Source organism: Musa acuminata, chromosome BXJ3-9 (assembly GCF_036884655.1).
Source record: "Musa acuminata AAA Group cultivar baxijiao chromosome BXJ3-9, Cavendish_Baxijiao_AAA, whole genome shotgun sequence".
In the NCBI taxonomy this organism is placed as follows: domain Eukaryota; kingdom Viridiplantae; phylum Streptophyta; class Magnoliopsida; order Zingiberales; family Musaceae; genus Musa; species Musa acuminata.
Genome location: NC_088357.1, coordinates 25,221,071 through 25,293,159, shown reverse-complemented (window position 1 = coordinate 25,293,159; position 72,089 = coordinate 25,221,071). Strand labels below are relative to the sequence as shown.

The 72,089-nt window shown below is 37.5% G+C and overlaps 1 protein-coding gene across 10 annotated transcripts; it reads left to right on the top strand.

Annotated features, from left to right (window-relative positions):
* Positions 1–17,849: 17,849 nt before the first annotated feature.
* Positions 17,850–38,280, top strand: LOC103998408 (mediator of RNA polymerase II transcription subunit 19a). Of its 10 annotated transcripts, none has more exons than XM_018818394.2 (8): positions 17,850–17,909; positions 18,012–18,309; positions 18,563–18,689; positions 28,290–28,351; positions 30,249–30,538; positions 30,619–30,843; positions 30,941–31,000; positions 31,138–38,280. In XM_018818394.2, exons 4-8 carry the CDS (start codon positions 28,321–28,323, stop codon positions 31,186–31,188), a joined length of 657 nt encoding a protein of 218 aa, XP_018673939.2. In that variant the 5' UTR covers positions 17,850–17,909; positions 18,012–18,309; positions 18,563–18,689; positions 28,290–28,320; the 3' UTR covers positions 31,189–38,280. The 10 variants fall into 10 exon arrangements, 5 of the variants coding, with proteins under 5 accessions (XP_018673939.2, XP_018673940.2, XP_065022817.1 ...); XM_018818395.2 differs by having other exon boundaries at positions 17,852–17,909; positions 30,941–30,995; XR_001975632.2 differs by lacking the exon at positions 17,850–17,909 and having other exon boundaries at positions 17,996–18,309; positions 31,138–31,293; positions 37,293–38,280.
* The last annotated feature ends 33,809 nt before the right edge of the window (positions 38,281–72,089 follow it).

Here is a 72,089-nt window from a genome sequence, read left to right as displayed (position 1 = left end):
TTCCCGGAGTCTATACTCATAATAGCCTCCTCGTAGGTCTGAGGATCAATATCCTCTACATCCTCTGCTCTAATATGTCCCACATATCTCTCAGGAGGATGGGATACTCTATCAGACCTGCGTAAAGTTGAAACTTGTGTATTAGATACCTGAACAGACTCGGGCTGTAGAGTGGTGCTTGAGCTTGGTTCTCCAACCTCGCTCAATTCTATCATTCTCCCACTGTCTCCGTCAAGAATGTGTTCCTTCTCAAGGAACACTGCTCTCTTAGCTACAAAGACCTTTTGGTCCTCGAGATGATAGAAGTAATACCCACAAGTTTCCTTGGGGTATCCCACAAATTTACATCGCCCTGTCCTTGATTCTAACTTATCGGGGTTGTGTCTTTTAACATGGGCAGAGCAGCCCCAAATCTTAACTACTTTAAGATCAGGCTTCTTCCCTTTCCATATCTCATATGGTGTAGACACCACCGACTTAGTTGGAACTCTGTTCAGAAGGTAAGCTGCGGTTTCTAGGGCATATCCCCAGAATGAGATGGGTAGGTCAGCGAAACTCATCATGGACCGTACCATATCTAATAATGTACGATTTCTCCTTTCAGAGACACCATTGAGCTGAGGTGTATAAGGAGGTGTCCATTGGGATAATATCCCATGGTCCTTGAGGAAGTGAGTAAACTCTGTACTTAAGTACTCACCTCCTCGATCTGATCGAAGAGTTTTGATACTCTTTCCAGTCTGGTTCTCCACCTCATTCTTATACTCTCTGAATTTCTCAAAGGCCTCGGACTTGTACTTCATTAAGTACACATATCCATACCTTGAGAAATCATCAGTAAATGTAATGAAGTAGGAGTAACCTCCAATGGCATGAGTTGACATGGGTCCACATACATCACTATGTATGAGTTCCAACAACTCAGTGGCTCTCTCTCCAGTTCCACTAAATGGAGAGTTGGTCAGTTTTCCACGAATGCAAGGCTCACAAGTTGCATATGACACATAGTCGAATGGATCTAGATATCCATCATTTAGCAACTTTTGAATCCTTCTTTCATGGATGTGACCAAGCCTACAATGCCACAGGTATGCACTGTTCAACTCATCTCGTTTCCTTTTGGACACATTTATATTCATGATATGTGGAGTGGTGTCTAACATAAATAAACCATTATGCAATGTTCCTTTCGTGATGATCTTATCATCTAATAATATCGAACAACCATTGTTCTCAAAAACAAATTTATATCCACTAACTGTTAAACATGAAATGGAGATAATGTTTTTGATAATAGAAGGAACAAAATAACATGCATCTAATGCAATAAAAGCTCCACTAGGCAGATGTAGGGCGACCTCGCCAACAGCTAATACAGCAACTTTTGCTCCATTACCCATCTTGAGGTCCATCTCGCCTCTCTCTAGTCTCCTAGGCCTTGCCAGAACCTGCAACGAATTACATATATGATAAGCACTACCGGTATCTAATACCCATGTGTTATCATAAGAGTCTGACAAATGGAGACTGATCATGAATGTACCTGAAGCTTCATCAAGCTTTTGTTTCGCCCTTTCTGCAAGGTACTCTTTGCAGTTTCTCTTCCAGTGCCCATCTTTACCACAGTGGAAGCACTGGCCTTTGTCCTTTGTTGGGTCTTTCTTAGCAACCTTTGCTTTACCTTGTTTGCCCTTGCCCTTTCCCTTCTTAAGGGACCTTTCTGCTTTCCTTTTCTTTCTGGTCTCACCAGTGTAGAGAACTGGCTTCTCTTTCTTAATAGTACTCTCTGCCTCCCTCAACATATTGAGGAGCTCTGGGAGAGTCACCTCAAGCTTGTTCATATTAAAGTTCATTATGAACTGTGAAAAGGAATCTGGTAGGGACTGAAGCACAATGTCCACACACAAGTTATCCTCTAGGACCATTCCTAGACCTGTGAGTTTCTCTATCCACTCAATCATCTTTAGGACATGGTTCTGAACCCGTGTCCCCTCAGTCATCCTAGCGCGGAAAAGGCTCTTGGATATCTCATATCGTTGAGTCCTTCCCTGTTCCTCAAACAATTTACGGACATGTAGGAGAATGGATCTGGCATCCATCTTTTCATGTTGTCTCTGTAACTCTGGAGTCATAGAGCCCAACATATAACACTGAGCAAGAGTGGAGTCATCAATGTACTTCACGTAGCGAGCGATCTCATCCTCGCTTGCCCCTTCTTCGGGCGTAGGCATCACTGTATCAAGGACGTACACGATTTTCTCCGCTGTGAGAACAATTCTCAAGTTACGGAGCCAATCCGTATAATTTGGACCAGTGAGGCGGTTGACATCAAGTATGCCACGTAAGGGATTTGAAAGCGACATTTTCTGAAAATAAAGATGTAGCAAAAATGAATAACATGCAGATTTTGCAAGAAATAAACTATCAAGATATGGACTTCTATCTTAATATGCTCCCACTATTTTACTAACGAGTCACGCGACACCCTCAGCACGTGAAACGGAAGTCTCCGATAGACTTCTAGTGGGGATCAGGATCCAATCAGCGTCTTAGTGTAACCTCGAGGGACTCGACCAATCACACTAAGCCTAAAAGGTAGACAACTCTTGCCGATCACAACTCCTTGTGATTCCCGTCCTGTTCGGCCTCCGAATCATCATGGCCTCGAGGGACTCGACCAACCATGGTGCTCGGTTAAGTCAACACCTTCGTTACAAGATGAGTCTGATTTGATGATATACCCTCGAGGGACTCGACCAAGCATATCATGCCCTCAGGTCACCGGTGACATCTCTATGTCGTAAGCAAGATAGCGAATCGCGATATAGGTGAGTCTCGAGGGACTCGACCAACTCAACCTACACCGGGATTCGGTTCCTACTCATAACGATGGAAGGCCACGTGGGTCAATCTAATTGCCTCACGTTTACCGACTTAATATTATCGAGAGATGTTTCTATGATTTGGTCTCCTAATATGACATGTCACACATATACATATTTAATATATATCTACATCGCATGCAAATATATATACATATCTAGTATGTGTATAAGCAATCACACCAGATGATCATGGACCACAACCTAATATGATTAGGCCCGAGCCAGTAGGCCTAATCACTCACATCAAGATCTATGTGTGCAATGGTGCATCTCCATGCCTTGTGATCGTCCATCTCGTCCTCGTCGGTTCCGTCGATATCTTTGATGCATCTCCATGTATCACGATCGTCCGTCTCGTGGGTCCCGCTATGGCTTCCACGCTCCCGCTGCGCCTCCTCATGTGATTACAACTTAATCATAGGCACGCAGGCCCGACAATAAACGAGAAATATAATGGAGGTTCGCAGACCTCAATAATAATAATCACAAGTACACACATCACACGGTCCATGATCATCCGTCCACTCATCATACATCACATGTATAAATAATCATCATAATGTAGGACTACTAGATAATAATAAAAATAATAATCAACTAAACCTTTTAATTAATTAATATTTTCTGAAATCAGGGACATGTAGGGAATTTCTCAATTCCTAAGGGTATTTTCGTAATTTGGACAAAAGACAGAAACTGGAATTTATCAAATTCATAGGGGCAAAACTGTCTTTTTGCCCAAAACCCTAATTCCCCCTCTGCTGCTGCCGCCGCCGCCACCCTGCCGGCGGCGCCTGTGCGGCGGGGCGAGGGCACTGCCCTCGCCTGCAGGCGGCACGCCCGCTGGCGGCGACGCCGCTGCGGGTGGGCGCCCCCTTCGGGCGCCGCTGCCTCCGCAGGCGGTGCTGTCCCGCCAGGCGGCCGCCCCTGTGAGGGGGGTTTCGCCCGCGGGAGTAGCGGCGGCAGGCGTCGCGCGTCGCTGCCCTGCGGCGGCAGGCGTCGCGCGTCGCTGCCCTGCGGCGGCAGGCGCCGCTTCCTTTCGGCGGTAGGCGCCGCTGCCCTGCGGCGCCTCTGCCCGTGGGTTGCCAGCCCCGCCGGCAGCAAGCCTGCTGCAAGCAGGCCGCCGGCCGGCTGCTGCAGGCACAGCGCTTGCGCATGCGCCGGCGCTGTGCTGCCTGGCTGCGGCTGCGGCTGCCGCTGCAGGTGGCTGCAGGCATGCAGATCGAGGGCAGCAACTGTTGTTGCCCTTCCTTGCTTTTGCGTCAACGATTTTGACGTCAAAATTCTTCCTAAACACAATACACGCAGTTCAAAACCAATCATTCGCACGAACAACCTGGCTCTGATACCACTGTTGGGAAATCATAGGGGGGGCGACATCATATGCGCAGCGGAAGAACAAGAAAACAAAAATCCCCGATTCCCAAAAGGATGTTCATCGTCGTGCGAAGATTGGTGCGCAAAATCTGCAAAAACACAAAAACTGCGTATAGAGATTGTGTTACCTAGGGAGATCGTATATCCCTGTTTCCTTGCAGATCCTTAGGAGAGGGTGAAGGAGGTCAAGCGTCCTCCTCTCTAGCGGTGATCCACACAGCAGGGTTGCGACGACGCTCCTCAAAACTCCAGGCCTACTCTGAGGTGGAGAGGGAGAGGAGAATAGGAAGGGCAAGCAAAGTCTCTAGCCTATGAGGCTGTGAATCCCTCCTATTTATAGAGATCCCGTGTCAAAACCCTAATGGGTCCTTTCCCTAGTGGGTATTGGATCTGCATCCAATAAGACAAGGGCTCCGTCGGATATCTCATATCCGAACCTCTACTCATCGCAATGCCTACCATATGTGTGTGACCCTCTAGGCCCAATATCGAGCTGGCCGTGAGTCATACCTGTCAGAACCCTTTCTAACTAAGTGAATTATTATCTCTGTAATAATTCACTCGACTCATCGACTACGGAAGTACTAGGCCACTACGCCGTAGTCCCCAGACGATACAGGGGAATCCAATCCATTGGACCTGTCTGTCCTCAGTTACCATGTACCTATAGTCCCTCATCCATCTAATATCCTAGAGACCGTATATTGAGCATGGTGCTGTCAGACCCATACGGTTTCTACTCGAGTCTCGCTCTAATCGGATTCTCCCGGAGAACTCTTTCTCTCTCAACCCGAATGACCCTGGCCAGGGATTTGTCTGAGCAAGAACACATGGGATATTCCTCTCATGATACCGAGAGTGGATGATCCTCTATCGACACTCAATAGCCCTCGTAAGGTCGACTACCACTCCCAATGACCAGCTGTACTAGATCTGGGAACAACCAAACCTATAAGTCTGGTATCAAAGAGTGGAGCACTCATACAGGACATCCTTGGTGTCTCAAGTCTAAGAACCAGATACACCACTAGGACTACGGAATCGTTGTCTGACAATAAGGCATCATCAACCATCCAGCATTCCGTAAGCGGATCAATCAGTGAACTCATTCTCCAATGAGCACCTGTACTGTATCCCTAGTGTCCCTACACGAGCAGCTATGAGACCAGCTGCATCCATCATATGGACGGGTATACAGCACACAAGTCTATCCGGTTATCACGATGTCCCTCTCGAGTAACCTATGACCGGGATTATTTAGGATATATGTTTAAAGGTGAATCGATCTCATTATCGTGATCTCATCACGATCCGATTCCCATTGCACAAATCCAAGGACATCACAATATATATGCATTTATGCAATAGTTATAAAGTGATATACGCCAAAATATAATAAGCAAAAAGATTCTGTATCAAGTCACACGTGCCATCACTCACGTGATTGGCTTGCTGGGCACTTATGACTAGCAATACGGAGGTATGATCGGGAGCTACTGGGAGCTCCACTTCGGTGAAGAATACGATGACAAGAAGGGCTAGGGATTTAAGGAGTGAAAGCTATGGTACCGTAAAGGCGGGTCTTCCGTGCATGCATCAAATTTTGCATCGGATGAAAACCTTGGTCATCAGCATATGGGGGGTTATGTACCACCGAGAGAAAAGTTTGAATGCAAGGACCAATGAGTCCTATGGGAGGGACTTTATCATGTAGAGGTATGATCGAAGCAGCTGGAGAGTTGGACTACTCTAGAGCCCATATTCGCTTAAGGGAGCCCAACAAGTCAGAGGACAATGTCGAGTAAGCGAACGTTGCTACCAAGGAAGCTAAGGATAATAGAATCGGTGCAAACCCTACAACATGATGATAGAGGCCATGTATGAGAGTTGTAGTTTATCTTTCCATTGATCAAAGGGACCTGCTTGGAGAACACTAAGGTGTTGAAGCAGGGGGTTGAAAGGGGCGAGGAAGCGACGATGAGTCTAGAGGGACTTAGCTACCCAAAACCGATGATCAGTTAGAATGGAGAAAGACTCGAAGGAATGTCATAAAGATATATCTACTGATCATGAAGAAAAGAGATGCAAATGCGAGGCGACAGATAGTAGGGCCATGGGAATGGCAGCGCCATGGTACCGTAGAGACGAGACTTCCGTGAAGTCATCGATCCCTTGCTCTCATGAAGGGAGAGTGCTTGGTCATGAAAGGGGTCGAGGAGATGGAGCATGCAGAGGCAAACTCCAAGTACTGAGACAAGGCTGAAGGGCACAGGCCAAGGAACTTCGTAAGACCAGTATCAACGGGCTTCTCATCAAGATAGCTAAAAGTGAAGGACTTTAGGCCGTGCAAGAGTGCATGACTAAGAAACGAAGCAGGCAGTACATAGTGTTGTACCTTTGCTACTCAATGGAGTAGGCGGCAGGGTTGATGGAGAAGACGGTACAATCCCAAAGGCGATCAAAAATATTAGAGGCTTACTCCAAGTTGGGGTGAAAAATTCTTGCATTCCAGAAGTTCAATGAAATTAAGAATGTGAATCACAGTATCTAACTCAACGCAAGGAGTGCAAACACTTCAAGTGCTTCAGAAGTGTGAGTAAAGGGCAGGTGAAGGCCAATAACCAGCTCGATGCATAGAGTATAACCATCAAGGAGGCGGGCAAAGTAAAGTAACCATTGCTTTCTCAACTCTTAGGAGAATGGGCGAATCTGAGTACCCCAATTCTCTTATCTATCCAACAGAGGAGCTCTGCATAGGTTCAAAGACCCTTTGAAGATAATGAAATATAATAGTTGTTAAACCTCACCAATGGTGATTAGTGCTACTGAGAGTAGATTATCCATTTCATTTCCCAATAGAATGCCAATTGAAAGTGGAACTGATGCGAATCTACTTAGAAGTGATAACTAAGTGAAAGAAGAGTCGATGGATAAATTTTATGAAGGACCCAAAACTTCAAAAGTTCGTGAAGCAATGCTCGTTAAAGCTCCAACAAGCATCCACCCAGTTTAAGTAACATGAGGCATTTGAGAGACTGGCACATAGTAAGGATGGTCTTTTCCTTCATATAAAGGATCCGCTGGAACCAATAGAGATCAACACAACTCCAACCAACCCTACACTAGAGTGAGAGGTATTGGCGAGTTGAAGCAGCATGACAAATCAAAAGTTTGACTACTCAACAATAGTAGTGGAGAGCAACTGAGATCTAAGAGGCGTATTACAATTGGAGCAGAAGATTGAAGACTCAGCAAAGGCGAGGAGTTACAGTGTCGACAAATGCTTCAACGAGGACGTCGAAGGAATAAGTGGGAGAGAATGTCATAGATAAAATTTTAAATAGGATGTTTGATGTAATGCTTATGTATGTCTATGTCTTTTAGTTTGTTCATGCTTTGCACAGTATATAGAGGGACGATCGAAGGCTTAACAGCCCCATTTTAGTTAGGTTTGGTGGCCGTTTTAGGCTTGTAAATAAAGGTTATGTCATGTGGACACTTGTGAGAGATATTCTATTTGTAGTAGACTATTTTGACCCCTTTTTGTGCAACCATTCAGAGATTGTAAAGTCTATTTGTAATTTGCATTGTCTATGAAGTGTTTTCTGAAATATTTGCTTGTGGATCTTGAGTGAGGCACTTTCTCTAACCCATTTTCTCTTTTATAGGTCCTAAGGGACAATAGAAGGTTTCGGGGAGGCTGACCTTTGTGGATGGACATGCAAGGGTGCCGTACGACTTAGGCAAAACTAGTTAAGTTCGTGACAACACGACGAAGCAAAAGAGAGTTTTCAGTAGGAGATTGGGTTTATCTTCGCGTACAACCATACAAGCAACTCTCCATCAACACACGAGCCTCTATGAAGCTATCCCCACGTTTTTATGGGCCTTATCAAGTCACAGAGTATATTGGAGTCGTGGTATACAGACTTAAATTGCTTGAGGATGCCAAAATTTACCATATCTTCCATGTGTCATGCTTGAAGCCTAAGTTGGGAGAACACGAGTCACCCCAGATCCAACTGCCCAACACCACTGATGATGGAGATATTTAAGCCCAATTATAAGCCATCATCGACCGTAGAATCGTGATGCATCATCGATGTCCCTCTACTGAAGTACTAGTGTATTGGAATAATTTACCACTCAAAGATGCCATATGGGAATTATATAAGGAGCTGAAGACCCGGTTCCCTGAGTTCATGGAACCTCAGCCTTAAGGATAAGGCTGATTTGGAGAGGACGGGCTTGATATGACCCTAGCAGATTTGGGTCATACTCAACTAAGAAGTAGCTAATAAAAATCCTGTGAGATTGTAATAAACCCCACCTAGCCGTCTCTATTCTATAAAGAAGAGTGGCTAGGGTTTATATTTGTTGAATCTCGGATTTTGATGATAAAATCAATTGATGGGTTAATTGATCTAATCCATATTATTGAGTTAAGTGTGCAGGAGTAACTACGATAACCAGAAAACACAAAGCAAGAATACCGGAGTCAAGTTCGATGGACGTTTAAGAGTCCGAAGAATCATCGGAGATGCTGCCGGAACCAATCGAGAAGAAATCGGGAACCTGTCGAAATTTTTGGAAGTTTATCGAAGAGATCGTCGGAGGTTCACGGAGATCACCGAGAAGGCTCGGCTACTCGTTAAAGTCATCACAAGTTCGGGAGCTTGCTGGGAGTCCGTCGGAAGAAGTTCGACGGAAAGCTCGCCGGAACAAGACTCGACGTTCGCGATTGAAAACTTGCTTAGGTTGTGTTTTGTTATGTAGTTCACTTGTAATTAGGATTAGGATTAAGAGATAATCCTATATCCTAGATAGGGGCCAACTAGGCCCAAAATTAGACTTGGTTTGGGCTAAATTTGAAGCCCAACAAGTGAACCGAGAGCTGGGCGGTGGCACCGCCCAACACCCGAGAGCTGGGCGGTGGCACCGCCCAGCACTGTCAATGTCTGACAGTGATAGGCGATGGCACTGCCACTGACAGGCGGTGGCACCGCCAGCATCGGGAACCCAAAGAGAATTCAAATTTTGGAGCCCAAATTTGAATCCTCTTGAGGCCTATAAATACCCCTCAAATCTCAGCTGAGATTATAACTTTTTCAGCAGCAATTGTTTAAGAGAAAGGCCTTAGAAAAGTCTTAGCTAGTCTTGTTTTCAATTTGCTAGTATTCACCTCCTTCTTTCTTGCTGAAAATCTGTAAGAGAGTGAACCGCTTGTAAAATGTTGTAAGAGGGGTATTCACCCTTCCTTTCAAGAGATTTACTAGTGGAAGGTGGGAGCCTCATCGAAGAGGGGCCTCGCAAGTGGATGTAGGTTACTTGACCGAACCACTTTAAAATCAGCGCAATCTCTAGTTTGCATTTCATTACTGCTATTTATATTACTGCAAACTTTCTTACTTGCTTTATTTCCTCATTACCTTTGCTGCACAACTTTGCGAATACGCTTTAAAGTTAAGCACTTCCAATTCCGATTTTTATCGTACGAAAGATTTATCAAAATCGACGTTTTAATCCGCTGCACTAATTCACCCCCCCCTCTTAGTGTCGCTCCGATCCTAACAATTGGTATCAGAGCTAGGCTCACTCTCATATTTGGTTTGATACCCAAGAGAGATGGCTTACTCCGGCATACATGAGGGTCATTCTATCACATGTCCACCCTTGTTTAAAGGGTCGGATTATACTTATTGGAAGACTCGTATGAGGATCTTCCTCATTTCCATGGATTTCGAGCTTTGGACTATTGTTGAAAATGGATTTCAAAAATCTTCTCTTCCGATGAGCGAATGGAATGAATCGGAGAAGAAGGTTTTTGCCTTAAATGCAAAGGCTATGAATGCCTTGTTTTGTGCACTAGACAAAAATGAATTTAATCGTGTTTCAATTTGTGATTCGGCTTTTGATATTTGGAGAACTCTTGAGGTCACTCATGAAGGCACTAGCCGAGTGAAAGAGTCCAAAATCAACATCCTTGTGCACTCTTACGAACTTTTCCGAATGAAACCAAGTGAGTCCATCGGAGACATGTACACCCGGTTTACGGATGTCATCAATGGACTCAAAGCACTTGGTAAAGATTTTACTAACTTTGAACTAGTAACTAAAATCTTAAGATCCCTCCCTAAAAGTTGGGATCCAAAAGTTACGGCCATTCAAGAGGCCAAAGACCTTAAAACATTCCATCTTAAAGAACTCATTGGGTCTCTAATGACCTACGAAATGACATGTCAAGCTCATGACGAGCTCGAGAACCCCCTTCCAAAGAACAGGAAGGATATGGCACTCAAATCATAAGAAGACCACTTGAAAGGAACATCAAGTGATGAGGACAGTGACAATGACATTGCACTTTTGACTCAAAAATTTTAAAAATATTTAAGAAAGAACAAATTTAAAAATAATATAAAAAATAAATTCGAACAAAAGAAGGACCAAGTGATTTGCTATGAATGCAAAAAACCGGGACACTATAAGAACGATTGTCCTTAAGCCAAAAAGAGAACATCAAAGAAGAAGGCGCTAAAGGCAATATGGGATGATTCAAGCGCGTCCGAAGAAGAGGAGTCCAACACCGAGTAAGTTGCTCATTACGCCCTAATGGCCATCAGAGAAGAGGTAACGGATTTAATTGATGCAGATTTACCTTATCATGAATTGTTAAATGCTTTCCATGAGTTATTTGATGAATGTAAGACAATTAGTAGAAAATATAAATTGCTAAAAAAGGAGCATGATAGTCTCACTTGTGATATCGATAAATTAAAAACTGAATATCATGATAGTTTAGCTCCATGTATAAAATGCCATGATCTAGAATCTCTCCAAAAGGACGCCTTGAAGAAATTCGAGATTGGTAGCAAATCTTTAAACATGATCCTTACAAATAAAGGGTCACTTTCCTAAAAGAAGTGGAATCGGATTTGTGAGAAGTCATCACCAAAATCCAACCACCTTCATTAAAGGCCTCGTCTTACATGTTCGGCACCAAATCAATTGCAACTTTTGTTGCAAATTTGGACATAAAACTTATAAATGTCCATTCAAGAAAATTAGTCCGAACAAACTAATTTGGGTTCCTAAAGGAATCATGATCAATTCTATGCAATATGATGAATAAGTTTTTAAGGCACCCAAAAGAAAATGGGTACCTAAAAATAATCCCTTCTTGTAGAAACATACATCATCACAAGCTAGGAGCAAGAGATGGTATCTAGATAGTGGATGCTCAAGACATATGACTAGAGATCCATCTCATTTCTCTATGCTCACTAACAAAGAAGAAGGGTACGTCACCTTCGGAGACAACAACCAAGGCAAAATCATTGGCAAGGGAACCATAGGTAACAAATTAAAATTTTCTATTGATGATGTCTTACTAGTTGATGGATTGAAACATAATCTCTTGAGTGTTAGTCAATTATGCGATAAAGATTATATCGTTAGATTTGAATCAAATGTGTGTATTATTGAAAAATCAAACCATAACATAACTATGATTGCATTAAAACAAAATAATGTCTACACCATCAAACTTGATGAACTAAGTAATGAAATGTACTTCTCCGCTTTCAATTATAATGCTTGGCTTTGGCATAGGAGACTAGGCCATGCAAGCATGAAACTAATATCTAAGATCTCATCTAGAGATTTAGTGCGAGGAATTCAAAATATAAAGTTTATTAAGGACAAAGTATGCGATGCATGTCAACTAGGTAAACAAATAAAAATGAGTTTCAAACCAAAAACTCAAATTAGCACCACTATACCATTACAATTAATTCATTTGGACTTATTTGGACCAATTGACACGACAAGTCTAGGGGGAAGCAAATATGCGTTTGTAATTGTGGATGACTATACTAGATATACTTGGACCTATTTCTTAGCTCACAAAAGTGATTGCTTCAAGTGTTTCTCTAAATTTTGTAAACTCGCTCAAAACGAAAAAGGTTTCATGATTTCATCAATTCGGAGTGATCACGGTGGCGAATTTTAAAACCGTGACTTTCAAAATTTTTGTGAGGTTAATGGATACAATCACAACTTCTCCACTCCGAGGAATCCCCAACAAAATGGAGTAGTTGAAAGAAAAAATATAAACCTACAAGAAATGGCAAGAACTATGTTAAATGAACATAGTTTACCTAAGTATTTTTGGGCCGAAGCCGTAAATACGGCTTGCTACATCATGAATAGAGTCCTAATAAGATCATCCTTATCAAAAACTCCCTATGAATTATAGAATAACAAAAAACCAAATATTTCATATTTTAAAGTTTTCGGTTGTAAATGCTTTATTTTGAATGAAAGGGATGCCTTAGGAAAATTTGATGCTAAATTCGATGAAGGCATCTTTCTTGGTTACTCTTCCGTTTCTAAGGCTTTTCGGGTTTTTAACAAAAGAATCTTAGTAATAGAAGAGTCTATTCATGTAGTTTTTAATGAAATTTCTAATTTAAAGAAAAATGATTTTGATGATGATCTTGGTTTTGATAATTTGAATTTAAATGAACCCCCTCTTCAAAATAGCAACTTGGATGCACCTTCTTCGGAAATTTCCTTACCCAAGGAATGGAAGTATATAGATGCTTATCCAAAGGAGCTAATTATAGGAGATACATCAAAAGGGGTTCAAACTCGTTCCTCTTTCATAAATTTTTGTGCTAACGCCGCCTTCCTTTCTCAAATCGAACCTAAATGCATTGACGAGGCCATAAAAGATGGTTTTTGGGTTATCGCAATGCAAGAGGAATTGAATCAATTTGAGAGGAATAAGGTATGGAAGCTTGTTCCTAGACCTAGTGACAATTTAGTCATTGGTACTAAATGGGTCTTTAGAAACAAGCAAGACGAAAATGGTATCGTGGTTAGAAACAAGGCTAGATTAGTGGCCAAAGGTTTCAACCAAGAAAAAGGTATCAATTACGAAGAAACCTTCACTCCCGTGGCTCGATTAGAAGCCATAAGGATACTCTTTGCCTATGCTAGTAGTAATAATTTTAAACTATTTCAAATGGATGTCAAAAGTGCCTTCTTGAATGGTTTTATTTCCGAAGAAGTATATGTCGAACAACCTCCCGGATTTGAAAATTCTTTCTTCCTAATCATGTATTTAAATTGACTAAAGCTCTCTATGGCTTGAAACAAGCTCCTAGAGCTTGGTATGAAAGGCTTAGTTCCTTTCTTATTTTAAATAATTTTAACAAAGGCAAGGTTGATACTACATTGTTTATCAAACATTTTGAAAATAATTTTCTTATTGTGCAAATTTATGTTGACGATATTATTTTTGGCTCTTCGGATGAATCACTATGTGAATCATTTGCCAAATGTATGAGTCATGAATTTAAAATGAGTTTAATGGGTGAATTAACTTTCTTTTTGGGATTACAAATCAAACAACTTAGTGATGGTATATTTCTTAACCAATCTAAATATACATTAGAATTTTTAAAATGATTTAACATGGATAATTCAAAAGCAATAAACACCCCTATGAGTACTTCGACTAAATTAGATATGAATGAAAATAGTGAACATTTCGATCAAAAAACATATAGGGGTATGATAGGTAGTCTACTCTACCTCACCGCGACAAGACCGGATATTATATTTAGTGTAGGACTCTACGCTAGGTTTCAATCAAATCCTAAATTATCTCATCTTAAAAGTGTTAAAAGAATATTTCGGTATCTTAAAGGAACTCCAAATTTAGGATTATGGTATCCAAAATCTGAAAAATTTGATTTAATAGCTTATGTAGATGCCGATTTTGGCAAATGCAGAATAGATAGAAATAGTACATCCGGAACATGCCAATTTTTAGGACATGCACTTGTTTCTTAGACTTCCAAGAAATAAAATTCAGTTGCACTATCTACGGCGGAAGCCGAATACATTGCTGCAAGTGCATGCTGTGCATAAGTTGTTTGGATGAAAAATACATTAGAAGACTATGGAATTCACTTTAAAAACATTCCCATAAAATGTGATAATACTAGTGCCATATGTCTTACTAAAAATCTAATTCAACACTCTAGAACTAAGCACATCGACGTTAGGCATCATTTCATACGCGATCATGTCCTTAACAATGATGTTGTTCTAGAATTCATTGACACAAAACATCAATTAGCAGATATATTTACAAAAGCTTTGAATGAAGACCAATTTGAATTCATTAGAAGGGAATTAGGTATGTTAAATTGTCCCTAAGAATAAACTTGTTTGAATGGATTTTTCGTAAAGTTTTTCATTCTCTCTCCGTCCCTCGGTGAATCTGATCCTTCTCTTTCAATTCTAAATGACTTGTTAAATTATCTTATCCTATCTTGAGTCAAACACCGCTCTCATCTGATCAAGATTAATGATTTTATGATATTTTGAATCTCAAAATTGATTTTGATGGCTTGATTATGAGTTTCAAGTTGATGAATTGAATTTGAATGGATTTGTATTCGAATTATGATCTTGACTTATTGGAGTTACTACTTGAAACTTTTTTCTTATCCCAATCTCTTCTTTGTACATCTACAATTTTTGTTATTTATAGAAAGAAGAGATTTGATAATATGGATGAATGCTGAATTTTCCTTTAAGATGAACTCTGCGTAAATATTTTAGCATACTTAATTTTGAATGATAAAATCTTTGTATGATCAATGATAATATAGATGAATGATGTATGATCAATGATAAAATCTTTGTATGACAAATTATGTGCTTCAAGTCTCATTCCCTTTTTGTTGATGACAAAGGGGGAGAAAAGTGATAACTTGTATCATTTTAATAGCATGACTTATATGAATTGCAAAAGCTTGTGTGATATGAATGTCTTATATGTCTTGCAAAATCTTTGAGAATATCGCAAGATCGATTGATCATATTGAAAGCATGTCTAACATGTATATCATGAAATTCATGTTGAAAATCATGTCTATGCTTTTCATCGAAGTTTTGTATTTACTATTGCTTAAATAAGAATAACGATAAGTTCTACGGTTAGAACTTATCGGTTTATGCTTGAATTCAATGGATGAAATTCAAGTGTTTTCATCTTCTCATAATACGGCATATAGATAGGGGGAGTTATGTTTAACTCCGTCATCAATTAATTGTCATCATCAAAAAGGGGGAGATTGTTGAATCTCGGATTTTGATGATAAAATCAATTGATGGGTTAATTGATCTAATCCATATTATTGAGTTAAGTGTGCAGGAGTAACTACGATAACCAGAAAACACAAAGCAAGAATACCGGAGTTAAGTTCGATGGACGTTTAAGAGTCCGAAGAATCATCGGAGATGCTACCGGAACCAACCGAGAAGAAATCGGGAACCTGTCGGAATTTTTGGAAGTTCGTTGAAGAGATCGTCGGAGGTTCACGGAGATCACCGAGAAGGCTCGGCTACTCGTTAAAGTCATCACAAGTTCGGGAGCTTGCTGGGAGTCCGTCGGAAGAAGTTTGTCGGAAAGCTCGCCGGAACAAGACTCGACGTTCGCGGTTGAAAACTTGCTTAGGATGTGTTTTGTTATATAGTTCACTTGTAATTAGGATTAGGATTAAGAGATAATCCTATATCCTGGTTAGGGGCCAACTGGGCCCAAAATTAGACTTGGTTTGGGCTAAATTTGAAGCCCAACAAGTGAACCGAAGGGTCTGGCGGTGACACTGCCCAGCACTGTCAATGTCTGACAATGACAGGCGGTGGCACCGCCACTAACATGCGGTGGCACCGCCAGCATCGAGAACCCAAAGAGAATTCAAATTTTGGAGCCCAAATTTGAATCCTCTTGAGGCCTATAAATACCCCTCAAATCTCAACTGAGATTATAACTTTTTCAGCAGCAATTGTTTGAGAGAAAGGCCTTAGAAAAGTCTTAGCTAGTCTTGTTTTCAATTTGCTAGTGTTCACCTCCTTCTTTCTTGCTGAAAATCTGTAAGAGAGTGAACCGCTTGTAAAAAGTTGTAAGAGGGGTATTCACCCTTCCCTTTCAAGAGATTTGCTAGTGGAAGGTGGGAGTCTCATCGAAGAGGGGCCTCGCAAGTGGATGTAGGTCACTTGACCGAACCACTTTAAAATCGGCGCAATCTCTGGTTTGCATTTCATTACTGCTATTTACATTACTGTAAACTTTCTTACTTGCTTTATTTCCTCATTATCTTTGCTGCACAACTTTGCGAATACGCTTTAAAGTTAAGCACTTTCAATTCCGATTTTTATCGTACGAAAGATTTATCAAAACCGACGTTTTAATCTGCTGCACTAATTCACCCCCCCTCTTAGTGTCACTCCGATCCTAACAATATTTGGGTCTTTGGGCTTCCTAGCCCCCCCCCCCCTCCCCCTTTATTGGGCCGGTCGGCTAGGGTTGAGGATAAAATAGGTAACTCACTTAGGAAGCAGCCCATAGGACTAGGGTTTGGAGCCCTATATAAGCATATAGTCTCAATCTCTTTGGGAACAAGATCTATCTCCAATTGTAGTCGTATGACTAACTTCCAGGAGGGTGGAACCCCTATAACGTTCCAAGAATTGATCTCCCTCAAAGATCAATCTACATAGAATTCCTCTAGGGTTCTATCACTACGCCAACACTATCTTTCGTGACACATCGTTCTCATCTTTTTCCTCATCTTCCTTTGTCTCATCTTTCATTGTCACTTTCTCTGTTCTTTCTCGTTATATCCTCGAGATCCATCATAATTGTCATGAAACCACCACTACTACTACGGGCACCGCCCCGCCTCGATCGCTGATGAATCGACATCAACAAGACTGACCACCACTACAAGAGTCACTCATGGTCTCGGCGGTGTCATTGTCCGTCATTATTACAATAGTCAATTATAAAATTTTAATTAAAATATAACAAAAAAAATAATAAAACATTAAAATCACCTTTTTACACATTATTTTTGTATCATTTATGTAAATGCTGTCACGTGTTGTATTTTATATTAGTAAAATCGATGACGTTTAGGATAAATGAGACTAAATGTTTCACCTTTATAATTATAAGAATTTTAATATAAATATTTTAAGTCGAATGATCGAGATATTAAAGGGGTTTAACTATAGTACATATTATATAATTACTTCTATTATTTTTCATGAGTTAAACTTTTACGTATGTGTCCATCTTGAAATATGTTTGATTTTTTTTATCATCCAGATCTTACGATCATTCGATAGTACATTCAAATATATTTAAATTTTATTATCTTTCTAACGTCCTCGCCCGACACAATATGAGCGGTTGGTTAAGTGTTGAACAAAATGGGTGAAAGATCCCCCTCTGTCCTCAGTGCCTTGGATCCTTTCCGATCTTAACAACAAAAAGAATTCAATAAGATATGTAGCAAAATATAGAACTGTATCTTTTTTGAAACATAATTATTTTTTAACCTTAGCTTTCTCCTACTTTAAAATAGGATAAAAAACAAAATGAAAAAAATAATGTTCCGATCATGATGGATGAAGGCAGGAAGTGAATTGCGATAATTCTCCTTAACGTGGATTATGCAACATAAAAATGTATTTTTATTTGATTGTCCTCTAATTGGTAAACCGAAGGACGATCCTGTCGGAAGTGCCATGAACCTAATGAGGGCTTGGCAACAACAAAATCAGGTTGGGAGCAAATTTCTAAATCCTATCTTCTGTTCTTTGAATCTGACCGACTATACAAAGCCAAGGCTAATATATTATTCTTACCACTCTGCCCTTAAGAAGGTACTTGGAAGCTGGATCCATCTTGACCCTAGTTTTCTCGGAAGCTTCTTGCCCCTTCTTTCCCTTCACCATCCTCTCGCCTGCGTCACCGCCCCCTCCACCGCCGTCACTGCTGCTGGTGCCTTTGCCTCTGCCACCGCCACCCCTTTTACTTTTCCTTTCCTGTCCTACTCTCGGGTGGCCCGGGGTTGAGCGACGAAGTATCCGTCTCCTTCTCTCCCGTTTCTGCGGTATTTGTTCTTCGTAGTGATATAAAGAAGGGGTGGGTCGAGCCGGCAAATCTACAATCGTACACAAGGTTTGTTTCTTCGAGACCTGATTCGAACCAATTCGATCTTGGTCCGGATTGTTGCATGATTTATGACTTTTGTTCCTTTTGGTTTCTTGTCTCGATCTTGGACCGGATTGTTGCATGATTTCTGGTTCTTGTTCCTTTTGGTTTCTTTGTCTCCATTTCTTGGGTAAATTCCTTTTCCGTGTGCGCGTTGCTGCGACATAGATAAGCAAGGAATATAAATAATCATATCTTGAGTAAATTCCTCTTCCTTCAGGTTCAGCGCCGAAGTATCCGTCTCCTTTTCTCTCGTTTCGGTCAACTCCTCGTCAACCCGTATTTGCTCTTCGTAGTGATATAAAGAAGGGGTGGGTCGAGCCCATAAATCTAAAATCATACGTAAGGTTCGTTTTTCTTACACCCAATTCGAACCAATTTGATCTTGGATTGGATTGTTGCATGCTTACCGTCTCTTGTTTTTTAAAGTTTTTTTCTCTCCATTTCTTGAGTTTTTTCATTTTTTATGTGCACGTGTTCTGCGACATAGATAAGCAACAGAAAGAAATACTGTTCTCATGTCTATAAAGGTTTAATTCGGGTTGTGAGTCGAGAATATTGATCTTGAACGAAAAACACTTAGATGTAGTCTTTTTGTTAAATGACTGTATGCAAAAAGATAGTGTACTTCAGTTTTTTCTAATTTGAAGCATATCATGTGGTAAAATTGGTTGATTTTGCTTTTTTAGCATCTTGATTAATATGCCTTTGAGGGTTGTGTGTGTGAAATGTTTACTCATTTGGCATTGTTGGCCTACCACATCCATGCCAGGCTACTTAGGTAAGGGTACTCAAGACTCCACTTAGAAGGTGTGAATAACTTAGCTTGGCTGAACATATACACTGTAGAAGTCAACGTCAAGTGGGGAACCATCGTTGCTGTTTAGTACATATATCTTGAAAGAATGGAACTTAGAACTGAAACCAGATAGACAGAAACATATATTTCTAATTTTTACATCTATAGGCCTCCATTGTGCTATTCTATTGATGCAATCTTACACTAACAAAATCTGTGTCTTGAAACCCTGGTACTGAATGGTTATATTTTAGTGACTCAGATGGACCAATCTTGGACCACGTATTTGGTACAGTTCCATAATATAGACATATTGGCTTGAAACTCAAGATTGTATGATTAAGTGGATGGGCTTGTGTTTGGTAATTAGTTCCTGTAAAAGGGAAGGAAGGATTAAGCTAACTGATATGTGAAAAGGAGGGTTTAGAATTAGCTCTTAGATATAACTGCAAGTAAAAGGGAAGGAAGGACTAAGCTAACTGGTGAGGAATTAGAAATAGCTTATCTCAACAGTTCATGCAGGTTCACTGGGATCACATCTAATGGTGGCTTCATGGGTGCTGATTGCTGGATGTGCAGTTTTACATTATCTCATGTTATCTCAATTATCAGAATTTAAAAGCAACATAATTTGGAAACTAATTTATGAAGGAATATAGGTGGTTCTCTTCCATTTCATTGATGTGATCAGTAACTTTGTTACAAAAAGTGAGTAGTTCACAGTTATTCATAAAAAATATGTAGAAGAAAAGGACAATTATGGGTATGCTGACAATCAGTATGTTAGTGAAATCATGACATTCATTATTGGATGGTCTCTAAGAGTAAAAGACAGGAAGCCATGATTATGCTGCCTTATGTTCTTGTGTGGCCAAATGTGGATTATCTGATTGCATGTTGTTCATGTACATACATGTACCTAGTTTGTTGAATGCTTGTGTTAACTATTTAGGCATATCTTGCTTTTCTGTTCCTCATTATTATCATTGTTGGTACTTTTGTTGTGACTGTTATTGAAAGGATTATAATTCTATATTATGCTGGCCATAGTTATCTGAGTCTAGCCTTGGGTTACTCTGTTATTGTTTGAACTGAGGCATCAAGCTGTTGAACTGCAAGTTCAATGAAAAACATTAAATATATATAAAAATGAGAAGATTTATATATTATTTTAAAAAAATACATAGTAAAATTTATTTAATTCCTAACCAGTATGGAAATATTACTTAGTTAAAAGAATGATAAACAAGTAAAATGTGTGGAATTATTGGTTGCCTTTGTCATACAAATATAAAAAAAATAGATTACTTCCAAATTTTACATTTATGTTAATCACCATAAGGATGAAATCAGAAGTAGTTAACTAAAAAAGAAACTGCTGGCACCTTTTTAGTGTCTTATCTCCCTGAATACAGGATCTTAAGCTCAATGAGATAGTTGATGATAATAGCATTCAAAAAGTGATATCTTCAAATGCTTAGTTTTACATGTTGGCTCAACACGTAGCAAATCCTAGCAACCACTTTATACATATCAGACAACTTGAAGTTGAACAAAGGATAATGACTATGTATGAGGCTTAAAATTGCAGAAGCCATCATTATTGGTTTGAAGAATCTTGGGCAACAAAATTCCAGTTTAAAATTAGTGAAAGGAAAATAGTTCTAGCAACATGATGGAAAAATCGCTACAAACTGGTCATAGTCATAGAGAACTGTTAGTGATAAGAGTTGCAATCTTGAAAGTTGAAACAAGTTTAAGGGCCAATGTGACTAAATTAAAGCATGAGTTTTGATAAATTAGGTAAATCTAATGGTGTTAAGGTTAATATGTTGGCTTCTATTGATTGTCTTACTCAACCTTTTATTTCTACTTGGCTTTCTAGATTTCAGTAGCTTTTTCTTATGAAGCTTTAATGTAATGCTATTACTTTAGGACATAAATAAACGAGTGATTTGGCAAGTTTAATTAATTTCTTTCCAATTAATTATTCATTAAAATTGTTAGATCTAGACAGCTTAAGATGTAACCTAGACCAAATTAAACTCACCTGTCAAGTAGGACATTAAGCTATGAACATCTATTAGCAATTGATGACCAACCTTAAATTAGGATTGGTGACCAATCCAAATTCAAGATTGATTCAATACTCCAATGGACCAATATGTGGTAAATCTGATTGAGCTAATACATGGTTAAAATCATCACTTATGTTTTTTATGGTTTGGATGTGTATCGATCGACCATCGGTACGTTACGTACCAAGGCATATCGATGTACCGTGTGTCGGTATGACGGGGCATACCGACGACACAAAAAAAAAAGACCGAAAATAGCTCCAAAAATTTCTGAAAAATCGAAAAAAAGTTAGATTAGGGTTTTTAAGTTGGAAATAGATATAAATTTAGTATAATTTTAGTAAAAATAATTTAAATTAGGAAAGAATAGTGACACATATCTAAGTTGGAAATAAATATAAATTTGCTTGTGGATGCATGAACTGCTAGCATTAGGATGGCATGGTTTGTTATATAGCCTTTTAACGAACAAATATGCATGTCCTTGTTGCACGTGTTTATTTTGACTAACCGAAATAGAAACATGAAAGGCTGTATCCAATGCATGAGGCTTCCGCCATGTAGGGTCAAAGGAGGGTCAATGTACAAAGCCTTACCTTTAAATATTTGAAGAGGATGTTTTCGTGACTCGAACCTTGGTCTCCTAGGTCGCAAAAGAACAATTTTATCGTTTTACCAAGGCTAGCCTCTTGAAATAGAAACATGTAACCCTTTAATGTTCTTTAATACTAGGATTGATCATGGATTTTGTTGCATGTAGAATTTTTATGTTTGAAATATTAGTTCTATTTTGTAAAATAATGAATGTACATATCTCGTGTGTTGTAGTGTCACTTTGGTTGATTGTTAATTTCCTAGGAATAACGTAAGTTATGACTTAATGTCTGAAGACTTCATGTTGTCATGCTATTATTAATATTTTTTTTAAGCATACATTTAATGAGTTATTTGACTATGGTGAATCTTGTGTTTAAAGTTTAAATTTCATTTTATTTGGCATGTGCTATGATGAATGCTTGCATGTGCTATGATTCAGTGTAGTCCAATAATTAATTATTTAGTTTCATGTCATGTATCAATGATCATGAACCATGATTTGATTTTCCTTAAAGAGGTATAATAGTGTAGTGTTGACATGAGACACGCGATTGAGCAAAGGATGGTGGTAAACTTTTGGATCGAGTAAAGGATGGTGTTTAAGTTCACCAAGACGGAGGTTATGAGATAGTATGTTTTACCTTATAGTAGCTTTGGTAAGAGAATTAGAAAGAACATTTTTGCTAAAATGGATTGAGTTTGATGGATATTATGTGAACAACAAGGATGTGCTATCATCTTGTGAGAAATGTACCCTTGGGTGGTAAACCCGTGACCCAACACGTGAGATGGCATTTAAGTCCACCAATGATGATGTTCAAATAGTGGGGTTGGTTCCCTCGGGTTTAGTACGTACTTGAGTTCCATAATTATTTTTGTTTCCTATCTGAATAAGGTAGTATAGTATATACTCCCTTATTTATATACTATACCCCCTTATTCATATGACATGTGATATGAAAAGAATATGAAAGAAAAACAAAAGAGAGTGTGATATGTGAAATGTGATTTGATTCTTGTTATTGTTATGCGATTTGCATTAAATATGCTGTTCTCTTTATTTGAATATTATTGTTTCTTGACATGCAATTAGAGTAAATTTTTGAATAAGTATGCATTATGCATAATGGGTATGATAGCTTTTTGTGGTATCAACATATGATTAAAACATGTTAATTATGAATAATTTATTGTGAATATACATGTGTCAGACAAGACATCCTCTTATTAATCAGTTAATCTTTTTCACAGATACTTGTATTTATTAATATGGGATTAGCATATTGTTGTATGCTTCCTTTAAACTCTACCCTATTCTCTACCAGGCATTTGTGCTAAAAAAAAAGAGAAAAAGAAAATATATAGGTTTGTTTGAAGGTAGCATGGTATTAGGAGCGAGAGCAGGAGGATGATTTGATGTGAAGATAGATTTAATTATTATCATTTTTGTAAAACAATAAAAATTTGTTTCGAATAAGAATATTATTTTGCTCTCTAAAAAGGGATTTTTTTCACACATGGATCGATTTACTTGAGAATCGAGTTAGGTTAGTCTGGAGCGTGATATTAATTAAGATAAAATGTGAATTTTACATTGTCGATTTATAATAAAACACCTTATTTATTTTTTTATACCACCCTTATCTTTACATTTAGACAAAAGTATCCTCAAGCATTCTTTTTTCTTTTTTCTCATTTTCTTCCCTTTTTAAATCAATTTAATTGAGTCAACACTTTTAATTGAACCACTATAATCAACCCCAAAACATGGAGATCTAGAATAAATAATATCCAAAATATTAAATAATATTAATTTATATTAATAAAATTATAAAATAATTATATAATGTTTAAATAATTATATATTAATATATATCAATATTAATATAGACTCATTTGTTGTTTTATGCAAAAATATGAAAATTTTCATTAAAGGTATAATAGGGGTTTAAATAGGTGCTTGGGTGCTCGGGTGAGGCGAGGAAAGGCCCAAGCGCCTCAAGCCTCGACCAGGCGCTTGGGCACTGGCATGAACCCAGGCGTCGGGCACCTTGGTCCGATTGAAACGAATCATACGGTTGAATAGTAGCTTAGGTGGTTCGATTGAAGTTGAACTAAGCTATATAGTGTTACCAAACCTACATACGCAAACCCCGCCCCCCTACGCGACCCCAAGCCATAAACCCTACGTGCGCAGTCGCTGCCTTTGCCATCATCGCTTCCTCTGTCATTGCCTTCGTCACGTACGCACAGGATCGACGCTTCCTTTCTCGCCGACAGATGGGTCCGAAGGTCTAGATTTTGTGTGTAGTTCCCTCCACCGTTGCTACTTCCGTGTGCAACTCCTTCCACTATCGAGGGAGAGGACCACAACTTTCTTTGACACCGATGAATACTTTTGAAGCTTCCTCTGCCCACGATGTCATCGTCCACGGCCTTCGTCGTCATCGTTGTCACCATTTGAAGCTTTTATCGTCCCTGTTGCTGCCATCCGCAGCTTCCTTCGCTGCTGTTGTTGTTGTTCGAAGCTTCCTCCACTGCTGTTGTTGTCGTCCGTAGCTTCCTTCATCGCTGCCGTCGTCGTCTGAAAGTTCATCTGTCATCGTCGCCCTCTCCTTCCCCACTTTCCACTGTTAGTTATATTTTCTCCCCTATAACTACTGTTAACAGTAGATAGTTAACTACTGTTATCATATAATAGTTTCTATTTAGATTTAAGCTCTGCTAATCTCTGTTATTAATTATATTTTATATTAATTATATTTTAATATTTTTATATTTTAAGAATTCAACCATTTTGTTTGAAATCGATTGAGATTTACGAGCCATTGTATCTTGAACTAAAATTTGACTAGCCTCATCATAAGATTTTAGAAGGCACGTCAAGAAATTTTACTAAAGGTTATAGTACTTAGTATTAAGAATCGTCATTCGGGTAGTGGACCTGTTTCGGTGATTATATATCAATGTCTGTCTTGTGTATCAGTGTACGTGTGTGTCACTACATTGGTATATATTGATGTTTCATAAAGGAAGAAAAAGGAGAAAACGGGTAGTGGAGGAAGAGCGAGGAGGATGGAAGAAGAGGAGCTGGAGGAAGAGGAAGAGGAAGAGAAGAGGCATATTTGTGAGATGCAAATATGGCAAAGGTGCTACATGGTGGCCTACGAAGCACGGACACGCCGATTTTGTGGATGTGTATCCATGTCAGAAAACATCTCCCACACCCTTCTCACTGCCCCTTCTCCCTTCCTCTCTCATAGGGCAGTGTTGTTAAAGGCACTATGCTCCAAAAGTTGCCAAAGCTAATTAGGCCTCTCCTAAATTATTCATTCTGCATCATTAGTCATAGAGTATTCTTGTTCTTCATAGGCTAATTAATACTCTTTATGTCTTAAAGCTAATATTTACACTATTTTTGGGACTTATTAAAAAAATATAACTCAATTAAAAAGTAGTGGTCTATTTTTATACAAAAATATAAAAAGTTTCATAAAATCTTGAAAATATATATATATTGTACCCCTAAATGACCAATTTTGCTATTTTTGGATAATTAAAGGATTTATTTTCAGTTAATTCAATCGTAAAAGCTGAAATTTATATTTTTTTTATTTTTGGCCAATTTAGGCTAAAAATATAACATTATTTGGCCATAATTTTTTGGAAAACCTAGATGATATATTTTTTTAAATTTTTTGACTTTGGAATTTTATATTTAGTTATTTAGCCCTTAAAAGGTTAACTTTGTTTTTGCCAATTTAAGGTGAATTTGGAACCAATTTAGGTTAAAAATCATTTGAATTTTATCAAAGATGAATTTATAAAGTTTTGAAAAAAAATTATTTTTTGGACCTCATTTATGTTGTTTCTAAAATGGGATTACATATATAAAAATATTGTACGAATTTATGTTGAAATTATAACCTTTTTTGTCAAAATTTTCATGAAATTTTGAAAATGTTTTATTAAGCCCTAAATGACCACATTTTTTATTAGGATCTTTCAAAAAATTATTTTTAGTTAATTTAGCCCTTAAAAGTTGAAAATTTTGATTTTAATCTTTTTTCAGTTTAAGGTGAATGCAAAATCAATATTGGTCGAAAACTTTTCTTTTATTAAGTTTCGATTAAAAATAATTTTTTTTTGGATCTCAGTTATACTATTTTTTAAGACTAGTTTTGGGTCATTCAAAAATTAAGTCCATAAACAAAAAAGTATTGATCTCTCATGTTTCTAAATATTTTGGAATTTTTAGAAAATCTTGCAAAGCTTAAGTTCTTTTTATTTTTTAAGCACTTAAAAATGCATTTTTACTTATTTCAATTCTTAAATGACATAAATTTAACCTTTTAAAGGTTTTTAAAATAAAAATAATTATCATTTAGATCTCATTTTTAAGATTTTTAAAAAATAAAATGTTTAGTTTTCGTTATTTATTTAGAATATATAAATGTATTATTTTGTCTTATATTGTTTTAATTTATATTTAAGAATTTTATTTTTATATTTTGTTCATTTTATAATATTTTATTTATACTTTGAAGATAAATTTTATATAAATATTTATCATTTATCTTAATATAAATCAATATATATTAATATTTTATTTATTATTAATTTTTTTGAATTGGTATAAGTTTTGGGTTGGTCCAATCTGTTCGATTGAATAAATTTAATGAGGGAGGGAGACGTGGAAAAAAACTTAACTGTAGTTTGGGGTGCTTTTGTTATTTTGACAAAAAGGTGCTATGTAGGAAAAAAAACCAACATTGGGGCACTTGTTGGGGGAAAAGGCAACATTAGGTAGCCCAAACCTTGGTTCGGTCTCGGGTTCATGTTTTTGGGGACCTGATCCAGATGGTTTCGGTTTTGTTATTGGTTCTAGAAGGATAGTTTCGTGGAATCAAAACTGCCATGTTATAAAATTTTTAGTTTAAAACAATTTATAGCAATAAAATAATCATAATTTTACTTCATAATTTTCATCGAAGTGGATGTATTTCTATACACGTAATGACATATAAACGTATAAAATAATAGATAGCATCAATCGTTGCCTGTGTTGGATGTCTGGATTGTTCATTCAGCTAAATGCTCTCTTGGCTTCATTGCTCTGTGTTGGTCCAAACTCCAGTAATTAATATATGTTTGGGTCTCAATTGATTCGGAGCTCATAATAGAAGGGTCTCATCTAAGATGCATCTCCCAACGTTGAAAGCCTTCTTCACAATCACTATTGACATCAGAGTTACTAAAATTTGTTTTGTAATTTTTTGAGCCTAACGGTCCTTTTGTTTTTTCTCTTTTGTAACAATATTATTTCTCCTCAACTAATTACACTATATTGTTCGCCAACTATAAATTGAGAAAATTGGGAGATAGTTTGTCTATGCACTATAATTGGCATACAAGTTAATGATCATTATTTAAATATTTCTTAATATTTTAGTAATATCAATGTCTAAATGCAAACAATCATAAAACATACTCTAATAATCATGCAAACCATTTATTCAAGGATCAAAAACAAAAGAAATAAGGTAAATGGGTGGAATATCTAAAAATTAATTAACCTATTTAGTATTCACTCTCATGATAATCAGATTCAATTCATTATCAATTTCATATTTTTCAAATGTTTTGATAATATTAATACGTTCAATTAAAAAATATTAATACATTCAATTAAAAATAGATAAGCAGTAGAATAATAAACATAATATAAAGTGAAAGTAGGATAATTAAAAACTTTTAAGATATCTAAAATTTTTTTACCAACATTTTGACATTGTAAATATAAATTTACTTGTCTTATATTATTACAATAAAAGTACACAATAATTTTCTATATTCAAAACTCTAATTAAGTAATTCATAAGTTGAACTCCATTGGGTAGGGATATTTGTGGTTAAGTCCACAATGAAATTTCTTGCTTAATGGGATAAAGAAAAGTATTAAGAGATCAAAGTCGTTCTTATACACATAAATTTAAAATATGGTATGAACATATAACATGAAAAAAGATTCCACCAAAAGTTGGTTGCAAACAGGCTCTAACTCAAGATAGCTATAGTATTTGCAAATGCATTAAAGGGAGGGAAGCGAGTGGGTCGCTGCGGGGTGGCCATCACCTTGAGTTTGTTACCAGATCTACAAAAGTAAACTTCTTCAGGCAAGTAATAGCATGTTTCCAATTTTCATAATTTCTAAAGCATTTTAGATATGCTTGGAAATAATGATTCTTTGTTTGAGACCTGGATATTTATCTCTTTATTCTGTACATCCCTCTGCAAATTGTCGCAAAATTTTATGTAATATGCTTCACTAAATGATTCTTCAATTTTGACTTTTTAAATCTTTATTCTGTTAAGCACATAGTTATGAGAGATTTGTTTTGCATCAATGTAGTTGTTAATTGATGGAATCATATGGGAAGATTTGATTCAATTACACATCCCTTGTATTGCAGATGAACTGCAGAAATACAATGCTATGATAGGATGGATCCTGAAGGCAAGAAATTTGGAAGAGGTAAACTTATCAAACGAAACAATTTGAATGATTGATGCATCTTCCATTTTGTTACTATTCATCAATATTAGCTTGGCAAATTTCTATTTATATATTTTTAGTTTCTTTAGTATAACTCTGAATTTTTAAAAACTCACCAGTTTTTGATATGATTGTTGAAAAAAAAAAGAGAAATGATGATCCACTGGATCCAAAGTTGTGTTCACCCAAGATTATGTAGGAAACACTGGCATAGTTGTTCAAAGAGAAGATATGAATTTCAAATAGGAGTTTGATCAAAACTGAATCTGATCAACCTTAGGGACTGGTCAAGTTGATTTTAGTCTCCAGCCATAAAACTATAACCAAAATTGACAAATCTCCTGTTTGATCCAATCAATGTTAAGCATGCTTTCAAATCATGTGAAACACATGCCCATATTGATTTTATCAGTACTCCTAAATCAAGAGAATTTTACCAGATATGGATTATGATTCAGATTTATAAAGATTTGATTAGGATAACATCTGAACAGGAGTTTACAATATAAAAAAGGCCTGTTATCAGGAGAATTTTTATGGCTTCAGAATGAGAAAAAGGTTTACAACTTGTACCCAAAATTAATTCCTAATGCTATTTTTTCTTTCCAATTATCAACCGAATGACCTAGCTTTTGCCACATTATGGTTTTTAATGATTGTCATTTTCATTTAAAATTTTGATGATAGACCATGTAACATGTCTGGATCATGCATATGATCCTCATATCTTGCTTGTAAGCTGTACACTCACATATAATATAGAATGTATGATGTTGGGCATCCTGACTTGTGTAACTTATGTTACTGCTCTAGAAAGCTTATATGCAATCTATTAGGATCATAGTTCCAATTTCCAAATGCCAACATACACAAACTATATTGTACACGTCTAAGGCCATATTTCGTTGTACTAACTACTAATTATACCTATCACCACCAAGATTTATATATATATATATGTGTGTGTGTGTGTGTATGTGTGTGTGTGTGTGTGTGTGTGTGTGTTGTGTTGTACTGTTGCATATTATACAACACATGCAAGTACACATCAGCTCGCAAGATTCTGATGAGTTTTGGTACTGGTACTCTAAATCAAGGATTGAAATATCGTACCGTACCGAAGTTTCGGCGTTCGCTTGGTATGGTACGATACTATATACCGAGCGGTATACCATTCGGTATACCGCTTGGTATATATATATATATATATATATATATATATATATATATATATATATATATATATATTTTTTTTTTTTTTAATTTTTTTTTTCAGCGATGTCGCCTCTCTCTTCTCCCAGGCAGGGCTCGGCGACGTCGCCTCGTTTATATATATATATATAAATTAATAAATATATATTTATATATAAAAGATTATATATATATTTATATATATATTTTTTATAAAAGGCGACGTCGAGGCGACGCGATGTTGCCTCGTTTATTTATATATATATATATGTATAAATATTTATATATATAATATTTTTATAAAAGGCGACGTCGTCTCGCGTCTCGTTTATATATATATATATATATATATATATATATATATATATATATATATATATATATATATATATATATATTCCGTTCCGTCTGGTAACGGGCGGTCCGTGTATCAGTCAGTTGACGGACTGGTACGTACCATCCATACCGAGCGATATTATTTGAAATTGCATACCGTGCTCTAAACCTTGATTAGGAATTATGCATAATTAGTGGTTTTCGTTCCCTTAAAAGAGTTACAGAATATGGACTTTGCAATCAAATGTATGATTTCCATAATAATATGTTCTAAGGTTTGTTGATTTGATTATTTTATAATGCCTTCAATTTGAAAAGTTCAAAATGAACTATTTGTTTGAAAATACAGGACCTAGAGAACTTACAGGTGCTGTTGATTTGATAAACCACTACAAGCTATCAGGACATCATGATTTCTTTTGCAAAAGAAGTCTTCCTTTGTCAGTTGCGGACACACATTATCTTCACAATGTTGTCGGAGACACAGAAATTAGAAAGGGAGAAGGCATGGAGCTGGGTCAACTTTTTCAGGGTGCTCCATACTTGAGAGAGTCAACCGCTCAGATACAACCATTTGACTTGGAAATACTAGGGCAAGCATTTCAACTGCGAGATACAGCCCCTATTGACTTGCCAATGGTAAGAACTCTGTCATTCCAGTGGGAAGATGCATTCTTACTCTTATGTCCTACAAGGGTTCATTTTGTGATGTTCTGCAGTCAGACAAAGGAGTTCCTACAATTCCTGGGAAATCGAAAGGAGATTCTAAGGACAAGGAGAGGAAGCACAGAAAGCACAAGGACAAAGATAGGGAGAAGGACAAGGAGCATAAGAAGCGCAAACATCGCCATAAAGATCGGAGTAAAGATAAAGATCGAGAGAAAAAGGACAGAAGTGGACATCATGATTCTAGTGGTGATCATTCAAAGAAGCATCATGAGAAGGTTTTTTTTTTGTGCTTAGTATGTTTTTGCAAGCTATTATTTTTATTTTGCTTGTCTTGTTACTCATGGATTTGCTTTTTAAATATTTATGTTGTAGAAGAGGAAACATGATGGTACTGGAGACTCCGTTGATAATCACAAGCACAAGAAAAGTAAGGTAGCAGGCATAATTAGACTTTTCTCTTTTTGCCATTTTAGTGTCTTTTTGTTTTTTCAGATTCATACATTTTCCAATTGATGTGTTCTGGTTTTCTCCCCTCTTTAAAAGCCATATTAATTTCTGAACTACTTCAGCATAAGAGTCCAAAGGTTGAAGAAGTGGGAGGGATTAAAGTTGCAAGCTGATACAAGTTAAAACACTTCTTGTCTTTCTTCATTGTCTTACTATCAAACTTGCTGATGGAGAAGATTAATTCGAAGATTTCTTATCTTGCACCAGAATTCTTTAAGGTATATCTGCTTCTTGTTGTCATGATGATGCAACGAGACTATTCCTTTCTGATCAGTCAATTCTCATATTTAGTTACGATGAACTCGTTTGGTTGGTGCCATGATTGTACATTATGTCCATCATCAGAAACCATATATGGCTAGAGAATAAATTAGGGCTAGCAGTTTTGTTAGAATTTTCATCTTTCACTAGCATACCCAAAGAATTATGTGGTGTGATGCTGGAATCATTTATAAGTGGTTTTGCATTCCTGAATATGTCTGTATCTCTTGCCATTAAATCATATTATTCTTTTTCACTATATTTGAAGTTAAAAGTACAAACATAATTTTTTAACTGGCAATATGCATTCCTATTAGAGTGAATTAACTTTGTAAAAGTAATTTAATTTTGCTATTTCAGTTATCAGGTGGATAGACAAGTTCTTGTTTCAATCACCTCTCCTATGACTTTCTTCCCAATTTACTGCATCACTCAGCATGTATTTTGGAGTTGACAATTGTACTAGTGAACTCTGTGGTGGCTTGACTCTTTTATACCTTCATTTGAAACGAAGTCAAAAGTTACAATTAAGATCATTTTGCTGAGAAACACATACATTCTATCAGACCTTTTATCCAAATCCTGAACAAAATAGCACCCAAAGATCCCAACCCTTGCCTTCAGGTACCTAATCACTTGTGTACTGATTAGGTTCCACATACTGATTTGTCTGCTTCTGTATCCTGAATTATTGAGGCATGTGATGTGATTCTTGCCAGATGTATACATTCAATGTCATAAATTGCTATGATTTATAAGTATCAACCATATGAATACATCAAAATCTCCATTGGACATTCCTGATTCAGATTCTATACATACGAAGTCAAAACAACAAAATCACTGAAATAATAAGTTGAGCTATTATACTATCAGGACTGGGGCGTCAATCCTGTCATCTCAAAATTATTACAAAGGTTCCAAATCACAGAATTCTAGTAATTTACAACTTCTGAATGTCTAAAAATGTAAAATTAAAAAATAAGTATTATATGCATTAAATTAAGGAAAAATAAGTAGTTTGGGTAGCAGATAATGTATTTTTTATTTGATCAATAGCATAGAAGTATTAAACCAAATTTAATTTTTGTATGTCTTGATCTAGCAAAATTGGATGAGGCCACCTATTTTGATCATTTATTATCTAGTCTAGATCAAAATCTCATGCATTAACCTATTGTGTTAATTTGATGAATACAAAATATCCAAATCATATGCAATATTGTTTCTAAATGTTCTTAACATTGTAGATCTTATTAACATAACTGATCTGTGATTTAGAGACCCCATGATTTATTAAGTTGATAAAACTGGTGGAACCTGAATTCTCTGTCACATTCTAGCTCAACTTAAACAATAAAGCAATTGATGAGTTAAGATGTTTCTGGTTCTCTACCACAATTGGCTTTGATTCAACTGAACTTAAAGTTGACAACTTTGGAAGTATGAGCTAACTTTTTTAATATAGTAAGTGCCTTAAGCAAATGATGTATTGTACGTGCCACAATCAAATACAATGAACAAGTCAACAACCCATACCATGAAGAGACCAAAACCTGCACTTGTCTTGAAATGGGCCACGTTTGAATTACTTGTGGCTAGAACCAAACAGGATTTAAAATTTATAAATAACTTTGTGATTTTTTTGGTTCTTTTCCATCAAAGATCATGATGATTCTGTATCTATAAATATTACTAGATGTTTTACTAATTACATTAGAATTGATGGTTCCTAACTGGCATTACTTCAATTTGAGATTTAAGAGTGGTCTCCATGTGATTAATCTAGGGGAAACTAGATACTAACATAGCTGGAAGACGGCAGAAAAAAAAAAAACCAAAGAGCAGTTTGTACCATAGAATGACATTTCGCTCAGATCTGTATGAAATGGGCGGTATGTATTGGTCCGGTTATCAATCGGTATGCGGACCGACCTCGTTTGAAGCGGTCTGGTTCACCCATATAAAAAGGAAACTGTCCTAACCCTAATTGCTTCTCATGCACGACACAACCTTTGCTTCTCATGTTGGCCACAACCTTTTCTTCTCGATACAACCTCATCGAACACCATCTCCACACACTGCCTTTGCCCTAATTTCTTCCCACAAGTACGCCTCTTCCTCCTTCCTATTCTTTCTCTTACTCCACAATATCCTCTTCCTCAATTGACCCACGTCTGACAGGTATGCCTCTTCTCCTCTTCCTATTCCTTCTGCTTCTTCCTCCTCTTCCTCCACCATCTCGTTTTCTGCCTTCTTCCTTTCTCATTCCTCCTTCCCCTCTCCTTCCTCTCCTTCCTCTTCTCCTTTTTCTTCCCCTCTGAAATATCAGTATGTACAGGTACAGTGATACAAACCCATATGTACCGGTTCGACCAGATCACCAATCACCGAAATGGGTTTGGTACCCCAAATGGTGATCATTGGTTTGTACACAATGTTTGTGGTTCACATGCTCTTGATATATATAGTATTCTCATATATGAACCCTAACAAGGTGAAAAGGTACAAGAGACTAAATTGTCCTCTTGAATAATTTCTACTCCAACTATGATGCTGCTACTCAATGCCCCTTGTGCTGTGTTATTGTCACCAAAATTTTCTGGGAATCTTGGAAGAGGCATGCAAGTCCCTTGGAGGAGTCAAGAACCCATTAACTCTTTAATGAGGGTCAAACCTGGAAGCTCTGGCCATTTGAGCTTTTGAGCACTCTTTAAATAAGGTAAGGACAAGGCAGCCTTGTTACATCTCCAGGATGTGCAAGAGGGAAGTGTGCTGATAGTGTTGGGGACACAATTGCATGGGATGTGCCTTTGTGTTATATGAAGAAGTAGGGTCATGTTGTCTACTTAATAACAACTGCTTGCCACTCAAATCTACATTGTCCACAAGGTGATGCATTAATGTACACAATTGCATGGGATGTGCTTTCGTGCTATATGAAGTTGCAGGGTCATGTTGTCTACTTCATAACAACTTGTCCCTCAAATCTACCTTGTTCACAAGGTGATGCATTAATGTTATCTTTTGCAGCTGTGATAATTGTCAAGCAGGTGGAGGTAGTCTTCCACACCATTGCAGCAGCCAAGATATCTTCAGCTTTTAGCTTGACTTGTCTTCCAATTGTAATTAAACTTCATTATGATTTGGAAGTTAAAGATGCTTATGACATGCTTAGAATGATATCAGCATCCTTTCATGTGATCCTAAAGAGGTCCTCATGGAGTTACGGAGACCTCTCTTCATATAGGAGTATGGCTGTATAGATTGACCATTTGTGGACTCCCAACGTTGGCAAGAGACTTATGCACTAGGCTGCCCTTTTTTGTATTGATATCTCCACTGAACTATTCACTCTGAATTCGTAATAGATGTGCTTTCTTCATTTCTAACATTCAATTTGTCATCCATTTTCTACCAAGATGCTGAAGGGTACAAACCGCTTCACCTTGAGCTACAATTTTTGAAGTACTTCATGGCTTTTGAGGTTGTGGGTTAAACCGGTTTTGACAACTGATGTGGTAGGCCAAGATAGTTTAAATTTTTGGCCCAGGATGTGGAAACGGGAAGTGCATGGTAGGTGTGGGAGATGTGATTGCATGGGATATGCATCGAGTGACTAATGCATTCAGTATTGCTCAGCCAATTCCATACAAACTGCATGCCTACCATGTCTACAAGGTGGTGTTCATGTTGTCATTCATAGCTGCAATCATTGTCAAGCAAGTGGTGGTGTCTTTCTGATTGTTGGATTAGCCCTGGTGTCTTTAGCTTTGAACTAAACTTGCATCCTTGTGTATAAACTTCCATTTTTTTTGTCAGTACAAGATGGCATATCTAAACTGATCAACAAGCCTTGACAAGCTTCAAATGATATTAATGCCTTCTAGTGGGATGAAAAAGATATTGAACTGTTTAGGTCTTCAATGTGACCTGCTTTCTTCGTCTTTGACATTCAATTTATTTCCATCTTATATTAGGACACTGAAGTAGTCCCCCTTGAACTTCTATTTTTGAAGTAATTCAGGGCTGAAGTTGTGGGTTGAACCAGTGTCAACTATGGCACTGGTGAGACAACCACTTGAAGAAGTTGAGAACTTTATGGCATTGAAAGTTAGGGCTTCTCAAGTTTAGGCATGTAGGAAAGCTTCAATATATTTTCTTGATCAGTGTGTTGGTTCTAAGCTGATAATTCCTCCTCCATGTGGCTCTTTGTCATCTTTATCAGGCGAGATTATTGAATCATTGGGCTCGCACTTGTGCCCCATTATCCACTTCCATTGTGGGGAAAAAGATTAGGGTGTCTCATCTGTCTGCAACTTAGCTTGTCTATAATCAGTGCATTAGTAATCATCGACTTTTAGGCAAAAGACAACCAATTTTGCTTACCAAATATGGTAACTGCTTTTAATGCTGGCTCGAGACTTCCAACAAAAGAGATTGCGAGACTAAATTCATCTGGAGATATAAAATTGGCTTCATCTTAGACGTCTGAAAAAGGTCCTTAAAATGATAGATGTTTTTCTGCTACTCTAGCTTTGTTATAAGCATCAAGATGTATAGTTGGTTTGACTTAGTTCACAATCTATCTTTGAGATCAATGAATTGTTCAGTAAAATTTCTGATAGTACTCAACATTTTGCTAGTTCTTATCTTTTACTTCGGTTCTCATCTGAATCAAATGATGCAACTCAACATTCTAAAATTATCATATGAGATAGTCTGATTATGACAATCAAGGCTTTAGAAATTTATTCCAATGCTGGCATGGTGAAAGTATCCACTTAAGGTATTAAAAGCTACATCCTTCAAGTGAATGGTGACAAGTAGAATCTTTTAATCTTCAGGAGTATCCATGTAGCTAAAGATATGCTCAACTAAGAAATCAGCTCACGTTTAGTAAATTTGTAAAAATCAAATTTTGTTGTACGAGGGTTAGGCTCAATTTTTGTGCGTAGTAGTTGCTTGACAGTCTCTTTGGGTGACCAAGAATCATGTTGTTGATGAGGAAATGATGCAGGGTTTCACTGTTGTTGTTGCTGAGGTGCACCACTTACCGATCTTGCAACAAGAGGATTTTGCCACCGCTCCTACTCTCTGTAGGTCATAATATGTTATTTATCAATATGATATATGTTTGGCTGTGGTTGAGGTAAGAAACTACTTAATTAACAAAAGCAATTTTATCACTGTAGAATATGACCACAAGGTTTATAAGCACGACTGGCTTCCCCTTGAAACATACCTGTACATGTATGTTATGTATGCATACACATATAAAGTCGGACACAGTCATCTACAGCTGCTGCACTGTTGGTTTTATTATTAGGTCTGTAAAAGTAGTGTTGAAGTTATCCAATGGTTGCTATAACAATGTAAAGGTAAATCCACCTATGAGCGAGACCACCACAGGTGGATTTAATGAACTGGATTGAGAAACCACCTGATTGGTGAGGTTTGCTGGCCAAGGTGTTATTGTGGTCTCTTGTGGTGGTTTCTAGATCAGAGGTGTTTCAATTTCTTCACCTTACACCACATTGGTTCTATTGACAACTAGCATTATTGTGGTTGTGGAATGGTGTGCCTTGATGGAACTTGAGGTGCGGTCTTCTTCCCAATCACATAAAGCCTAGAGTGTGGCATGGCTGTTCCATAACTGTTGGGATACATATCCCAACAGGTGTTACTCCAACCTGGGAAATAGTGGCCTCCAAACAATTAATCTAAGGGAGCTAGATGATGATGTTATTTAAAAATTGCAGAAAATTGACAGTAAATCTTTTGAGAGTAGGGATGGTTATGGTGTTTGTTCTTTAGGCTCTCTTTATATATAATATTCTTGTATCTAAAACCTAATACTCCGAATTATCAGAGACTGTTTTGGACATTCAAACTAACTGCTACCATCGATTTTTAATGTTGGCCAATATCCCTTTTTCTGATATTGTTGTTGAAGTTTTACAAGCCTGGAATGGGCATGCGGTCCTGGAGAAGTTGGTAGTCCATGCAACTCCTTGCAGGGTTAAGACAACTCCTGATTTGGGAGGCTTGGCCAACTGGCCTTTCAAGCCCTCTTCAGATAAGGTAATGCTAATGCATCCTTGCTGTTGGCTCAGGATGCCGGAAACAGAGTTTGTGGGTAGCACAGTTAACACAAATATGTTGATGCCTGTTTTATGGGATGCAGATGCAGGTCTGACTGCCTACTCCTTAAGTGGTTAACTTTTCTGTCTGAGGCATAGAACTTTCTCTTCTTGGTTGATCTTGTGATTATTAAAAGACAAGTTTGAAGTTTTGAAGTTGGATGTAAAAGAAATTTTTGTATTAGTGCAATTATCTGTCATGATAAGTTATTTTGTTCCTCTGCAGTCATTTGTTTCTAAATGACAATTAATTTGTTAATTTGGACTACTGGATGGTTTTCTCTCAAGTAGATTGCTTGTTTCATCTGAAGGTGATAAGTACTTCATATGCTATATAGAGTAACATTATTTGTCTTAAACAGCAGCAAAAGGGAGCATAGAAGGATTGATAACTAGAATAAAATAAAAAATGACAACTGATAATATAGTCCACTAATTTTTTACATGTATTAGTGGATCATGTTCATCGACCTTAATATTTTTTGTTCTCACATATTTGTATTCTTACTTTCTTGGTTGTATATTTTTCTTTTAATTGTCTTCATATTTGTTTTTGCGATCTTGGCCAACATATTTTTCAGAGGTGCCTAGAAAATGAATCATGTTTCTTAATCCAGTCCTGTCTGAACTAGAGTGAAACCATTGGATATTATCAAACCAGTTGTGGGATTATCTTGTTGTAAGAAAGCTAATTTTCTTCTTGTATACTTCATAAGAAATTCTATCTTCAGTGTCAAACATTAGAAATTTGTAACATTTGTTGATATTTCTCTAACTATTTATATTTATTCACTTCGAATTCATAGTGTGTGTTCTTCTAGTTGTATATCCAGTATCCATAGTCGACTTTTTCTGCTCTTTGTAACTCATTGAGAACAATCTTGACTTTTGTTGCTCTTCATAGCAAGGACCATCATGCTGGACCGACTGGTGGTATCGGTCCTTGGGCAGACTGATATGTATTGGTTGGTACCGGCATATCATGTGTTGGTATGCTAGTATGTTCTGGTTTTTGATAAAAGACCTGAAAATGACTGAAAATAGAAAAAAATATTTTTTAGGATTTCTCTTAATCTATTGGTACATAAAGTTCATTTAGATAAGAATAATGTGTATCAATGCCATAAATGAATAGGTTATAAGAAGGAAATATTGAATTTATCTTTTTGGATCCGTCGAGGAACAACTTTGTAGCGTGGGAGGAAGTTGCTCATGTTTATCTTGAATCAGTCGATTAGGAACTTTAGTCACAAGAGTGTGAGGAAGAGTGAGAATGAGAGTGACTAAAAGAGGGGAGAGGGAAGAGAATTTGAAGCCCTAAAAGTGGTATCGATCAAATTCCGATTGGTACCGACCCGTATTGATTGATACAAGACGAGTTTCAGCTGTATTGGCCTGATACATACCTTGTATCGATTGATAGGAGGCCATATTTAAGGGTACTGCCTGAAACGATCTGGTCTGTGTACCGATCAATTGGCGGATCGGTAGGTACCATCCATTTCATACCATTTCGGTTGGTACATCAAACCTTGCTTCATGGTGCAAGTTCTTCTAGTTTTGACTTTTTTCAACTGTATTCATATAGGTGTTCAGATACTTTTTCTTAACATAGTGCCTAATATTCATATGTCATTATCTGCTTTAAACCAAGAAATTCAGTTTCGAGTATTGGACTCATACTGGTCCACTATCTATCGGATTGGTATTGGGCCTCACCATGTTAGTGTACCTACTCATGTTACATTGGCATATACTGTGGTACCATTGACTGGTGGGTTTTTTTTTTGAGAGAGAGGGAGGGAGGTGGGAGGATGGCAGAGAGGCTGTGGAAAAGTAACCAAGATGAGGTGCGCAACAGGTGGACAGACGATGGTGGTCAAATGATGCACTGAAGGGGAGAGAGAGAGGAGGCCGTAGAGAAGTAGCAGAGATGAGGTGTGCAAAATGAGACGGTAAATACAGGTTGGTATGGACTATTACCGGCAAAATTGAGTTCCTTGTTTTAAACAAATGGAGAAAAAAAATCATATCTATACAAATTTAGTGGCTTCTGCAGATCAATATTTTGTAAGGGTTCCAGTTATACAAATTCTTTGACTGACAAGCAATAGGAATTTAATAGCCCTGAAAATGCAGTGAAGATTGATTATCATCTCACCAATATGGTTTTGATATCTGTTGCACTCACAAATGTGAAAACCCATGCCTTCTGGAAAATAGAAATATGTGTAAAGACGAGACTCTGCTAGAGGGTTGTAATTAGAGTTTGTTTTTTTGAAGTCTCACTTTTGGTTCCTTCTCAACCTAAATTTGCTTGAAATTGGGACTATAGTGTCTATTATCTTAGGTTTTTAGAAAACCGATTTTTGAGAACAAATGTTTATTTTTTGTCACTTCTGCTTTATGCACCTGGCTTTCTTAAGTTCCCAATTGATAATTTTTGAATAAACTTGATGAGCGGTATGATATACATCAATGCTACCAGAGAGCTGTGTCATGCCTGTGTGTAACATGTTCGGTGTTATTTTAGTATTTTCTGTCCTTTCCTGTCCTATTGTGTATAGTAAATGACATATTTGGAACATGTATAAAATAGGTATATGGACAATTATGGAGATGATGTCTTCTTGTTATTACGCTTGGTGCCTGCCTTATTTGTTGTAATGAAAGTGTTATTTTATAGAGATGACATGTGTCATTGTTTTATTGTTTTAATGTATTGAGTGAGAGCATAGCTAGTTCTATCAGATTTTGCATTAAATTAATTTGTATATTACATTAATTAAATTCATGTTGATGAAGTTGTGTAATCAATGGGTAACATGAGGATGCTGCTAGTTTTATCTAAATGGCAGGCTTTTTAAAGTTTCAGTTGCAGAAAAAAAAAAAGAAAGTCTAACCAAGGTGTAGTTCCCATCTAATGTATATTCTACTTGAACAATTGAGGCCTCGCCGATCTGAAGCAAGTGGTAAAGAATTCATGACTAGGCTGTCTATTTTGGTGGAAAATATCAGGTAAAAGTGCTGTATTCATCTAGCAGTTCTGTTTATATTGAATGATTGAAATTACCATCAAAGACTCTTTTCCCATTTCAAACATTGGTGTTGGGCATGATCGAGTGTAGTCAGCTATATGGTGGAACCAATCTGTATCATATGTTTTTTTAAGAACTTTTTGTTTCAGAATGGCACTACGTTATAGCATATGTATCCTTTTATTGAATTTAACTGCAGACAAAGTGATCGACCTGAGGCAGTGGATCGCCGCTCTATCTAGTATGGAGGTTTGCCTAATGTCTGATCAATGAAAAGTGATCTTTAGACTGACCCAGATTGTTGTGATAAGCTTAGTAGCATTTGTTTATGAAAGAATCTAGGTTTTGAACAGGGTAAAAAGATTTCTTATATGGAATGACGGGATCATTCATCATCAGCCGTTGACTAGTAGAGCCGAGATTTAGAATCCATAACACAACTGTTACTTGAAATTGAGTTCACTGTGTGAATTAGCTGTTTTTGATTACCTGATTAAGTAAAAAACCTGCAACCATTACAACTTTGAAGCCAACCCCTATTCCAAATCCCTATGGTACACTTTAAGCGACCTGGAATCAAAAATTCATTTTATATTTCTGCTAGTAATTAGCCCGGCTTCTCTTATGCCGAACTTGTTTATGCGAGTTTTTAGAGTGCTGGGATTCTTATGGCAACTCTCTCTCTCTCTCACACGGAGGCATCACAAGAGCCAGGCTACTGAGATAACGGAGGACCCGAGTATCTCTCAATTTTGCTCAAATCCCCATTAGGAAACCAATTCTACAGCCGCCATTAATGTTTCCTTCATGCTGATGGCTCATGCCTTGACAACTAGCCTACCTGAGTTGTATGTTTCTCTGGACGTTGAGAATTAGCTTATTCATGAGTTGAATGGCAACCAGAATTGGGTTTTGAATGGTGTTTTCGTAAATGATCTACTTATCATGGTTTTCTTTTGCAGCAAATATTATAACCTTACACCGAAGACGTTGAGGGGTTGAACTGTGAAGCTCAGGTTCTCTCAATTTATCTTAATAAGTTATTAATTTGTTCTCTCAATTTATCTTAATAAATTATTAAGTCTACTTTCAATCATTGGATAGTTGTTAAATATTTTTTTTTACGATATTACACTTTTGATGACTTATTTTTCTGAAAGGATTCTCCTATATTGTTTTATGTATTTTTAGATATAAAGATAACAAGACATCTAATTGTGCTTATATCATATTTTTTTATCACAATCAAATCTCTTAAGAGTTTCAAGAAACAATGCTCTATTACAAGATCTTCTACAAAGAGCGATTATTTTTATGATCCTATATTTCACTTTCGAATGAAGCATATATCTATCGATTTTTTATTTTGTTTTTGATAAATTTTAAAATGATAAGCTATGTGTCTGTTATGTCTCATCTTTTGATTAGCTTATAGTTGTGCTTACCAAGCCTTTGTTTTGCCAACAATTCCTTCTAATTCGGTCTAAGATCGATTTCCGATGGGAGGACCATCTTGCATAAACATATTAAGAAAGATATTATTGAGAAAAATAAATTATGATAAGATTATTATGATCCTTTTAATATTTTAATACTATATTATTATAATTCTAAATCATAAAAATTAAGATAACAATTATCATGATTCTATTAGTATCGAGGATCATCTCAATGTGATCTCCTATGAAATAATTTAGATGAATATTTTATATTTATTATTAGTTATCATGTAATTATCATATTTATCATGTAATTATCATATATTATAATTTTCTTTGTGTATATAAATTCATATTTAGTATCAATAAAAATTCGGGCTCCTCATTTCTTTCACAAACAACACTTTAGCTTGACATTTTGATTTTTCGATCACTCTTTAATGAACTTATACATTAATACAATATAATTGGTTTTGTTAAATCTACTATAACAGTGATCTCCAATATTGCCGGTTACAAACGAGAGAGCGGTTTAGGTTACTGCTAGGATTCAACTGAATGGGTCCAATGCTCTAATAAATTTGATAGAATCTAGATTTAATCTTATATATGATATGAATCATTTGAATCAAAATAGTCAATTAAATATATAGTTATAAGAGCTGAACCGAAAAATGACTTGGTGAAGCCTTAGATTATTGGATCATTCGTTGAACCAATAGATCAATTGTTCGAACTGCATCTTTAATTAAAAGGAGTTTAAGATAAAAATATTTTAAAAAATATATATTAATTTATAATTATATATAATAAATATAAAATATTAAAACTAATTAAAAAATTTATATAGAAAAGGATAAAAAATAATAATATCCACCAACATTACAAACATAAATGTTTAACTATATAAAATAAATAACACATGGTAAAATCTTAGTAGTAATTACACTAATCTAATCCAAAATGAATTGTTCAATGATATAGAAGAAATAGTTTATCCAACATAATTAGCGTAACTTAAACAGCATATAGACATGAATTTTTCTTGATAAGATGAACACTTTTTAGTTATCAAAATGTTATCAGGTAATTCTATGGAAGGAGTCAATTCCATATTATAATATAAATTTTTAAGCTCATTTTTGCTTGTTTCACTATTTGTTTCATCCTCGTTTTCATTTTGGTCCTTGCCGTTCTTCTTATACAGCAAGCTAACTTGATTTCACTCATGTTCTTCTTCATCAACATTAAAATACAAGTCATTAAGATTGAGAGTATTATTTGTCACATTTAAGTAAGTCTAAACTTAATTTATTTCTCTTGTCAACCCTAATTTATGATTGGTGTAATATCCTATTAAATAAATAATAAAAAATTTAAGCTAAGAGTATTTAAGTAATATTTAGCTATATTATAAAATTGGATCGATTTTATGTAATCTGATCGGTTCATGTTGGTTTTATCTAAAAAGCCAATTAGATTAATCAATTTATTTTGATTTTTCAATAAGTAAATCAGACTAACTAATAGTCGAGCACGTGATTTGATCATCACTACGATTAAACATCATTTGATTTCGTTTATCAATTCAAACCCATGTTGATTCCAGCAGATGTTGTCACATTTACATGGTTGACAAGGACCAAGTGCTGTAAGCCTAAAATCTTTCGTTACAATTCTACAACTTTCCTTGTAACTTTCATTATAATCTAATCGATTTATAATATATCTTATCAATTAAATAGAGTCACATAATCTAACATTTTTTGACTTAACCCATTAATTAGTAAGATATAAAAGAAATTTAAAATAATTAAAATAAAAATTATTTAAAAATAATTTTACCTAAATTCTGAAAATAAAAAAAAAATTTTATAGATGGTCATGAATTTTAAAGACAAGCCAATAAGTCCAATAAGCATAATAATACCACATTAAGTCAAACTATCAATATGAGTCATAGCGGTTTTATATCATTAACGTTATACTCCCTTATATGTACCACAAATATTGTTAGCCTTTCATAATATAGTTCATAATGACCATTGTAATTTATCTTATTAAGACAATCATATTATTGCATTCAATTATAATATGCATAATCATAAATATAAATAGGATAACAGAAACAAATAATTTTAATTAAGTAAAAAAAGTAAATAATAGCATCCACCTAAACATGCATCATTATATCTTTTATGACTTGCTTAGAAGTCTCGTTCTAAAAACATGTTCCTTAAATATTTTAGATTATAAAACTTTAGTAAATGGATCAGCAATCATCATGGTGGTGCTCAAGTACTTTATCTCTAACTAACAAGTACTTGCCATTCTTAAAGAAGAAAATTACTATAGTATTATCACAAAATATCTTCGCCTAGCAATTGAGTCGACCACACCCTGAGATGAAATTTCACACCAATAAAGCTTGATTTATAGGATCAAAGTATGTCACAAATTTAGCTTTTATTATTGATGATGCAATAAGCGATTGCTTTATACTTTTTCAAGAAATTACCCCTCCAGCTAATATGAATATAAATCGTGAAGTGGACTTCCTACTATCGAGACAATTTACGAAATCAGCATATTAATATTCTATCGCTTCAAGTTGATATGATATCTTGTATGTGAGCATATAATCTTTTGTCCAATACAGATATCTCATTACTTTCTTTATAGCTTTCCAATATTTCATTCCTGGGTTACTCTGGTATCTACTCAACATTGTAAGTGCAAAACTAATATATAGTCTTGTATATGTTTGAGCATATAATAAAGTCTTGTATATGTTTGAGCATATAATAAACTTCTAACTACGTATGTAAAAGAAATATCCTTCATTTGTTTATTTTCTAAGTCGTTTTTCAGACATTGGTTTTGATTGAATTTTTCACCTCTAATAATAAGTGTATCATTGGTTGAACAAAGTTGCATATTAAATTTATCTAAGACTTGGTCAATATATCCTTTCTAAGATAGTCTTAACAATCCTTGAGATCTATAACAATCCTTTCAATGCCAATAACATAGGATACTGCTAGTCATAGGTGCCCTACAAGCTAATCATGTGAGTGATGGCACATGTGATATGATACACATTCTTTTTACTTATTATATTAATTGATATTTTATCACTTTATATTATATATATATATATATATATATATATATATATATATATATATATATATATATATATATATAGTTATGTCCATGGATATGTGCAATGGGAATCGAATCGTGATGAGATCACGATAATGAGACCGATTCACCTTTAAACACAAACCCTAAATAATCTTGGTTATAGGTTACTCGAAAGGGACATCGAGATAACCGAACAGATTGGTGTGTTGTATACCAGTCCATATGATGGACACAGCTAGTCTCATAGCTGCTCATATGGGGACACTAAGGCTACAGTACAAGTGCTTATTGGAGAATGAGTTCACTGATTGATCCGCTCATGGAATACTGGATGGTTGATGATGCCTTACTATCAGACAGCGATTTCGTCATCCTAGTGGTGTATCTAGTCCTTAGACTTGAGACATCAAGGATGTCTTGTATGAGTACTCTACTCTTTGATACCAGACTTATAGGCTTGGAAGTTCCAGATCTAGCACAATTGGGCATTAGGAGTGATAGCCAACATTACGAGGACCATTGAGTGTTGATAGAGGATCATCCACTCTCGGTGTCATAAGAGGAATATCCCATATATTCTTGCTCAGACAAATCCCTAGCTAAGGTCATTCAGATTGAGAGAGAAAGAGTTCTCCAAGTGAATCCGATTATAGCGAGACTTGCGTAGAAATTGTATGGGCCTGACAACACAATGCTCGGTATATGATCTATGAGATATTAGATAGACGAGGGACTGTAGATATACGGTAACCGAGAATAGATAGGTCCAAAGGATTGAATTCCCTTGTATCGTCTGGGGATTGCGGTGTAGTGGCCTAGTATATTCATAGTCGATGAGTCAAGTGCATTATTATGGAGATAATAATTTACTAAGCGAGAAGGAGTTCTGACAGGTATGACTCACGGCCATCTCGATATTGGGCCTAGAGGGTTACACACATATGGTAGAAATTGCGATGAGTAGAGGTTTAGATATGAGATATCCGCTAGAGCCCATATCTTATTAGATATCCAATAAGCCCCTGAAGTATTAGATCCTATATATGAGATCTAATAAGAGCCAAAGAGGGATTATTGGATAGAGATCTATAAATCTAAGAGGCCTGGGTAGTTGGATGAAGATCCAATACCCAATAGGATAGGATCCATTAGGGTTAGGTAGACAAGAGACCTCTATACATAGGAGGGAACCAAAGACCTATAGGCCAGAGGCTTCTTGGTTGCTATGTCCTATTCTCCTCTCCACTTCGCCTCCTCAGATAGTTGTTGAATCTCGGATTTTGATGATAAAATCAATTGATGGGTTAATTGATCTAATCCATATTATTGAGTTAAGTGTACAGGATTAACTTTGAGAACCAGAAAACATAAAGCAAGAATACCAGAGTCAAGTTCGATGGACGTTTAAGAGACCGAAGAATCGTCGGAGATGCTGCCGGAACCAACCGAGAAGAAATCGAGAACTTGTCAGAATTTTCGGAAGTTCGGCGAAGAGATCGTTGGAGGTTCGCGGAGATCACCAAGAAGGCTCGGCTACTCGTTAAAGTCATCACAAGATCGGGAGCTTGTTGGGAGTTCGTCGGAAAGCTCGTCGTAACAAGGCTCGACGTTCGTGGTCGAAAACTTGCTTAGGATGTTTTTAGTTATGTAGTTCACATGTAATTAGGATTAGGATTAAGAGATAATCCTATATCTTGGTTAGGGGCCAACTGGGCCTAAAATTAGACTTGGTTTGGGCAAAATTTAAAGCCCGACCAGTGAACCGAAGGGTCTGGCGGTAGCACCGCTAGACTAGGCGGTTGCACCGCCCAGCACCCGAGAGCCAAGCGGTGGCACTGCCTGGTTGGGAGGTGGCACCGCCCAGCACCCGAGAGCCAGGCGGTGGCACCGCTTGGCTGGGCGGTGGTACCGCCAGTCCACTGACAGTGTCAAACACTGACAGGCGGTGGCACCGCCAACATCGGGAATCGAAGAGAATTCAAATTTTGGAGCCCAAATTTGAATCCTCTTGAGGCCTATAAATACCCCTCAAATCTCAGCTGAGATTACAACTTTTTGAGAAGCAATTCACTGATAGAAAGGTCTTAGAAAAGTCGTAGCAAGTCTTATTTTCAATTTACTAGAGTGTTCACCTCCTTCTTTCTTACTGAAAATTTGTAAGAGTGTGAATCGCTTGTAAAGAGTTGTAAGAGGGGTATTTGCCCTTCCCCTTCAAGAGATTTGCTAGTGGAAGGTGGGAGCCTCATCGAAGAGGGCCTCGCAAGTGGATGTAGGTCATTTGATCGAACCACTTTAAAATCGGCGTGATCTCTGGTTTGCATTTCATTATTGTTATTTATATTATTGCAAACCTTCTTATATGCTTTATTTCCTCATTACCTTTGCTGCACAACTTTACGAATACGCTCTCAAGTTAAGCACTTCCGAGTTCGATTTTTATCGTATGAAAGATTTGTCAAAACCGACGTTTTAATCCGCTGCACTAATTCAGCCCCCCCTCTTAGTGCCGCTCCGATCCTAACAATTGGTATCAGAGCCAAGCTCACTCTCATATTTGGTTTGAAGAGAGATGGCTTACTCCGACATACATGAGGGTCATTCTATCACACATCCACCCATGTTTAATGGGTCGGATTATACTTATTGGAAGACTCGTATGAGGATCTTCCTCATTTCCATGGATTTCGAGCTTTGGACTATTGTCGAAAATAGATTTCAAAAATCTTCTCTTCCGATGAGCGAATAGAATGAATCGGAGTAGAAGGTTTTTGCTTTAAATGCAAAGGCTATGAATGCCTTGTTTTGTGCACTAGACAAAAATGAATTTAATCGTATTTCAATTTGTGATTTGGCTTTTGATATTTGGAGAACTCTTGAGGTTACTCATGAAGGCACTAGCCGAGTGAAAGAGTCCAAAATCAACATCCTTGTGCACTCTTACGAACTCTTCCGAATGAAACCAAGTGAGTCCATCGGAGACATGTACACCCGGTTCACAGATGTCATCAATGGACTCAAAGCTCTTGGTAAAGATTTTACAAACTTTGAACTAGTAACTAAAATCTTAAGATCCCTCTCTAAAAGTTGGGATCCAAAAGTTACGGTCATTCAAGAGGCCAAAGACCTTAAAACATTCGCTCTTGAAGAACTTATTGGGTCTCTAATGACCTACGAAATGACATGTCATGCTCATGACGAGCTCGAGAACTCCCTTCCAAAGAACAGGAAGGATATGACACTCACATCACAAGAAGATCACTTGAAAGGAACATCAAGTGATGAGGACAGTGACAATGACATTGCACTTTTGACTCAAAATTTTAAAAATATTTAAGAAAGAATAAATTTAAAAATAATACAAAAAATAAATTTGAACACAAGGACCAAGTGATTAGCTATGAGTGCAAAAAATCGGGACACTACAAGAACGATTGTCCTCAAGCCAAAAAGAGAACATTAAAGAAGAAGGTGCTCAAGGCAACGTGGGATGATTCAAGCACGTCCGAAGAAGAGGAGTCCAACACCGAGCAAGTTGCTCATTACGCCCTAATGGCCATCGGAGAAGAGGTAACAGATTTAATTGATGCAGTTTTACCTTATCATGAATTATTAAATGCCTTCCATGAGTTATTTGATGAATGTAAGACAATTAGTAGAAAATACAAATTGCTAAAAAAGGAGCATGATGGTCTCACTTGTGATGTCGATAAAATAAAGATTGAATATCATGACAGTTTAGCTCCTTATATAAAATGCCATGATCTAGAAACTCTCCAAAAGGAGAACTTGCTACTTAAGGACACCTTGAAGAAATTCGAGGTTGGTAGTAAGTCTTTGAACATGATCCTTACAAATAAGGATCACGTTCATAAAAAAGTGAAATCGGATTTGTGAGAAGTCCTCACCAAAATCCAACCACCTTCATTAAAGGCCCTGTCTTAAATGTTCGGCACCAAAGCAATTGCAACTTTTGTTGCAAATATGGACATAAAACTTATAAATGTCCATTCAAGAAAATTAGTCCGAACAAACTAATTTGGTTTCCTAAAGGAACTCTGATTAACTCTATGCAATATGATGAACAAGTTAAATCAATTTTTAAGGCACCCAAAAGGAAATGGGTACCTAAAAATAATCCCTTCTTGTAGAAACATACACCATCATAAGCTAGGAGCAAGAGATGGTATTTAGATAGTGGATGCTCAAGACATATGACTGGAGATCCATCTCATTTCTCTATGCTCACTGGCAAAGAAGAATGGTACGTCACCTTCGGAGACAACAACCAAGGCAAAATCATTGGCAAGGGAACCATAGGTAACAAATTAAAATTTTCTATTGATGATGTCTTACTAGTTGATGGATTAAAACATAATCTCTTGAGTGTTAGTCAATTATGCGATGAAGGTTATATCGTTAGATTTGAATCAAATGTGTGTATTATTGAAAAACCAAACCATAACATAACTATGATTGCATTAAAATAAAATAATGTCTACACCATCAATCTTGAAGAACTAATTAATGAAATGTGCTTCTCCGCTTTAAATGATGATGCTTGGCTTTGGCATAGGAGACTAGGCCATGCAAGCATTAAACTAATATCTAAGATCTCATCTAGAGAATTAGTGTGAGGAATTCCAAATATAAAGTTTATTAAGGACAAAGTATGCGATGCATGTCAACTAGGTAAACAAATAAAAACTAGTTTCAAACCAAAAACTCAAATTAGCACCACTAGACCATTACAATTGATTCATTTGGACTTATTTGGACCAATTGACATGACAAGTCTAGGAGGAAGCAAATATGCGTTTGTAATTGTGGATGACTATACTAGATACACTTGGACCTATTTCTTGGCTCACAAAAGTGATTATTTCAAGTATTTCTCTAAATTTTGTAAACTCACTCAAAACGAAAAAGGTTTCATGATTTCATCAATTCGGAGTGATCACGGTGGCGAATTTCAAAATCGTGACTTTCAAAATTTTTATGAAGTTAATGGATACAATCACAACTTCTCTACTCCGAGGAATCCCCAACAAAATGGAGTAGTTGAAAGAAAAAATAGAAACCTACAAGAAATGGCAAGAACGATGTTAAATGAACATAGTCTACCCAAGTATTTTTGGGCTGAAGTCGTAAATACGACTTGCTACATCATGAATAGGGTCCTAATAAGACTATCCCTATCAAAAACTCCCTATGAATTATGGAACAACAAAAAATCAAATATTTCCTATTTTAAAGTTTTCGGTAGTAAATGCTTTATTTTGAATGAAAGGGATGCCTTAGGAAAATTTGATCCTAAATCCGATGAAGGCATCTTTCTTGGCTACTCTTCTATTTCTAAGGCTTTTCGGGTTTTTAACAAAAGAACCTTAGTAATAGAAAAATCTATTCATGTAGTTTTTAATGAAGTTTCTGATTTAAAGAAAAATGATTTTGATGATGATCTTGGTTTTGATAATTTGAACTTAAATAAACCCCCTCATCAAAATAGCAACTTGGATGCACCTTCTTCTGAAATTTCCTTACCCAAGGAATGGAAGTATATAGATGCTCATCCAAAGGAACTAATTATAGGAGAAACATCAAAAGGGGTTCAAACTCGTTCCTCTTTCAAGAATTTTTGTGCTAACACCGCCTTCCTTTCTCAAATCGAACCTAAATGCATTGATGAGGCCTTAAAAGATGATTTTTGGGATATTGCAATGCAAGAGGAATTAAATCAATTTGAGAGGAATAAGGTATGGAAGCTTGTTCCTAGACCTAGTGACCATTTAGTCATTGGTACTAAATGGGTCTTTAGAAACAAGCAAGATGAAAATGGTATCGTGGTTAGAAACAAGGCTAGATTAGTGGCCAAAGGTTACAACCAAGAAGAAGGTATCGACTACGAAGAAACCTTCGCTCTTGTGGCAAGATTAGAATCCATTAGGATGCCCTTGCCTATGCTAGTAGTAATAATTTTAAACTGTTTCAAATGGATGTCAAAAGTGCCTTCTTGAATGGTTTTATTTCCGAAGAAGTATATATCGAATAACCTCCTGGATTTGAAAATTCTCTTCTTCCTAATCATGTATTCAAATTGACTAAGGTTCTCTATGGCTTGAAACAAGCTCCTAGAGCTTGGTATGAAAGGCTTAGTTCCTTTCTTATTTTGAATAATTTTACCAAAGGAAAGGTTGATACTACATTATTTATCAAACATTTTGAAAATAATTTTCTTATTGTATAAATTTATGTTGATGATATTATTTTTGGCTCTTCGGATGAATCACTATGTGAATCATTTGCCAAATGTATGAGTCATGAATTTGAAATGAGTTTAATGGGTGAATTAACTTTCTTTTTAGGATTACAAATCAAACAACTTAGTGATGATATATTTCTTAACCAATCTAAATATACATTAAAATTATTAAAACGATTTAACATGGATAATTCAAAAGCAATAAATACCCCTATGAGTATTGCAACTAAGTTAGATATGGATGAAAATAGTAAAAATTTCGATCAAAAAACATATAGGGGAATGATAGGTAGTCTACTCTACCTCACCGTGACTAGACCGGATATTATGTTTAGTGTAAAACTTTGCGTTAGGTTTCAATCTAATCGTAAATTATCTCATCTTAAGAGTGTTAAAAGAATATTTATGTATCTTAAAGGAACTCCAAATCTAGGATTGTGGTATCCAAAATCTGAAAAATTTGATTTAATAGCTTATGCAGATGCCGATTTTGGCGGATGCAAGATAGATAGAAAAAGTACATCCGGAACATGCCAAATTTTAGGACATGCACTTGTTTCTTGGACTTCCGAGAAACAAAATTCAGTTGCATTATCTACGGCGGAAGCCGAATACATTGCTGCAAGTGCATGTTGTGCACAAGTTGTTTGGATGAAAAATACAATAGAAGACTATGGAATTCACTTCAAAAACGTTCCCATAAAATGTGATAATACTACTGCCATATGTCATACGAATAAATCTAATTCAGCACTCTAGAACTAAGCACATCAACGTTAGGCATCATTTCATACGCGATTATGTCCTTAACAATAATGTTGTTCTAGAATCCATTGACACAAAACATCAATTACCAGATATATTTACAAAAGCTTTGAATGAAGACCAATTTGAATTCATTAGAAGGGAATTAGGTATGTTAAATTATCCCTAAGAATAAACTTGTTTGAATGGATTTTCCGTAAAGTTTTTCATCCTCTCTCCGTCCTCGGTGAATTTGATCCTTCTCTTTTGATTCTAAATGACACGTTAAATTACCTTATCTAATCTTGAGTCAAACACCGCTCTCATCTGATCAAGATTAATGATTTTATGATATTTTGTGAATCTCGAAATTGATTTTGATGGCTTGATTATAAGTTTCAAGTTGACGATTTGAATTTAAATGAGTTTGTATTCGAATTATGATCTTGACTTATTTGAGTTACTACTTGAAATTTTTTTTTAATCATAATCTCTTCTTTGTACACCTATAATTTTTGTTATTTATGGAAAGAAGAGATTTGATAAAATGGATGAATGCTGAATTTTCCTTTAAGATGAACTCTGCGTAAATATTTTAGCATACTTAATTTTGAATGATGAATTTTTGTATGATCAATGCTGAATTCCTAATGTTATAATCACAAATTATGTGCTTGAAGTCTCATTCCCTTTTTGTTAATGACAAAGGGGGAGAAATGATGACTAAGTGATGACTTATACCATTTCGATAGCATGACTCAATGAAAATGTCTCATGTGCATCGATAACATGACTTATATGAATTACAAGAGCTTGTAAAATACAAATATCTCATATGCCTTACAAAATCTTTGAGAATATCGCAAGATTGATTGATCATATTGTAAGCATGCCTTACATCTATATCATGAAATTCACGTTGAAAATCTTTATCTCTTGTCATAGTGAAAATCGTCCCTTATCATTTGACTTGAAAATGATTTTCATCGAAGTTTCGTATTTACTATTGCTTAATGAGAATAACGATAAGTTCTACGGTTAGAACTTATCGATTTATGCTTGAATTCAATGGGATGGAATTCAAGTGTTTTTATCTTCTCATAATATGGCATATAGATAGGGGGAGTTACGTTTAACTCTGTCATCAATTGATTGTCAGCATAAAAAAGGGGGAGATTGTTGAATCTCAGATTTTGATGATAATATCAATTGATGGGTTAATTGATCTAATCCATATTATTGAGTTAAGTGTACAGGATTAACTATGAGAACCAGAAAACAGAAAGCAAGAATACCAGAGTCAAGTTCGATGGACGTTTAAGAGACCGAAGAATCGTCGGAGATGCTGCCGGAACCAACCGAGAAGAAATCGAGAACTTGTCAGAATTTTCGGAAGTTCGCCGAAGAGATCGTTGGAGGTTTATGGAGATCACCGAGAAGGCTCGGCTACTCGTTAAAGTCATCACAAGATCGGGAGCTTGCTGGGAGTCCGTCGGAAGAAGTTCGTCGGAAAGCTCGTCGGAACAAGACTCGACGTTCGCGGTCGAAAACTTGCTTAGGATGTTTTTAGTTATATAGTTCACATGTAATTAGGATTAGGATTAAGAGATAATCCTATATCCTGGTTAGGGGCCAACTAGGCCCAAAATTAGACTTGGTTTGGGCTAAATTTAAAGCCCGACCAATAAATCGAAGGGTCTGGCGGTGGCACCGCCAGACTAGGCGGTTGTACCGCCTAGCACCCGAGAGCCAAGCGGTGGCACCGCCAGTCCACTGTCAGTGTTAGACACTAACAGGCGGTGGCACTGCCAACATCGGGAACCAAAGAGAATTCAAATTTTGGAGCCTAAATTTGAATCCTCTTGAGGCCTATAAATACCCCTAAAATCTCAGCTGAGATTACAACTTTTTGAGAAGCAATTGATTGAGAGAAAGGTCTTAGAAAAGTCGTAGCAAGTCTTATTTTCAATTTGCTAGAGTGTTCACCTCCTTCTTTCTTACTGAAAATTTGTAAGAGTGTGAACTGCTTGTAAAGAGTTGTAAGAGGGGTATTTGCCCTTCCCCTTCAAGAGATTTGCTATTGGAAGGTGGGAGCCTCATCGAAGAGGGCCTCGCTGTTGGGAAATCATGGGGGGCGACATCATATGCGCAGCGGAAGAACAAGAAAACAAAAATCCCCGATTCCCAAAAAGATGTTCGTCGTCGTGCGAAGATTGGTGCGCAAAATCCGCAAAACACAAAACTGCGTATAGAGATTGTGTTACCTAGGGAGATCGTATATCCCTGTTTCCTTGCAGATCCTCAGGAGAGGGTGAAGGAGGTCAAGCGTCCTCCTCTCTAGCGGTGATCCACACAGCAGGGTTGCGACGACGCTCCTCAAAACTCCAGGCCTACTCTGAGGTGGAGAGGGAGAGGAGAATAGGAAGGGCAAGCAAAGACTCTAGACTATGAGGCTGTGAATCCCTCCTATTTATAGAGATCCCGTGTCAAAACCCTAATGGGTCCTTTCCCTAGTGGGTATTGGATCTGCATCCAATAAGACAAGGGCTCCGTCGGATATCTCATATCCGAACCTCTACTCATCGCAATGCCTACCATATGTGTGTGACCCTCTAGGCCCAATATCGAGCTGGCCGTGAGTCATACCTGTCAGAACTCCTTCTAACTAAGTGAATTATTATCTCTGTAATAATTCACTCGACTCATCGACTACGGAAGTACTAGGCCACTACGCCGTAGTCCCCAGACGATACAGGGGAATCCAATCCATTGGACCTGTCTGTCCTCAGTTACCATGTACCTATAGTCCCTCATCCATCTAATATCCCAGAGACCGTATATCGAGCATGGTGCTGTCAGACCCATACGGTTTCTACTCGAGTCTCGCTCTAATCGGATTCTCCCGGAGAACTCTTTCTCTCTCAACCCGAATGACCCTGGCCAGGGATTTGTCTGAGCAAGAACACATGGGATATTCCTCTCATGATACCGAGAGTGGATGATCCTCTATCGACACTCAATAGCCCTCGTAAGGTCGACTACCACTCCCAATGACCAGCTGTACTAGATCTGGGAACAGCCAAACCTATAAGTCTGGTATCAAAGAGTGGAGCACTCATACAGGACATCCTTGGTGTCTCAAGTCTAAGAACCAGATACACCACTAGGACTACGGAATCGTTGTCTGACAATAAGGCATCATCAACCATCCAGCATTCCGTAAGCGGATCAATCAGTGAACTCATTCTCCAATGAGCACCTGTACTGTATCCCTAGTGTCCCTACACGAGCAGCTATGAGACCAGCTGCATCCATCATATGGACGGGTATACAGCACACCAGTCTATCCGGTTATCACGATGTCCCTCTCGAGTAACCTATGACCGGGATTATTTAGGATATGTGTTTAAAGGTGAATCGATCTCATTATCGTGATCTCATCACGATCCGATTCCCATTGCACAAATCCAAGGACATCACAATACATATGCATTTATGCAATAGTTATAAAGTGATATACGCCAAAAATATAATAAGCAAAAAGATTCTGTATCAAGTCACACGTGCCATCACTCACGTGATTGGCTTGCTGGGCACTTATGACTAGCAATCTCCCACTTGACCTAAAGCCAATCACCTATGTGTCTGATCCCCATCAGACCCCTGTGACGCTCAAAGACAATCTGAGACAATGGCTTTGTTAGTGGATCTGCAATGTTATCTTCGGATGGAACTCTTTCCACTGCTACATCTCCTCGGGTCACGATCTCTCTGATAAGGTGGAACCTCCTCAGAACATGCTTAGATTTCTGATGAGACCTAGGTTCCTTCGCTTGAGCAATTGCCCCGTTGTTGTCGCAATATAGGGAAATCGGCTCCTCACTATCCGGCACGACTCCCAAATCTGTGATGAACTTCTTCAACCAGACTCCCTCCTTTGCTGCATCTGATGCAGCAATGTACTCCGCCTCTGTGGTCGAGTCAGCAGTGGTATCTTGCTTGGAACTCTTCCAGCACACTGCTCCTCCATTCAAGGTGTACACATACCCTGAATTCGACTTGCTATCATCGACATCAGACTGAAAACTTGAGTCAATGTAGCCTTCAACCTTAAGGCTATTACCTCCATATACTAGTAAAAGATCCTTAGTCCTTCTCAAGTACTTAAGGATACACTTTACTGCTTTCCAGTGCTCCAAGCCTGGATCCGCCTGATACCTGCTCGTGACACTCAGAGCATGCGCTATATCAGGCCTAGTACATAGCATGGCATACATGATAGACCCTATTGCTGAGGCATAAGGTATCATATCCATGTTCGCCCTTTCTTCTGGAGTCTTTGGGGACATACTCGTAGAAAGCGATATCCTATGTCTCATCGGTATGAGACCTCTTTTGGAATTTTCCATGCCAAACCTTTTGACAATAGTTTCTATGTACCTGGACTGGGACAAGCCAAGCATCCTTTTGGATCTATCTCTATAGATTCTAATCCCCAAGATATAAGATGCTTCTCCTAAGTCCTTCATGGAGAAGTGTCTAGATAACCAAGCCTTTATTGTGGATAGCATTCCTATGTCATTCCCAATGATGAGGATGTCATCCACATATAACACCAAAAAGCTAATAGCACTCCCACTTACCTTTCTGTATACACAAGGCTCATCTTCGTTCTTAACGAAGTCATAAGATCTGATTGCCACATCAAATCTTATGTTCCAACTTCGGGAAGCTTGCTTTAGTCCATAAATGGATCTAAGCAACCTATACACCTTATCTGGGCAGTTCTTGGACACGAATCCCTCAGGTTGCATCATATACACCTCCTCCTCCAGGTTCCCGTTGAGGAATGCGGTTTTCACATCCATCTGCCAGATCTCATAATCATAGTGTGCTGCAATAGCCAATAGAATTCTGATGGATTTTAGCATTGCTACGGGTGAGAAAGTTTCGTCGTAGTCAACACCTTGCCTTTGACGATACCCCTTAGCCACTAGCCTTGCTTTATAGGTCTCTACCTTTCCATTTACTCCGATCTTTTTCTTAAAGATCCACTTGCAACCGATGGGTACAATACCTTCGGGTGCATCAACTAGGTTCCAAACCTTATTGGAGTACATAGAATCCATCTCAGAATTCATGGCTTCTTTCCACTTCCCGGAGTCTATACTCATAATAGCCTCCTCGTAGGTCTGAGGATCAATATCCTCTATATCCTCTGCTCTAATATGTCCCACATATCTCTCAGGAGGATGGGATACTCTATCAGACCTGCGTAAAGTTGAAACTTGTGTATTAGATACCTGAACAGACTCGGGTTGTAGAGTGGTGCTTGAGCTTGGTTCTCCAACCTCGCTCAATTCTATCATTCTCCCACTGTCTCCGTCAAGAATGTGTTCCTTCTCAAGGAACACTGCTCTCTTAGCTACAAAGACCTTTTGGTCCTCGAGATGATAGAAGTAATACCCACAAGTTTCCTTGGGGTATCCCACAAATTTACATCGCCCTGTCCTTGATTCTAACTTATCGGGGTTGTGTCTTTTAACATGGGCAGAGCAGCCCCAAATCTTAACTACTTTAAGATCAGGCTTCTTCCCTTTCCATATCTCATATGGTGTAGACACCACCGACTTAGTTGGAACTCTGTTCAGAAGGTAAGCTGCGGTTTCTAGGGCATATCCCCAGAATGAGATGGGTAGGTCAGCGAAACTCATCATGGACCGTACCATATCTAATAATGTACGATTTCTCCTTTCAGAGACACCATTGAGCTGAGGTGTATAATGAGGTGTCCATTGGGATAATATCCCATGGTCCTTGAGGAAGTGAGTAAACTCTGTACTTAAGTACTCACCTCCTCGATCTGATCGAAGAGTTTTGATACTCTTTCCAGTCTGGTTCTCCACCTCATTCTTATACTCTCTGAATTTCTCAAAGGCCTCGGACTTGTACTTCATTAAGTACACATATCCATACCTTGAGAAATCATCAGTAAATGTAATGAAGTAGGAGTAACCTCCAATGGCATGAGTTGACATGGGTCCACATACATCACTATGTATGAGTTCCAACAACTCAGTGGCTCTCTCTCCAGTTCCACTAAATGGAGAGTTGGTCAGTTTTCCACGAATGCAAGGCTCACAAGTTGCATATGACACATAGTCGAATGGATCTAGATATCCATCATTTAGCAACTTTTGAATCCTTCTTTCATGGATGTGACCTAGCCTACAATGCCACAGGTATGCACTGTTCAACTCATCTCGTTTCCTTTTGGACATATTTATATTCATGATATGTGGAGTGGTGTCTAACATAAATAAACCATTATGCAATGTTCCTTTCATGATGATCTTATCATCTAATAATATCGAACAACCATTGTTCTCAAAAACAAATTTATATCCACTAACTGTTAAACATGAAATGGAGATAATATTTTTGATAATAGAAGGAACAAAATAACATGCATCTAATGCAATAAAAGCTCCACTAGGCAGATGTAGGGCGACCTCGCCAACAGCTAAAACAGTAACTTTTGCTCCATTACCCATCTTGAGGTCCATCTCGCCTCTCTCTAGTCTCCTAGGCTTTGCCAGAACCTGCAACGAATTACATATATGATAAGCACTACCGGTATCTAATACCCATGTGTTATCATAAGAGTCTGACAAATGGAGACCGATCATGAATGTACCTGAAGCTTCATCAAGCTTTTGTTTCGCCCTTTCTGCAAGGTACTCTTTGCAGTTTCTCTTCCAGTGCCCATCTTTACCACAGTGGAAGCACTGGCCTTTGTCCTTTGTTGGGTCTTTCTTAGCAACCTTTGCTTTACCTTGTTTGCCCTTGCCCTTTCCCTTCTTAAGGGACCTTTCTGCTTTCCTTTTCTTTCTGGTCTCACCAGTGTAGAGAACTGGCTTCTCTTTCTTAATAGTACTCTCTGCCTCCCTCAACATATTGAGGAGCTCTGGGAGAGTCACCTCAAGCTTGTTCATATTAAAGTTCATTATGAACTGTGAAAAGGAATCTGGTAGGGACTGAAGCACAATGTCCACACACAAGTTATCCTCTAGGACCATTCCTAGACCTGTGAGTTTCTCTATCCACTCAATCATCTTTAGGACATGGTTCTGAACCGGTGTCCCCTCAGTCATCCTAGCGCGGAAAAAGGCTCTTGGATATCTCATATCGTTGAGTCCTTCCCTGTTCCTCAAACAATTTACGGACATGTAGGAGAATGGATCTGGCATCCATCTTTTCATGTTGTCTCTGTAACTCTGGAGTCATAGAGCCCAACATATAGCACTGAGCAAGAGTGGAGTCATCAATGTACTTCACGTAGCGAGCGATCTCATCCTCGCTTGCCCCTTCTTCGGGCGTAGGCATCACTGTATCAAGGACGTACACGATTTTCTCCGCTGTGAGAACAATTCTCAAGTTACGGAGCCAATCCGTATAATTTGGACCAGTGAGGCGGTTGACATCAAGTATGCCACGTAAGGGATTTGAAAGCGACATTTTCTGAAAATAAAGATGTAGCAAAAATGAATAACATGCAGATTTTGCAAGAAATAAACTATCAAGATATGGACTTCTATCTTAATATGCTCCCACTATTTTACTAACGAGTCACGCGACACCCTCAGCACGTGAAACGGAAGTCTCCGGCAGACTTCTAGTGGGGATCAGGATCCAATCAGCGTCTTAGTGTAACCTCGAGGGACTCGACCAATCACACTAAGCCTAAAAGGTAGACAACTCTTGCCGATCACAACTCCTTGTGATTCCCGTCCTGTTCGGCCTCCGAATCACCATGGCCTCGAGGGACTCGACCAACCATGATGCTCGGTTAAGTCAACACCTTCGTTACAAGATGAGTCTGATTTGATGATATACCCTCGAGGGACTCGACCAAGCATATCATGCCCTCAGGTCACCGGTGACATCTCTATGTCGTAAGCAAGATAGCGAATCGCGATATAGGTGAGTCTCGAGGGACTCGACCAACTCAACCTACACCGGGATTCGGTTCCTACTCATAACGATGGAAGGCCACGTGGGTCAATCTAATTGCCTCACGTTTACCGACTTAATATTATCGAGAGATGTTTCTATGATTTGGTCTCCTATTATGACATGTCACACATGTACATATTTAATATATATCTACATCGCATGCAAATATATATACATATCTAGTATGTGTATAAGCAATCACACCAGATGATCATGGACCACAACCTAATATGATTAGGCCCGAGCCAGTAGGCCTAATCACTCACATCAAGATCTATGTGTGCAACGGTGCATCTCCATGCCTTGTGATCGTCCATCTCGTCCTCGTTGGTTCCGTCGACATCTTGATGCATCTTCATGCATCACGATCGTCCGTCTCGTGGGTCCCGCTATGGCTTCCACGCTCCCGCTGCGCCTCCTCATGTGATTACAACTTAATCATAGGCACGCAGGCCCGATAATAAACGAGAAATATAATGGAGGTTCGCAGACCTCAATAATAATAATCACAAGTACACACATCACACGCTCAATGATCATCCGTCCACTCATCATACATCACATGTATAAATAATCGTCATTATGTAGGACTACTAGATAATAAAAATAATAATCAACTAAACCTTTTAATTAATTAATATTTTCTGAAATCAGGGATATATAGGGAATTTCTCAATTCCTAAGGGTATTTTCGTAATTTGGACAAAAGACAGAAACTGGAATTTCTCAAATTCCGAGGGGCAAAACTGTCTTTTGCGCAGAAAACCCTAATACCCTTTCCCCTTTTCGCTGCTGCGCCGCCGCCGCCGCCACCCTGCTGGCGGCGGCTTGTGCGGCGAGGGCGAGGGCACTGCCCTCGCCTGCAGGTGGCACGCCCGCTGGGGTCGCTGCCGCTGCAGGTGGGCGCCCCCGCGGGCGCCGCCGCCTTCGCGGGCGGTTCTGCCCGCGAGTCAGCGCCCGCAGGTGGTGCTGTCTCGCTGGCGGCCGCCCCTGCGGGGTTTTTGCCCGTGGGAGCAGCGGCCACAGGCGCCGCTGCCCTGCGGTGCCTCAGCCCGCGCTGCTGCCCCGCGGCGCCTCTGCCCGCGGGCTCAGTGGCCGCAGGCGCTTCTACCGAGCGGGCTCCCAGCCCCGCCGGCCGCAAGCCTGCTGCAAGCAGATCGCCGGCCGGCTACTGCAGGCACAGCACTTGCGCATGCGCCGGCGCTGTGCTGCCTGGCTGCGGCTGCGGCTGGCTGTAGGCATGCAGATCGAGGGCAGCAACTGTTGCTGCCCTTCCTTGCTTTTGCGTCAACGATTTTGACGTCAATATTCTTCCTAAACACAACACACGCAGTTCAAAAACCAATCATTCGCACGAACAACCTGGCTCTGATACCACTGTTGGGAAATCATGGGGGGCGACATCATATGCGCAGCGGAAGAACAAGAAAACAAAAATCCCCGATTCCCAAAAAGATGTTCGTCGTCGTGCGAAGATTGGTGCGCAAAATCCGCAAAACACAAAACTGCGTATAGAGATTGTGTTACCTAGGGAGATCGTATATCCCTGTTTCCTTGCAGATCCTCAGGAGAGGGTGAAGGAGGTCAAGCGTCCTCCTCTCTAGCGGTGATCCACACAGCAGGGTTGTGACGACGCTCCTCAAAACTCCAGGCCTACTCTGAGGTGGAGAGGGAGAGGAGAATAGGAAGGGCAAGCAAAGACTCTAGCCTATGAGGCTGTGAATCCCTCCTATTTATAGAGATCCCGTGTCAAAACCCTAATGGGTCCTTTCCCTAGTGGGTATTGGATCTGCATCCAATAAGACAAGGGCTCCGTCGGATATCTCATATCCGAACCTCTACTCATCGCAATGCCTACCATATGTGTGTGACCCTCTAGGCCCAATATCGAGCTGGCCGTGAGTCATACCTGTCAGAACTCCTTCTAACTAAGTGAATTATTATCTCTGTAATAATTCACTCGACTCATCGACTACGGAAGTACTAGGCCACTACGCCGTAGTCCCCAGACGATACAGGGGAATCCAATCCATTGGACCTGTCTGTCCTCAGTTACCATGTACCTATAGTCCCTCATCCATCTAATATCCCAGAGACCGTATATCGAGCATGGTGCTGTCAGACCCATACGGTTTCTACTCGAGTCTCGCTCTAATCGGATTCTCCCGGAGAACTCTTTCTCTCTCAACCCGAATGACCCTGGCCAGGGATTTGTTTGAGCAAGAACACATGGGATATTCCTCTCATGATACCGAGAGTGGATGATCCTCTATCGACACTCAATAGCCCTCGTAAGGTCGACTACCACTCCCAATGACCAGCTGTACTAGATCTGGGAACAGCCAAACCTATAAGTCTGGTATCAAAGAGTGGAGCACTCATACAGGACATCCTTGGTGTCTCAAGTCTAAGAACCAGATACACCACTAGGACTACGGAATCGTTGTCTGATAATAAGGCATCATCAACCATCCAGCATTCCGTAAGCGGATCAATCAGTGAACTCATTCTCCAATGAGCACCTGTACTGTATCCCTAGTGTCCCTACACGAGCAGCTATGAGACCAGCTGCATCCATCATATGGACGGGTATACAGCACACCAGTCTATCCGGTTATCACGATGTCCCTCTCGAGTAACCTATGACCGGGATTATTTAGGATATGTGTTTAAAGGTGAATCGATCTCATTATCGTGATCTCATCACGATCCGATTCCCATTGCACAAATCCAAGGACATCACAATACATATGCATTTATGCAATAGTTATAAAGTGATATACGCCAAAAATATAATAAGCAAAAAGATTCTGTATCAAGTCACACGTGCCATCACTCACGTGATTGGCTTGCTGGGCACTTATGACTAGCACTCGCAAGTGGATGTAGGTCATTTGACCGAACCACTTTAAAATCGACGTGATCTCTGGTTTGCATTTCATTATTGTTATTTATATTATTGCAAACCTTCTTACATGCTTTATTTCCTCATTACCTTTGCTGCACAACTTTACGAATACGCTCTCAAGTTAAGCACTTCCGAGTTTATTTTTATCGTACGAAAGATTTGTCAAAACCGACGTTTTAATCCGCTGCACTAATTCAGCCCCCCCTCTTAGTGCCGCTCCGATCCTAACAATTGGTATCAGAGCCAAGCTCACTCTCATATTTGGTTTGAAGAGAGATGGCTTACTCCGGCATACATGAGGGTCATTCTATCACACATCCACCCATGTTTAATGGGTCGGATTATACTTATTGGAAGACTCGTATGAGGATCTTCCTCATTTCCATGGATTTCGAGCTTTGGACTATTGTCGAAAATAGATTTTAAAAAATCTTCTCTTCCGATGAGCGAATGGAATGAATCGGAGTCGAAGGTTTTTGCTTTAAACACAAAGGCTATGAATGCCTTGTTTTGTGCACTAGACAAATATGAATTTAATCGTGTTTCAATTTGTGATTTGGCTTTTGATATTTGGAGAACTCTTGAGGTTACTCATGAAGGCACTAGCCGAGTGAAAGAGTCCAAAATCAACATCCTTGTGCACTCTTACGAACTCTTCCGAATGAAACCAAGTGAGTCCATCGGAGATATGTACACCCGGTTCATAGATGTCATCAATGGACTCAAAGCTCTTGGTAAAGATTTTACTAACTTTGAACGAGTAACTAAAATCTTAAGATCCCTCTCTAAAAGTTGGGATCCAAAAGTTACGGTCATTCAAGAGGCCAAAGACCTTAAAACATTCGCTCTTGAAGAACTTATTAGGTCTCTAATGACCTACGAAATGACATGTCATGCTCATGACGAGCTCGAGAACCCCCTTCCAAAGAACAGGAAGGATATGACACTCACATCACAAGAAGATCACTTGAAAGGAACATCAAGTGATGAGGACAGTGACAATGACATTGCACTTTTGACTCAAAAATTTAAAAATATTTACGAAAGAATAAATTTAAAAATAATACAAAAAATAAATTTGAACACAAGGACCAAGTGATTAGCTATGAGTGCAAAAAACCGGAACACTACAAGAACGATTGTCCTCAAGCCAAAAAGAGAACATCAAAGAAGAAGGTGCTCAAGGCAACGTGGGATGATTCAAGCGCGTATGAAGAAGAGGAGTCCAACACTGAGCAAGTTGCTCATTACGCCCTAATGGCCGTCGGAGAAGAGGTAACAGATTTAATTGATGCAGTTTTACCTTATCATGAATTATTAAATGCCTTCCATAAGTTATTTGATGAATGTAAGACAATTAGTAGAAAATACAAATTGCTAAAAAAGGAGCATGATAGTCTCACTTGTGATGTCGATAAACTAAAGATTGAATATCATGATAGTTTAGCTCCTTGTATAAATTGCCATGATCTAGAAACTCTCCAAAAGGAGAACTTGCTACTTAAGGACACCTTGAAGAAATTCGAGGTTGGTAGTAAGTCTTTGAACATGATCCTTACAAATAAGGGTCATGTTCATAAAAAAGTGAAATCGGATTTGTGAGAAGTCCTCACCAAAATCTAACCACCTTCATTAAAGGCCCTGTCTTACATGTTCGGCACCAAAGCAATTGCAACTTTTGTTGCAAATATGGACATAAAACTTATAAATGTCCATTCAAGAAAATTAGTCCGAACAAACTAATTTGGTTTCCTAAAGGAACCCTGATCAACTCTATGCAATATGATGAACAAGTTAAATCAGTTTTTAAGGCACCCAAAAGGAAATGGGTACCTAAAAATAATCCCTTCTTGTAGAAACATACACCATCACAAGCTAGGAGCAAGAGATGATATTTAGATAGTGGATGCTCAAGACATATAACTGGAGATCCATCTCATTTCTCTATGCTCACTAGCAAAGAAGAAGGGTACGTCACCTTCGGAGACAACAACCAAAGCAAAATCATTGGCAAGGGAACCATAGGTAACAAATTAAAATTTTCTATTGATGATGTCTTACTAGTTGATGGATTAAAACATAATCTCTTGAGTGTTAGTCAATTATGCGATGAAGGTTATATCGTTAGATTTGAATCAAATGTGTTTATTATTGAAAAACCAAACCATAACATAACTATGATTGCATTAAAATAAAATAATGTCTACACCATCAACCTTGAAGAACTAATTAATGAAATGTGCTTCTCCGCTTTAAATGATGATGCTTGACTTTGGCATAGGAGACTAGGCCATGCAAGCATGAAACTAATATCTAAGATCTCATCTAGAGAATTAGTGCGAGGAATTCCAAATATAAAGTTTATTAAGGACAAAGTATGCGATGCATGTCAACTAGGTAAACAAATAAAAACTAGTTTCAAACCAAAAACTCAAATTAGCACCACTAGACCATTACAATTGATTCATTTGGACTTATTTGGACCAATTGACACGACAAGTCTAGGAGGAAACAAATATGCGTTTGTAATTGTGGATGACTATACTAGATACACTTGGACCTATTTCTTGGCTCACAATAGTGATTGTTTCAAGTATTTCTCTAAATTTTGTAAACTCACTCAAAACGAAAAAGGTTTCATGATTTCATCAATTCGGAGTGATCACGGTGGCGAATTTCAAAATCGTGACTTTCAAAATTTTTATGAAGTTAATGGATACAATCACAACTTCTCTACTCCGAGGAATCCCCAACAAAATGGAATAGTTGAAAGAAAAAATAGAAACCTACAAGAAATGGCAAGAACGATGTTAAATGAACATAGTCTACTCAAGTATTTTTGGGCTGAAGTCGTAAATACGACTTGCTACATCATGAATAGGGTCCTAATAAGACCATCCCTATCAAAAACTCCCTATGAATTATGGAACAACAAAAAATCAAATATTTCCTATTTTAAAGTTTTCGGTTGTAAATGCTTTATTTTGAATGAAAGGGATGCCTTAGGAAAATTTGATCCTAAATCCGATGAAGGCATCTTTCTTGGCTACTCTTCCATTTCTAAGGCTTTTCGGGTTTTTAACAAAAGAACCTTAGTAATAGAAAAATCTATTCATGTAGTTTTTAATGAAGTTTCTGATTTAAAGAAAAATGATTTTGATGATGATCTTGGTTTTGATAATTTGAACTTAAATGAACCCCCTCCTCAAAATAGCAACTTGGATGCACCTTCTTCCGAAATTTCCTTACCCAAGGAATGGAAGTATATAGATGCTCATCCAAAGGAGCTAATTATAGGAGAAACATCAAAAGGGGTTCAAACTCGTTCCTCTTTCAAGAATTTTTGTGCTAACACCGCCTTCCTTTCTCAAATCGAACCTAAATGCATTGATGAGGCCTTAAAAGATGATTTTTGGGTTATTGCAATGCAAGAGGAATTAAATCAATTTGAGAGGAATAAGGTATGGAAGCTTGTTCCTAGACCTAGTGACCATTTAGTCATTGGTACTAAATGGGTCTTTAGAAACAAGCAAGACGAAAATGGTATCGTGGTTAGAAACAAGGCTAGATTAGTGGCCAAAGGTTACAACCAAGAAGAAGGTATCGACTACGAAGAAACCTTCGCTCCTGTGGCAAGATTAGAAGCCATTAGGATGCCCTTGCCTATGCTAGTAGTAATAATTTTAAACTGTTTCAAATGGATGTCAAAAGTGCCTTCTTGAATGGTTTTATTTCCGAAGAAGTATATATCGAATAACCTCCTAGATTTGAAAATTCTCTTCTTCCTAATCATGTATTCAAATTGACTAAGGTTCTCTATGGCTTGAAACAAGCTCCTAGAGTTTGGTATGAAAGGCTTAGTTCCTTTCTTATTTTGAATAATTTTACCAAAGGCAAGGTTGATACTACATTATTTATCAAACATTTTGAAAATAATTTTCTTATTGTATAAATTTATGTTGATGATATTATTTTTGGCTCTTCGGATGAATCACTATGTGAATCATTTGCCAAATGTATGAGTTATGAATTTGAAATGAGTTTAATGGGTGAATTAACTTTCTTTTTAGGATTACAAATCAAACAACTTAGTGATGATATATTTCTTAACCAATCTAAATATACATTAGAATTATTAAAATGATTTAACATGGATAATTCAAAAGCAATAAATACCCCTATGAGTATTGCAACTAAGTTAGATATGGATGAAAATAGTAAAAATTTCGATCAAAAAACATATAGGGGAATGATAGGTAGTCTACTCTACCTCACCGTGACTAGACCGGATATTATGTTTAGTGTAGGACTTTGCACTAGGTTTCAATCTAATCGTAAATTATCTCATCTTAAGAGTGTTAAAAGAATATTTATGTATCTTAAAGGAACTCCAAATCTAGGATTGTGGTATCCAAAATCTGAAAAATTTGATTTAATAGCTTATGCAGATGCCGATTTTGGCGGATGCAAGATAGATAGAAAAAGTACATCTGGAACATGCCAAATTTTAGGACATGCACTTGTTTCTTGGACTTCCGAGAAACAAAATTCAGTTGCATTATCTACGGCGGAAGCCGAATACATTGCTGCAAGTGCATGCTGTGCATAAGTTGTTTGGATGAAAAATACATTAGAAGACTATGGAATTCACTTCAAAAACGTTCCCATAAAATGTGATAATACTAGTGCCATATGTCTTACAAAAAATCCAATTCAGCACTCTAGAACTAAGCACATCAACGTTAGACATCATTTCATACGCGATCATGTCCTTAACAATAATGTTGTTCTAGAATCCATTGACACAAAACATCAATTAGCAGATATATTTACAAAAGCTTTGAATGAAGATCAATTTGAATTCATTAGAAGGGAATTAGGTATGTTAAATTGTCCCTAAGAATAAACTTGTTTGAATGGATTTTCCGTAAAGTTTTTCATCCTCTCTCCGTTCCTCGGTGAATTTGATTCTTCTCTTTTGATTCTAAATGACACGTTAAATTACCTTATCTAATCTTGAGTCAAACATCGCTCTCATCTGATCAAGATTAATGATTTTATGATATTTTGTGAATCTCGAAATTGATTTTGATGGCTTGATTATAAGTTTCAAGTTGATGATTTGAATTTAAATGAGTTTGTATTCGAATTATGATCTTGACTTATTTGAGTTACTACTTGAAATTTTTTTTTAATCATAATCTCTTCTTTGTACATCTATAATTTTTGTTATTTATGGAAAGAAGAGATTTGATAAAATGGATGAATGCTGAATTTTCCTTTAAGATGAACTCTGCGTAAATATTTTAGCATACTTAATTTTGAATGATGAATTTTTGTATGATCAATGCTGAATTCCTGATGTTATAATCATAAATTATGTGCTTCAAGTCTTATTCCCTTTTTGTTGATGACAAAGGGGGAGAAATGATGACTAAGTGATGACTTATACCATTTCGATAGCATGACTCAATGAAAATGTCTCATGTGCATCGATAACATGACTTATATGAATTACAAGAGCTTGTAAAATACAAATATCTCATATGCCTTGCAAAATCTTTGAGAATATTGCAAGATTGATTGATCACATTGTAAGCATGCCTTACATCTATATCATGAAATTCACGTTGAAAATCTTTATCTCTTGTCATAGTGAAAACCGTCCCTTATCATTTGACTTGAAAATGATTTTCATCGAAGTTTCGTATTTACTATTGCTTAGTGAGAATAACGATAAGTTCTACGGTTAGAACTTATCGATTTATGCTTGAATTCAATGGGATGGAATTCAAGTGTTTTTATCTTCTCATAATATGGCATATAGATAGGGGGAGTTACGTTTAACTCCGTCATCAATTGATTATCATCATCAAAAAGGGGGAGATTGTTGAATCTCGGATTTTGATGATAAAATCAATTGATAGGTTAATTGATCTAATCTATATTATTGAGTTAAGTGTACAGGATTAACTTTGAGAACCAAAAAACATAAAGCAAGAATACCAGAGTAAAGTTCGATGGACGTTTAAGAGACCGAAGAATCATCGGAGATGCTGCCGGAACCAACCGAGAAGAAATCGAGAACTTGTCAGAATTTTTGGAAGTTCGGCGAAGAGATCGTTGGAGGTTCGCGGAGATCACCGAGAAGGCTCGGCTACTTGTTAAAGTCATCACAAGATCGGGAGCTTGCTGGGAGTCCGTCGGAAGAAGTTCGTCGGAAAGCTCGTTGGAACAAGGCTCGACGTTCGCGGTCGAAAACTTGCTTACGATGTTTTTAGTTATGTAGTTCACATGTAATTAGGATTAGGATTAAGAGATAATCCTATATCCTGGTTAGGGGCCAACTGGGCCCAATATTAGACTTGGTTTGGGCTAAATTTAAAGCCCGACCAATAAATCGAAGGGTCTGGCGGTGGCACCGCCAGACTGGGCGGTTGTACCGCCTAGCACCCGAGAGCCAGGCGGTGGCACCACCCAGCACCCGAGAGCCAGGCGGTGGCACCGCCTAGCACCCGAGAGCCAGGCGGTGGCACCGCCAGTCCACTGTCAGTGTTAGACACTAACAGGCGGTGGCACCGCCAACATCGGGAACCAAAGAGAATTCAAATTTTGGAGCCCAAATTTGAATCCTCTTGAGGCCTATAAATACCCCTCAAATCTCAGCTGAGATTACAACTTTTTGAGAAGAATTGATTGAGGGAAAGGTCTTTAGAAAAGTCATAGCAAGTCTTGTTTTCAATTTGCTAGAGTGTTCACCTCCTTCTTTCTTACTGAAAATTTGTAAGAGTGTGAACCACTTGTAAAGAGTTGTAAGAGGGGTATTTGCTCTTCCCCTTCAAGAGATTTGCTATTGGAAGGTGGGAGCCTCATCGAAGAGGGCCTCGCAAGTGGATGTAGGTCATTTGACCGAACCACTTTAAAATTGGCGTGATCTCTTGTTTGCATTTCATTATTGCTATTTATATTACTGCAAACCTTCTTACGTGCTTTATTTCCTCATTACCTTTGCTGCACAACTTTGCGAATATGCTCTCAAGTTAAGCACTTCCGAGTTCGATTTTTATCGTATGAAAGATTTATCAAAACCGACGTTTTAATCCGTTGCACTAATTCACCCCCCCCCTCTTAGTGTCGCTCCGATCCTAACAATGGTAGGTGTGAAGATTTAGGCAGTGATTTTGAGGAGCATCATTGTCATGCCCCCCTACCCCCCCTCCCGAATCGATAATATTATAATTCAACAATAATCCATTCTAGGATCCAAACACACATTTGAGGACACTAAGAAAACTTTGAAGTCTTTCACATCCATAATTTCACAATTTATAAAACCTATGTAGTTTAAATTCATATACCATATCACTCGATGAATCATAAATTCTGAAACCAACTCACCAAGACAATAACCATCTCATAAATCCATAAGTGTGGGATTCTACATATTCACAAAACCAATATTTACCACATGTTCGTATCATTACACAAATTAAACTTAATACTCCAAAATCCTAAACAAGAGAGGTTTTTTAATCTTTTACAAAATTCATAAGTTCAGATTTACCATCAAATATTTCATTAGACACCAAATATACTTATACAACAAAAACATATCATCCACTAAAGGTTTGCCCAAAGTCTTCTAGCTTTCCACTACCGTAACTCAATTTAAACACTTTAGCGAGCGATAAGCTATCCTAAAAAATTGATACAGCAACATTTCAAAGCAAATCAATGATATATGAAATGTTTTAGAAGCATAAGAAATATTTCATAACATATCAAATAACAAATATGAAATAGAAGCTCAAACGTCGCGCATATGACATTGCATACATTTTATTCTTATCCAAAGTATATATAGAAGCATATAAACAAAGCTCTGGATATCATATCAAACACATAGAAGGTGAAGTGGGATCATAACATAATATGGTCCATCCATTTCTGAATGACCACCAAATATAATCTAGAGTATCGCGAGCTCTAAGCACATGCCCTTTACCATTTCTAGCAAAGGTCCAAATAATCCATTTACTATTTCTAACAAAGGTTCACATTATCCCACAAACACCAGAGTACAAAAGAGTATAAAATTAGCATATATCAGAAACACATGCAGAACAATGGAATGCATATGCCTATACGAAATAATATGATACAAACATGAATTTTACATAACAGATTCAGGTATACAAATACTTGTAGGACAAGAGTATATAGAAATTTGAAGCAATAATATAAAGCTGAATTGAAGTAAGGATTTTAGCTAAAATCAATTTCCAAAGAGATGAAACAAGAATAGGTGAAATCGATCAAAACTCGATTATGATAGAATTTAAGAGGCACATTGCATGAATTATTTGGATAACAATTTATACTTCAATTTATAAAAAATAAGAGTCATTCAAAAAGATGTATCAATCTAGTTTTAGATAAATCATATTTTGTATGAATATGAGTTTCCAACAAGGAGTTATAAATAATTTGAACCAAAGGTCAGAGAACATTATCTCTATTTTGCATAATTCATAGAGTTAATTAGAATAGATTATTAAATAGGCATTTCTACTACAAATCTTTCAAATCATATAAATACAGAAAGGTTTATGAGTCTAATTTCTAATAAATAATATTTTACAGAAATCAGAGTGTTCAAAAGAGAGTTATAAGCAAGAGAGTACTAAAAGGTCAAAACCGATAGTCTTTGTTTTACATATTTCATAGGGTCAATTGAAATAAAAGTTTCGGTAGGTAAATAGACTCTAAATTTATCAAAGTTAGTTGCAAAAGAAAGAGCTATGAGTCTATTTTTGGATGAATTTGGTCTCTTAAATCCAAGATCTGTGAAAAATGTTATGGCTAGAAGAATTCAGAAAGGTCAAATCTCGAAAAATTTTAGATTCATAATTTTATTCCCAAGCGACAGAAATATCAAGTATGAAGCCAAAATCTTCCAAAGTTTTCAGAATTAAGATGAAATCAGAGATCAAGATTTCTATAGGAAGGGGTTATAACACTTGACTTAGAAAAGTTTGATTTCTAAAAGTGGAAAAATT

Bases quoted from the DNA above. Each gene is read 5' to 3' on its own strand.
- LOC103998408 (XM_065166745.1), top strand. From the start codon at position 28,321: ATGGATCCTGAAGGCAAGAAATTTGGAAGAG. The intron at 30,539-30,618 runs GTAAGAACTCTG...GATGTTCTGCAG, and splicing joins CCCCTATTGACTTGCCAATG to TCAGACAAAGGAGTTCCTAC. The intron at 30,844-30,940 runs GTTTTTTTTTTG...TTTATGTTGTAG, and splicing joins CAAAGAAGCATCATGAGAAG to AAGAGGAAACATGATGGTAC.